Below are 71,337 nucleotides of genomic sequence, written 5' to 3'. Positions count from 1 at the left end.
CAAGGTTAAGCTTGTAGCTATTAATATTTCAGGCAATTGAGCTGGTCTATTGTTAAACCGCATGTCTGTTAAAGGTATAGCTATAATTTATTTTGTGCCAAGTAATAAGTAAACATTGCAGAATGGATCAAATGACTGAATATGAAACTAAGAATGGCGACTTACTTGAAGATAGTAGTGTCACAAATGTACAGCAGTCACGTGAAGAGGAGCCACGAAGAAGTCAGAGACCTCGAAAGCTTACTGAAAAGGCTCAGCAACTGCATGATGATAAGTCAAAAAAACTTCAACATCGTTTCACTATAACTTATGATAAATGGAAAGCAACCGCCAAGCAAGCTAAGAAAATGATAAAGGGAGCCCCCTCTGTTGAGGTTGTGAAGGATTTGATGTGTAAGTTAAGTTGTGCATCAGCAGATGTGAAACACGCATATGAAGATTTGCGCAAATGTGCTTCCCCAGAAAGTGAGATCCGCCGTAGAGTGGACACCTCTGACGCGGTATCCAAAATAATCCTGGACAATGCAACCACTTATCTTCAGAATAAAGATAACGAAGATGTTCAGGCAGAGGATTTAGTCTGGCCTGAGTCTAGTTCAGTGTTTTCATCTTCAGCTTCTCAAGGCACAAGTAAGGGCTCTCAAAGAAGTTTAAGCTCTGCAAGCTGTTCCAGCATAAAGTCACGAAAGTCAAGCCTTTCCTCCATTAAGAGACAAGAGGCCGTAGCAGAGCTGGCTGCCACACAAGCTGCACTAAAGGTCCTGCAGGAGATAGAATGTGAACAACAAGAACTTGAAAGCCTTGAAGAAGAAGATAGAAAGAGGATTGCATTACAAGAGGAAGAGAATGTGGCAAGAAAGAAAGCACTGGAAGAGAAGCGCAGACAAATAGAGCGCTTACAGACTGTTAAGAAGCTAAGTGCGGCAAAAGCACGGCTCCAAGTTTATGAACAAGATGCAAGCTCAGATGAGGAAATAACAGAGTTACTTCATAACCACGCAGCTCAGCAACATAGATCTCCAGGAGCTATAAGGAGTCCACGTGAGCATCCTGTGATACACCAAGCAGATAGTGTCACAGTCCTTGCTGAAGCAATAGCAGAGTCTATTAATGTAAGCCGTCTCCCAGCACCTGAACCGTCTGTCTTCATGGGAGACCCACTAAGATACAACGATTGGAAGATGTCATGTCAAACCCTAATAGGCAGGAAAAACATTCCAGTAAATGAAAAGGTATATTACCTTCGTAAATATGTTGGTGGACCTGCAAAAAGGGCCATTGAAAGTTATTTCCTATTAGGAACGGATGCAGCTTACAGCTCAGCATGGGATATCCTGGAAGAAAGATTTGGAAGCTCATTTGTGATAGCTAAAGCTTTCAAGGATAAACTTGCAGCATGGCCCAAAATTGGACCCAAAGACAGTGTTGAGCTTAGGGATTTTTCAGACTTCCTTAGAGGCTGCCAGGCTGCAATGTCCCAGATTAAGAGTTTGGAAGTATTGAACGACTGTGATGAAAATCAAAAACTTCTAACAAAACTGCCAGATTGGCTGGTGGCCAGTTGGAATAGAAAGGTGATTGAGATAGAAGAAACTTGTAATGTGTTTCCTACTTTCAGTCAGTTTGTGGAATTCATCACAAAGGAAGCAAAAATAGCTTGCAATCCAGTAACTTCTCTTCATGCCCTGAAGTCCAATGATGTTGAAAAAATAAAGACAACAAAGGCACGAAACATTGGTGCAAAAGTGCTTGTGAGCAACTCGGAAGAGAATGCAGAACGTAAGAGATGCACCTTTTGTGAAAAATGCAATCATGGTATTCAGGCATGCTGGAAATTCAAGGAAAAACCAGTTGAAGAACGTGTTAAATTTGTTCAGACAAAGAAGTTGTGCTTTGGATGTTTACAACCAGGACATCATTCAATGACCTGCAAAAGGAGGAGTGTTTGTGAAACATGTAAGGAAAAACACCCAACATGTTTACATGAAGATCGCGAAAGAGCAACCAGAAGAGAGAAAAGCAGTGATGAGCATGGGGAGAGTGTAAAAAACTCAAAATATGCTAAGTCAACGGAAAGAACAGAGAGCAAACACACCCCTGAACCATCAAATGAAGCTACATCAAACAGAGTAGTGCAAGGCATGGACAGCATGTACTCCTCCACAGTTGTCCCAGTTTGGTTATCTGCATCAAGTAACCCAGAGAATGAAATTCTTGTATATGCACTACTTGACAACCAAAGCGATACCACATTCATTGTGCAAGATAAGGCAGAAGCTCTGGACATGAAAGGGGAAGCTGTGCATTTGAAACTCTCCACACTTTCATCCAGAAATACAATCATCCCAAGTCAAAGGTTAGTTGGACTGCAGGTGAGAGGTTTCTATTCATCAAAGAAGATTTCTCTCCCTGTAACCTATTCAAGAGAGTTCATCCCTGCCAATCTAAGTCACATTCCTACACCAAAAACGGCAAGAGCTTGGCCACACCTAGAGCATCTTGCTGAGGAGATTGCTCCATTGATTGAGTGTGATGTAGGGCTTCTCATAGGATACAACTGTCCACAGGCTTTGCTACCCCGAGAGGTTGTCCCAGGTAAAGACAATGAGCCATTTGCTCAAAGGACAGATCTTGGATGGAGCATAGTCGGTTGTGTTAGCCCATGTGTCGACTATGGTGATGCTATAGGAAGCAGTCACAAGATTGTCATGAAGTCAGTGAAACCTCATCTCCAGACATCTAAGAAGCTCACAAATGAAGTGAAATACATATGTCGAACCCAAGTTAAGGAGTTCATTTCACCACCAGATGTGCTGAGGATGCTTGAGTCTGACTTCAGTGAGAGAAGAGTGGAGGATGCTAATTTATCTCAGGAAGATTTGCGTTTCCTAACCATAATGGAAGAAGGAATCAAAATTAAAGCAGATGGTCACTGTGAAATGCCGCTTCCCTTCAAGAAAGATCGACCAAATCTCCCAGACAATAAGGCATGTGCAGTTCACAGGCTTCGATGCTTGAAAGGAAGATTTGAAAAAGACAAACAATACCAAAAGGACTACACAACCTTTATGAATGAAATCATAACAAATGGGGATGCAGAAAAGGTCCCAAGAGGAGAAGTTAACAACAGTCCTGTGTGGTACATTCCTCATCACGGGGTGTATCACCCACACAAGCCAGGAAAAATACGGGTTGTGTTCGACTGCTCAGCAAGATATGAAGGCGTGTCATTAAATGATTACCTTCTCACTGGACCAGAATTAACGAACAGCCTGATTGGTGTTCTCTGCCGCTTTCGCAATGGACAAGTTGCTATAATGTGTGATATTGAGCGTATGTTCCATCAGTTTCACGTCAAAGCAGAGGACCAGGACTACTTGAGATTTCTCTGGTGGGACGATGGAAACTTCCAGGCTCAACCATCAGTCTATCGCATGCGAGTGCACCTATTTGGAGCCGCCTCCTCCCCTGGTTGTGCAAACTTTGGGTTGAAACATGTTGCTGCCCAAGGACATGGTCACTACAGTGAAACAACCATTCAGTTCATTGAACGAAACTTTTACGTGGACGATGGGCTCACAAGTGTCGCAACCAAGGATGAAGCCATCAAGTTAGTAAAGGAAGCAAGGCAACTCTGCAGTGCTGGCAAACTGCGAATTCACAAATTCATTTCCAACAATCATGAGGTACTTGCATCCATTCCAGAGAGTGAACGTGCAGATTCAGTACGAAATCGTGACTTGGTTCTTGGTGAGTCCCAAATTGAGAGAGCTCTGGGAATCAAATGGTGCATTGTTTCAGACCAGTTCCATTTTAGAGTGATTGTGGAAGAACGCCCACTTTCTAGAAGAGGAGTCTTATCAACTGTGGCATCCATCTATGACCCTCTTGGCTTTGTGGCACCATTTGTTCTGGTTGGAAAGCAAATACTCCAACAGATGTGTCAAGACAAGGTTGGATGGGATGAGCCACTGTCAGAAGAGCTCAAACCACGGTGGGAGTTTTGGCTGTTAGATTTAAAGAACCTGGCTGACATCAAAATTCAGCGCTGTTATCTCCCAGAAGGTTTTGAAAAAGTTGAAAGATATGAGCTGCATCATTTCTCAGATGCGAGTGTTAAAGGGTACGGTGAATGTTCTTACTTGAGAGCAATCAGTGTTTCAAACCAAGTCCACTGCTCTCTAGTTATTGGCAAAGCCAGGGTGACTCCTACAAAGGTCACCACAGTACCCAGGCTTGAGCTATCAGCAGCAGTTATTGCCGTGCGAATGAGTGACCTGCTTAAAAGGGAGTTGGAAGTTCAAGCCAAAGAATTCTTCTGGACAGATTCGAAGGCTGTTCTTGGATACATCAACAACGATGCTAGAAGGTTTCACATATTTGTGGCAAATCGCATTCAGCGTATCCAAGAAGGTTCCAATCCAGACCAATGGAGATATGTGACTTCTGAGAACAATCCTGCTGACCATGCATCACGGGGTCTGACAGCAAAGGGACTAGTTACTTCCAACTGGTTCACCGGTCCAGATTTTCTCTGGCAGGATAAACTTCCTGCTGATGACATTAAGGTGGGAGAGTTGGGAGCTGAAGATCCAGAACTTCGTAAGACTTTTGTCCATAAGACACTGACCACAGAAGATTCGTTGCTCAATCATTTCTCAAGGTTCTCAAATTGGATAAGGCTAGTTAAAGCCATTGCACGACTCATGCGATGTGTCAAAGAGCTCAAGGGTCTGATGTGCAGAACAAACGAAGTCACCAGTCTTGAGGAGAGGAAAGAGGCAGAGCTTTTCATCATAGCTACTGTCCAAAGCGAACTGTTTTCTGAAGAAATCAAAGATCTGAAATCGAAGGAGACAATAACAAGAGATCGTGCAAATAGGCTTCACAAACTGAATCCCTTCTTGGATGAAAGGGGTGTGCTAAGAGTCGGAGGTCGGCTGGAGCATGCAGATTTACACCCACACATCAAACATCCAGCGATCTTGCCGAGCAAAACCCACATATCAAGGTTACTGATTGAACACTTCCATCAAAAGGTTCATCACCAGGGACGTGGGATGACTATGAATGAGCTGCGATCAAATGGCATTTGGCTATTAGGATGTAGTCACGCAGTGTCTTCCTACATCTACAAGTGTGTCAAATGTAGGAAATTCAGAAGGAATGCTGAAGTACAAAGAATGGCAGATTTACCGCGTGAAAGAGTTGAAACATCGCCTCCCTTTTCCTATTGTGGAATGGACTGCTTTGGCCCGTTTTACGTTAAGGAGGGAAGAAAGGAACTTAAACGCTACGGTCTGCTATTCACATGTCTGTGCTCTCGTGCTGTGCATATAGAGCTTCTCGACGACATGACCAGTGATGCCTTTATTAATGCTCTTCGAACCTTTATCGCCATACGTGGAAGTGTTCGACAGCTTCGGTCAGATCAGGGCACCAACTTTGTTGGAGCAAGACGAGAGTTCTTGGAATCTGTAAAGAAAATGGACCAAGAAAGCCTAAGACAACTAGGCTGTGAGTTTGTCATGAACCCAGCATCTGCCAGCCATATGGGTGGGGCCTGGGAAAGGCAGATCAGGACGATTAGAAGTGTGTTGACATCCATTCTGGATCATTCATCCAAAAGACTTGACACTTCATCCTTGCGTACCTACCTTTATGAAGTCATGGCGATCATAAATAGTAGGCCCTTAACAACTCACCTGCTGAATGATCCCACTGGTCCACAGCCTCTTACGCCGAATCACATCCTGACCATGAAGTCTTCAGTGGTTTTACCACCACCTGGTGAGTTTGTGAAGGAAGACCTTTATCTTCGAAAGAGATGGCGCAAGGTGCAATACCTGGCCAATGAATTTTGGACCAGATGGAAAAGGGAATACTTGCTGAATCTTCAGCAGAGAGGAAAATGGTACAAAACACAGAGAAATGCCAAGATCAACGACATTGTGATGCTGATGGATAATAGTCTACCCAGAAATGAGTGGAAGTTGGCAAAGGTAACCAAGGTGTACCCTAGTGAGGATGGAATCATTAGGAAACTCGAGCTGCTAATCAGTGATGGGACATTGGATGACCAAGGAAAAAGAGTTAATAAGCCAGTGTATCTTGAGAGACCCATCCACAAAACAGTTACCCTACTTGAAGCTGAATAGTTCAGAACTCCTGTCTCTGTAACTTATGTTTGACCCAAGAAACTATCTACACTTATTTTTTCCTTTGCAACGAGGTTTAGTTGAAAATCACCAGTGATTTGGTGGGAGTGTGGCTGCCGTCAGCAGCAGTTATGCAGTTTAAGATGATTTCATGGTTTAAGTTACAATAAATAAGTTAAAAATACTTTATTTTAATATATCAGATTTAATGTGTACATTGTTGGGTTAAAAATACACATTTAAATGGTTTACAGAATGTTTCCAGGGTGGAACCCATGTTCAGTCTGTTGTTTGGGGACGACAATATTTTCAGTTACACGCCACACTCGATAGAGGGCAGCATGCTTTCCTCTCTCACTCGGTGGTAGAGCTATGCAGACGCATGCAACGAAGTTTTCCAGCTGTGAGAAGGAGTGACACTGCAAGATGTGTTTTCATTAACCCCTGCAAGTTAATGCGGCCAATGAGGTATGCAATGTGTGTTTATATCGTGATAGGAAAATAAGATGTTTGTTTGTGACAGAACTGGCGAGTTTATGGTGGTCACGTGTAATTTGTAAATGTAAAATTGTGAGTGTTTTATCTTGTTTAATAATGTGCTTTATTGTTTATTCTCTATGAGAACAATTTACTGTGGAAATTGTTTATTTTATGTTGTTTGTACAGTTCTCACGGCATCGTTGGTGGCACCTGTGTGCAATAAATGCCAGTAAAAATCAAGAACGCCTTGTGTCCGTTTTTCAACTTGGAGGGAGTTACATTTTCAGTCAAAGCATGCTAATGCTAAAACGTTATGTGATAGCATTTGGTATTGTAGCTCAAGTGTTTTAATGTTTAGAAGCCGAGGGACACTGTGGAAGGAGAGGGAGAGAGAGGTTTCTGCCCGGATGGACCCTGCTGTTTTCTCGACCCTGACTGTCTTCACTACTGGTGAATTGCTAACTGCCCGTTTCTGATTGCCCCACTAACAAACTCATTGGACTCGTGAGTACTAGCTGGAACTAAAGTGCACGTATTTTGTTTATTGCTCAGCTTGAGTGAAGCGGCCAACAGTTTTAGGCCTCACCGCACCCGAACTTCGAATCAGGCCTGCAACAAGCACTGTGCTACAGGTTAAAGTGTGTGTGTGTGTGGGCCCACTGTTACAAATTTGGTTTAAATTGAGTAAGTGTGTAGTTGTAATCAAAGGTTGAAATTCATCCCTTTTAAAGGTGTGAGCTGTTGTAACTGAAATAACAGTTGGCACCTAAGAAAGAGTTAATTTGTTTTGATAATCTTTTATTTATTTCCCATCTTTTATTTATAACCCCTTTTCACTTCCGGCGCTGCTCCGAGCTGGCAGCCAGTATCAGCAGCTCCGACCTGACCGAGTCCCTTTTTCTCTTTAATATATGTTTCTCTGTTGTTTTGTGTTTTTTGTTTTTGTTTTTCTATTGTGGACTGCTGTCCCCCACAATGGAGCTCAGAATTCTAAGGACAATGGTATTCTTTATTACATTTTTTACGGCGTCTTTGTCCGGAGAGCGCGTGGAGGTCCGACCTCCCATTGTTTACAGCAGGGATCAGCTGTTAGCCCTCGGAGCCTCCGCTGCCATGCCTACCGCCGAGCAAGCTAACATCCCCCGCGAAGTGAGGAGGAAGAGACGCGGTACTCGGGCCGGGATCGGGCGTCGCAGTAAAGTTAGGAGGTACCGGCCAGCGATTCCATCTATTATTATGGGGAATGTGAGATCTCTCCCCAATAAAGTAGACGAACTGGCAGCCCTTACCCGACATCAGAGGAGCTACAGGGAGTGCAGCCTGATGTGCTTCACAGAGTCGTGGCTAACTGCGCTAACTCCGGACTCACACGTAAACATGGATGGTTTTCATCTGATCCGGGCTGACAGAACAACGAAGAGTGGTAAGAAGAGAGGAGGGGGTCTGGCTGTGTTTGTGAACGATAGATGGTGTAACTCTGAGCATTTATCTATCAAAGAGACGCTATGCTGTAAGGACATTGAGCTGCTAGCGGTTAGCATGAGACCGTACTATCTACCGCGAGAGTTTACACACGTGATTATGATAGCTGTGTATGTCCCGCCCTCTGCTAGCGCTGCAGCAGCCTGTGAGGTCCTGCACACCGTAACAAGCAGACTCCAAACACAGCACCCTCAGGCCCTTTTCCTGATCTCTGGGGACTTTAATCACATCTCCCTGTCCTCCACTCTCCCCACCTTCACCCAGTATGTTACCTGCCACACCAGAGACAATAAAACATTGGACTTATTGTATGCCAACACCAAGGAGGCATACAGCTCATCACCTCTCCCTCCCCTGGGGGGCTCAGATCACAATCTGGTTCATCTCCAGCCTGTGTATAAACCTCTAGTACACAGAGAACCAGTAGTGAAACGCACAGTAAGGAAATGGTCGGCAGAGACTGAAGAGGCCCTGAGGGACTGTTTCCGTTCTACTGTGTGGGACAACCTCTGCAGCCCCCTGGAGGATGACCTCAACATCATCACAGACTGCATTACGGATTACATGAACTTCTGTGTGGACAACACCGTACCCATCAAAAAGGTACGGTGTTTTTCTAACAACAAGCCATGGATAAATCCTGAAATTAAGGCTCTCCTCAAGAAGAAGAAGAGAGTCTTTAGAGCTGGAGACAAACAGGAGCTGAGAGTTGTTCAGAAGAAGCTGAAATGGAAGATAAGGCAAGGGAAGGAAGACTACAGGAGGAAGATGGAAGAGCAGCTGCAACAGGACAACATCAGAGGGGTTTGGAACAGCCTGAAGACAATCTCAGGACAAAAACCAACCCCCCCAGGCTGCAGGAGACTTGGGGTGGGTGAATGACCTAAATAAATATTTTAATAGGTTTGATCAACCACCCACCCCTCCCACAGCATCGTCCCCCCTGCTGCAATCTCCTTCATCTTCAGGGACTGCCTGTCCTTCATCTCAGGACTTCACACCTCTCAGCTTCACACCTCCCAGCTCCCAGTCATTACACCCACCCCCGGCTTCTGTGGACTCCAACATACACACCCCTCCCCCAAAACCCCCTCTCTCCATCTCAGCACTTCAAGTGAGGAACGAGCTTCGCAAGATCAAGGTGCGGAAGGCTGCAGGTCCAGATGGCATCAGCTCCAGACTCCTGAGGTGCTGCGCAGATGAACTGTGTGGCATCCTAGGTTATCTGTTCAACCTGAGCCTGTCACTGGGGAAAGTACCACAGCTGTGGAAGACCTCCTGTGTGGTACCGGTACCAAAGACCTCCCATCCCAAGGACCTCAGCAGCTACAGGCCGGTAGCCCTCACATCGCATCTGATGAAGACCCTCGAGAGGTTGGTTCTAAACCATCTGCGCCCCCTGGTGAGGTCTTCATTGGATCCGCTGCAGTTTGCTTACCAGCCTGGCATTGGGGTGGAGGACGCCATCATCTACCTCCTGCACCGAGCTCTGACTCACCTGGAGAAGCCTGGAAGCACTGTGAGGATCATGTTCTTTGATTTCTCCAGTGCTTTCAACACCATCCAGCCACGACTTCTGAGGGACAAGCTGGAGCTATTGGGAGTGGACCACCACATGTCCCAGTGGATACTGGACTACCTCACAGAATGTCCACAGTATGTGAGGTCACAGGGCTCTGACACGCTGGTCTGCAGTACGGGGGCCCCACAGGGAACTGTGTTGGCACCGTTCCTCTTCACCCTCTACACTGCAGACTTCTCCATCAACTCCCCACGCTGCCACCTACAGAAGTTCTCTGACGACTCTGCCATAGTCGGCCTCATCACAGGTGAGGACGACTCAGAGTACAGACAGTGGACTCTGGACTTTGTGGACTGGTGTCAGCAGAACCAGCTGCTGATCAACGCCGGGAAAACCAAGGAGTTGGTGGTGGACTTCCGGAGACCCACCACACTGACACCGGTGAACATCCAGGGAGTGGACATTGAGATAGTGGACTCGTATAGGTACCTGGGTGTTCACCTGAATAATAAACTGGACTGGAGCCACAACACTGATGCTCTTTACAGGAAGGGTCAGAGCAGACTCTACCTGCTGAGGCGGCTGAGGTCATTTGGAGTCCAGGGAGCGCTTTTAAAGACCTTCTATGACTCTGTGGTGGCATCTGTCATTTTTTACAGTGTGGTATGTTGGAGCAGCGGTTTATCGGCAGCTGAGAGGAAGAGGTTGGATAAACTCATCAGGAAGGCCAGTTCTGTTCTGGGATGCACCCTGGACCCAGTGCAGGTGGTGGGAGACAGAAGGACTCTGGCCAAAATAACATCTCTGATGGACAGAGTCTCCCACCCCATGAATGTAAATGTTGCTGAACTGCAGAGCTCCTTCAGTGACAGACTGCTGCATCCTAGATGCATGAAGGAGCGTTTCCGCAGGTCCTTCCTCCCTGCAGCTGTCAGACTGTACAATCAGAACTGCTCCCAACAAACATAGATGTTTACATCAGCACTAACTGCAATAAGTTAACCGACTGATTCGCACTACAACCTGGTTTGCCTCTTACTTGTAGTTATTTTTATTTAATTTAATAACTGTACAATACTCTGTATATAGTAACCATTGTCCTTAATGTAAATATTTAAGAAAAATTGTGTATGTTTCTGTTCTGTGTCCTGTGTACTGTTTGTTTGTATATGTGTCTTTTTGCTGCTGTTACAACCAAATTTCCCCTTGTGGGACAATTAAAGGATTATTCTATTCTATTCTATTCTATGTAGTCACATTTACAGTGGTTTTGTTTATTTGAATTCAATTCATTTCATTTTATAAAAGTAAGTGTTTATTTTATTTATTTCATTGTTGTCTAAATAAATACCCGGTGAGGGATTTAATTTGTGTAAACTACAGTTGTGGTGGTCCTTATTAATTCAATTAGAGGGTATCAGGTATCATTATTAGTAGCACTACGAAATAGAAGAAACAGCAGGGACTATCAAAGCTTTGGGAAAAGTAGTAGTTAAGGGAAAAATGTTTAACTCTCAACTACAATCGTTAATGGTGTTGTGTGAGTGTCGTGAGGAGATAAACCCCATGACAATCCCCCCTGAGATAATGCCAATAAGTGGTGGAAGTGGCTGGAAAGCAGTGTACTACATTGAACCTCAGCCAGATGACTTTGAGGGAAAGTTACTCACTTTTCTGCAGAATGAAGGGAAAACCTTAGAGGATATCCAAGGGTTACGCACCCACAAAGGGGAAGTGGATGGTAATTCTGAAGCCATCATCCGTGCAGTAGGTGAGTTAATGGTTAGAACAAACAAACAGCCTGAAAGCCACCCATATAGACGTCTAAGGACCTTTTCTGGGGTCAGTCCCACCCCAGCTGGGGAAGAAGCCTTAGATATCTGGTTGGAGCAAGCGACACTTCTAGTAGACGAAGGTGAGTGCTCCGATAAAGAAAAACGTAGACGTATACTGGAAAGTCTCGAAGGGCCTGCCTTGGAGATCATTCAGGCTGTGCGTCTGACTCAACCTGATGCTAGTTCCCAGGATTACATAGAGGCCATAGAGACCATTTTCGGCAGAGTGGAGTCCGCAGAGGAGCTCTACCTGTCATTCAGAGCCCTTCACCAACAGTCTGGTGAGCACCTATCTGGGTTTCTGCGAAGATTAGAGAGGTCTCTTGTTAAAGTAGTCCAGGGAGGGGGCTTACCAGTTAGCGCTGCTAACAAAGCTCGGTTAGAGCAGTTAGTTAAAGGATCCACTTCTGAGCTTATGTTGCTTCAGTTGAAAATAAGGGAGCGAATGGATAATCCTCCCTCATTCCTGAACTTGTTAAGAGAGGTGATGGAAGAAGAAGGCCGCCAAGCAGCCAAACAAAGCCAGACCACATCTAAGTGTCACCAAAGGGTTCGCACAGTTTGGGTGGAAAAGGAGAAAGAGTCTGAAGCGGTCATTCAGAGTGAACTGCAAGCTCAGATTCGAGAGTTGAGAGCACAGTTAGAGGAAAGAAACCACTCAGGAATTCAACCACTGTCTGATTGTAGTTTCAAACCCCCAACAGAGAAGCAAAAACAAAAAAGTGATTCGCAGAGTGAAATACGGTCACTCAGAAAGCAAGTGAAAGCACTAGAAAATAAAATGAGTGTGATGGCGGTGAAGTCTACAACTGACCCCCCACAAGAACACTCAACTCAGTCTCGCAGACACAAAGCAGCTTCTTGCCCCAAGCCTGCTTCCTTTAAAGCATAGGTGTCAAACTCTGGCCCGCGGGCCAAATTTGGCCCGCAGCCTAATTACATTTGGCCCACGAAGCCATACCAAATTACTATTAGAGCTGGCCTACTGGTATTATACAGCTAATATATATATTGTTTAGTATTAAGCTTTGCTTGTTCCATTTTCAGTTTTTCAGCAAAACTTGTTTGAGTCCATAAGAAAAGATTCATTCTTATATCTGGAGGAAGATTTTTTTTTTCAATAAATATTAATGTTAGCCCGCAACTTTGTTCCAGTTTTGAATTTTGGCCCACTGTGTATTTGAGTTTGACACCCCTGCTTTAAAGCATCATCTTCTAGAGAGAGTGATGAATATTTCTGCTATAAGTGTGGAGAAAATGGTCACATAGCTACAAGGTGCACTGCACCTGAGAACCCCCAGAAAGTCATAAGGAAACTTATACGATTAGTACGAGAAGTATCTGGTCCTAACAAGGAGGACCCAAATCCTACAGGAGAAGAGCAATGCGTTGCTCGGACCAACAAGGTTGAAGTCCCAGAAACTGACACAGGCCTGCCTGAGGGTCTTGTAGGCCCGTCATTTATTCACACAGTCAAAGTCAATGATGTGGCCTGTGATGCTCTTATTGATAGTGGGTCTAACGTGACTATTATCTTTGAAAGCTGGTATAACCAACACTTGGCAGATGTCCCCATAAAACCTCTCTCTCGCTTGGGACTCTGGGGACTTGCTGGCACAGAGTATCCCTACAAAGGCTATGTTGTTGTGGAGATGGAGTTTACCAAGGAGATCACTGGCGTCTCCGGGCGAGTAGAAGTGCTCGCATTGATTTGTCCTGACCCGAAAAACCAGCAACAAACCCCCGTGTTGGTGGGCACCAATACATCTCTGTTCCGCCGCCTATGGGACTTAATGCAAATGAAAGGTGACCAGAACACAGCTCATTCTATGAGAATTCAGTCTGTGTATGCCCCCATTAGGGCACAGGAGCAACTGCCAAAAAATGATGTGCTGGGACAGATAAAATGGAAAGGGCCCCGCCCTCTCTCTATCGCCCCAGGAGCAAATTGCTATGCCACCTGCAAAGTAGACAGGCACAGTGCCCCCTCCAAAGACCTTATCTTGATCGATGCACCCTCTACCCAGTTACTCCCTGCCGGCGTGCTGGTACAGCCAGGTGTGCTCTCAGATGCTGGCATAGACAGCAATAGCTTGAATGTACTCCTCCAAAATGAGTCCACCAAGACAGTCTCCATACCAGTGGGATCTGTCATTGCTGAAATGTTTGCTGTGGATACAGTCACCCCAGTCCAACCCTCTGACCTTTCCACTGAGAAAATAGATCCAAACCTCTTCGATTTTGGAGACTCCCCTATCTCTGAGGAGTGGAAAAGTAGACTTCAGCAGAAGTTAGCTGAGAGGAGAAATGTCTTCTCAGTACATGAGTGGGACGTTGGCTTGGCTAAAGGGGTTGAACACCACATTCGTCTACATGACCCTAGACCATTCCGGGAGAGGTCAAGGAGACTAGCCCCAGCCGACATAGATGATGTGAGGCGACACATACAGCAGCTGTTGGCTGCTGGAATTATAACAGAGTCCCGTAGCCCATATGCCTCCCCAATTGTTGTTGTGCGGAAAAAGAATGGGGCTATACGAATCTGTATTGATTACAGAACACTGAACAACCGCACTACACCTGATCAGTATACAATGCCACGCATTGATGATGCCTTGGACTCCTTGTCAGGCAGCCGACGGTTCTCAGTCCTAGATCTGCGTAGTGGCTACTATCAGATAGAAATGGCTGAGGAGGACAAGGAAAAGACAGCATTTATTTGCCCCCCTGGGCTTCTATCAATTTGAGCGCATGCCACAAGGGATCACGGGAGCACCTGCCACGTTCCAACGCTCTCCTACGTTCAGTAGGAGAAACATGCATCTTCTGGAAGCCCTTGTGTACTTGGACGATATCATTGTCTTTGGCAGAACGCTTGAAGAGCATGAGAAACGCCTCTTTAAGGTGTTGGACAGACTAGAGGAGGTTGGTTTGAAAGTCTCCATTGACAAGTGCAAATTCTGTCGTTCTCAAGTTAAGTATGTGGGTCACATTGTATCCACCAATGGAATAGCCACCGATCCAGAGAAGGTTGAGGTGGTGAAACACTGGAAAGTGCCCACTCACTTGAAACCTCTCAAGTCTTTCCTCGGATTTTGTATTTACTATCGGAGGTTCATAGCCAACTACTCCGCCATTATCCGTCCCTTGTCAGAACTCACCAAGGGTTATGCACCCACTTGGAAAGACCCCAAAGACAAGAAGAGTGTAGACCCAAACCAAACCTATTTTAAAGCATCCGAGCCGTTTGCGGAACGATGGACTCCAGCCTGCCAGGCTGCTTTTGAGCAGATCCGTGAATGTCTGATCAATGCTCCAGTATTGGCATTTGCTGACCCCACTAAGACATACATCTAAGGCCTAAGGCCGGTAGCTTTCGCAAGTCGAAAGCTCAAAGACTCAGAACGTAACTATCCAGTTCATCAACTGGAATTCTTGGCATTAAAGTGGGCCGTCGTGGATAAATTTCACGACTACCTGTATGGTGCCAAATTCATTGTAAGGACTGACAATAACCCCTTAACGTATGTATTGACTTCGGCTAAGCTCAGTGCTGTAGGGCATCGCTGGCTCGCTGCCCTCGCCACGTATGACTTCACCATACAGTACCGCCCTGGGCGCCACAACATTGATGCTGACTTGCTGTCCTGACAGTATGCCCAAGAGGAAGTTGGAGAATGGACTTCCATCCCGCCTGCTGGCATTAAAGCTCTCTGTAAACGGGCCTGCATTAGGGAAGGAGCAGTTGTATCGGACAGATTGGTGGATCAACTTGGCGCTCCTGCCTCTGCAGTACCGGAAGCCTATGCATTTCCTGTGAATCTCAGCGTAAACATCCTCGATCAGCTGAGTCCAAAAGACATTCAAACATCACAAGATATGGACCCTACAATTGGGCCATTGAAGAAAGCAATCAAGAGCAATAAAGGGTTTGCTCGCTCTAAAACTGACTCGCCAGAGACTGTGATGCTCCTCCGTGAAAGTCGCAAATTGGAGTTGAGTGATGGATTACTCTACAGAGTAAAAGAAAAAATGTGTGGAAAACAAAGCCGGCAGCTTGTCTTGCCAGCAAGATACAGGTCTATGGTGTTAAGGTCTCTGCATGATGAGTGTGGGCACATGGGAGCAGAGCGAACAACAGAACTGATTAAAGAGAGGTTTTACTGGCCTCGTATGGCAGCTGAGATTGAGCAGTACATTCGCACTTGTGGGAGGTGTATCTCCAGGAAGACGCTCCCTCAGCGTGCCTCACCCTTGAATCAGATAACAAGTAATGGCCCTCTAGACTTGGTCTGCATTGATTTCTTACAGATAGAGCCTGATTCTAAGGGTGTTGCAAATTTGTTAGTTGTGACAGATCACTATACACGTTATGCACAGGCATTTCCTACCAAAGATCAAAGAGCCATTACCGTTGCAAGAGTTCTGTGGGAGAAGTATTTCGTGCACTACGGTCTACCTGCACGAATACACTCTGATCAGGGCAGAGACTTTGAGAGTCGACTGATCAAGGAGCTGTTGTCCATGTTGGGGATTCGGAAGTCACGAACATCTCCCTATCACCCACAAGGTGATGCGCAACCGGAAAGATTCAACAGAACCCTTCTAGCAATGCTCAGTACCATGGACGCTGTAAAGAAACAGTGCTGGAGCCAGCATATCACCTACCTGGTACACGCGTACAATTGTACAAGGAGTGATGCCACAGGATACTCACCTTATTATCTCATGTTCGGGAGAGAAGCTAGACTGCCCATCGATGTCTGCTTTGGAATCTCGCCAAATGGTGAAAGTGAGTCCTCCTACCAACAGTATGTTTCACGGATGAGAAAAGAGTTGCAGGACGCATACAAACTCGCATCAGATGCAGCTACAAAAAATCATCTGAAGAACAAAGCACACTATGACCAACGTGTGAGAGATCTGCCTTTGAAGAAGGGAGACAGGGTTCTCATTCAGAATGTTGGAATAAAAGGCAAGCATAAACTGCAGGATCGTTCTTCTGAGGAGGAACATTGTGAAGCAGCAGAAAGTCAATCAGTAGGAGAAAGTGAAAACTCATCTGGAGATGATACACCTACTATGCTGGAATATGATGCTCAAGAGACAAATGAGTCCATGGGAGAGCAAGAAGAAGAACGGGAAACAAGTTCACCTTTTTCAAACAGAACTCGAAGTGACAATTCTCATAGAAGTACAATAAATGAGAGTGAACAGTTTTCCACATCCCGAAAATCCCTGAGAAAACCAAAACCACCCATGAGATTGACATATGAAAAGCCAGGTCACCCATCTTGTGAGCCTGTTACCATCATGCACCATGGTATGGTCATTCAACTAAAATTAAACCCTCCAGACATCAGTGAACCAAAGGGACGTTCTAAGACATCGAAGAAGTTTTTAGGAAGTGAGGAAGACCATCACCCTGTAAAGCTAAAGAGAAGTCAGACGTGTGATGAGGACATCTACACGGTTAGAAGGGGGAGGGTGTAGCCCTGTCTGCAATTATTCGGACTTACAGTATAAAGAAGAAAAGTTTACGGTTATAAAAAATGGTTAAAATATAAATAGTTGATAAAAGGTTTAACAATCATATACTTGGGTACAAATGTATTTCATTTACAGTTAAGAGTCCAATAAATAAAAGGGTTTCAGGATTTAGAGTTCATTTACTGTGCAGAAGCAATATGTTGGGGTGTAACCTAAATTTGTTTACCCATCTAATGTCAGTTACCTTAATGTTGTATTGTCATTGGTTGTTGTACTGACGAGCCAGTCAATGTCACTCTTCTCTGTTATGGGGGCGGGACGAGTGGTAAGGTTTGTGTGAATCTGTGGGAGCGGACACAGAAGCTAAGTCCGAAGAGAGAGATGTCGTAAGGCAAATGTGGTGTGGATTTTGCATCTAAGTGTATTTTTGAGGACGACTACCCGTGGTCCTGATATTACTTATTTGTGATCTGCAAGAGATAAATGAGAGTGTGTGCCTTGACATTTGTACTGTAACTATTCGTTATAGTGGTAAAATGGTGTGATATGTGATGCTAACTAGCGGCTTGCTAATTGACCCTGTCCACGAGAAAATGCTAACTTCCTGGTTTGAGACCGGATGTGTGGTTGTACATTTCCGGTAGCTTTACTTTGCGGTCAATCGCTACTGCGAAGATATACTCCAAAATCATGTCCAAAACTCGAAAACTGAAAGATCGCGTTAAGTTACAAAGAGGAGAAGGTGGGAACACTCACCACTGTTGTGTCATAAAAAATCTAATGATCAATTTTGACGTTTAAAGAGTTTAGATCGATCAGTTGTTTACATCACTCAACACAAGCAGAACTGCATTACAAAATCAGAAGACACATCGTCCACCTTCAGAAGCACATCTCTGTATAGTGACTGGTCTTATGATTTAAACAGGCAAATGTTCAGCATTCAAACTACAGGTGAACAATAGTCAAACCAGATGTTTCCCCCGTTATGTCGATATCAGCTAGTCAAGTACACACCTACACAGCATGTTAACAAACCATGAAAAAAAGCCACACAAAAAAATGAACGATTGCTGGTAAGGGTTTCTATACATTAGTATTTACGAAGGGTATGTTGTGACTTACCTTCAAAATTACAGTGGTCCCTCACTATAATGCAGTTCACCTTTCACCTCGCTGTTTTGCAGATTTTTTAGTGCAAGTTTGCATGCTTTTTTTTTTTTTTACATCACATTGTGTCCTGCGTCCTGATCGCTGCAGACGATCTCCTCCGTGACGTCTCTCCTGTACAGTACAGAATCGCTGCATCTATCGCTAGCAGTGTGACTCTGAAGTGCAGTACTGTATGTCCACGATGTCCACGCGTCAAAAAATAAAATTGGCTACTTGATTTCACCTATCGCTGGTTATTTTTAGAACATAACACCCGCGATAAACGAGGGACAGCTGAGAAATATAACATTTGAATCCCTTTTCTCTTTTGCTCTGAGGCGCGGGGGAAAAATATCGACAAGTCGATGAACATCATTTACAGATATATTGGGTAAATGCCCAAGACATCTATAGAAATGTAAATCGCCGCTTGATTCATTCATTTGCTTAACTTGTTTTGGACCGTAAACAAGGCGCGAATAGGACACCGGAAACAAAGCTCCCCACAGGAGTTTCCGCACCGGAAGTAGCATATGCTAACGTGCACATAGTCAATTAGCGCAGCTTACCGCGTTATGTGCTGTGATACCATGCTGTATGTTTAGCTCTCTGATTTTCAGTCAAAGCATGCTAATGCTAAAACGTTATGTGATAGCATTTGGTATTGTAGCTCAAGTGTTTTAATGTTTAGAAGCTGAGGGACACTGTAGAAGGAGAGGGAGAGAGAGGTTTCTGCCCGGATGGACCCTGCTGTTTTCTCGACCCTGACTGTCTTCACTACTGGTGAACTAACTGCTAACTGCCCGTTTCTGATTGCCCCACTAACAAACTCATTGGACTCGTGAGTACTAGCTGGAACTAAAGTGCACGTATTTTGTTTATTGCTCAGCTTGAGTGAAGCGGCCAACAGTTTTAGGCCTCACCGCACCCGAACTTCGAATCAGGCCTACAACAAGCACTGTGCTACAGGTTAAAGTGTGTGTGTGTGTGTGGGCCCACTGTTACAAATTTGGTTTAAATTGAGTAAGTGTGTAGTTGTAATCAAAGGTTGAAATTCATCCCTTTTTAAAGGTGTGAGCTGTTGTAACTGAAATAACAGTTGGCACCTAAGAAAGAGTTATTTTGTTTTGATAATCTTTTATTTATAACCCATGTAGTCACATTTACAGTGGTTTTGTTTTTTTATTTGAATTCAGTTCATTTCATTTTATAAAAGTAAGTGTTTATTTTATTTATTTCATTGTTGTCTAAATAAATACCCGGTGAGGGATTTAATTTGTGTAAACTACAGTTGTGGTGGTCCTTATTAATTCAATTAGAGGGTATCAGGTATCATTATTAGTAGCACTACGAACCCAGGCCCAGTCTCATTGTACTATATACTCTAGCTTTACCATAGCTACGTGGGACCTGGGTTACATATGCCAGAATTAAGTGTTTATATCTGACACATGTCTTACGCTAGTTTGCTCCTATGGTTCATATCAGATTGTTGGGATATTTAGGATGGAGGACTTGATTAAATGCGTTTCACACTTAGTTTGGTGTCTCCAACAAGATAAAATGAGTTAATAAGTCAGCTTTAGCGGTGGATTTGTTTGCATTCTCAGACTATCCATAAGCTCATTGTGTCCCCTGTTTCCTGCCTTCATGCTAAACTAAGCCAACTGGTTGGCTTTATCACACTTGTCATCTAAAATCAAATGAACACTATCATCATCTTAAGCAAACAGTTGCTACCCTATTCCCACAGCGGGAGCCCAAAATGAATCCATCCATCTTTATCGGTTCTAACTGCCCATCTGAGACCTTCGTTGTGACGCTACTTTAAAGCCGGTTGCTGGGATCCATTTCATCAAGTTTGACAGGGAGTGCAGTGAAGTTCTTCCAAAGGATCATATTGGATCTTGGATGACCCAGAGAAATTCCAGTCCAGTTGGTTGCTCTGGCACTAATGATTAACAGTCCACTAGTGACGATGGGGGGTGCCTGGTTTGACCTTTCCACATGGCTGTATTTGCAGCAGAAGTAAGTACCAGGCTTTACCATTACGATAGCCTTGCTGTGCCCAGACAGCTGCACCTTTATCCCCTTGGCCTCAGCAGCTGAGGTGGAGGCCTCAGTTCAGAGAGTGCAGAGAGAGGGAGGTTTCAGCTAAATGCTGGGAAGAAGGAGCAAATACTCAGGGCACGTTAGGGCAGTCTTGGGCATCCTTTCAACTGGTCATATTTAGTATATGCCCAGTTATATATTTAATTGGACCTCATGTCTCCAATTAAGTGAACTGAACTGAATTGATTGTTTCCCATGCCTGAATACTAAAGCATTATAAAATAGAATCAGTTTAATTTACACACGAGCAGCAAAGAACATATCAGTTTTAGTTATGCTCATATTTCATGGTTAAATCCCTTTAGTTCTCCCAACCACCACCTTTTAAAAAAAATAAAAATAAAAAGATGCCACATGTCTATTACAGTGACAATAATCAAATTTTTCCCAGTCTTTCTTCCAATGTAGTACAATATGATCTTCTGTCTGACAAACTGCCTTCTGACTTCAATTTAACAGTACTAGTCTAAATAACATAACCTCCTGTTTGTCTCTGCTTCCCATTTCAAACATGTCTAGCATACATAAAACACTGCTACTGTTTACTACAGTCGAATGAATTCTGAAAAATTACTGCTAATATTTTAAATAATTGGTGGGAGAAACAGCAATTTGCACAAGCATATCTAGAACATGTAAACTCAGGTTAGAGCTCTCAGGATGCATCAGAGCCATCGTTCTTATTAAATGATTAATCTGCATGTAATAGGTTTGGAGGCTTAATTCCTTGTTGTGTTACTGGAGCTGTTCTTAATCAGTTTTCAGGGTGTGGCAGGATGCACCATTACACTGGGGGAGGGCACTGGGATTGGGGTTAGCCACCACCATGAGGTAGGTGGGGGGTGCTATGTTTGCAAATGCTTAAGTAGGTGGCAATGTGACTTCTATGCTAGAGGGATTCCTTTTTGTATAAAAATTGATCATTTTTAGCCTGTTGCTAGTAGGTTGCTGGGAATGTAAAATCTTTATTTAATTATTAAAATATTGATAAAATGGTGTCATGAAAATAACACAATAGCATGCTTTGTTAAGGTGCTGTAGGTGCACAAAAGTGAAAAACAGGTCATTTTAGCCCATTGCTAGGCAGCTGCTAACCAACGTGATCACGTCAGGTCACCTGTGAGTGATTGAATTAGTATGGTTGATCAATTTCTAGAAGTAGTAAAAAGGCAAAAGTGATATAAACCAGGCTGTTGTTTATATCCCAGTTGAACTGGTTGCCACAGCTACAAGAAATTGACATTTGCTTCCAAACTTTACGCTAAATGCTAAATGTACTGGTCTTCTAATCAATTTGAGCACTCAAACAGCTTTTTTCCTATGAACTTGGTTCACCCATTCATCCATGCTTAAGCACTTTTAACCGATTGTTCACAAACACACACAAACACTCTGTTGGATGCATCAGATGTAAGTTGGGGTTCAATATCTTGCCTTCCAGCCTTCCAATTAGTAAACAACCCGCTCTACCTCCTGATCCTAAAGCTAAGACGCAAACTGTTTCACCTTAGTATTAATACACCGGTATACTTCCTAAAATCTACCAGTCACTGGTCAGCACTAAAGTAAAAGTACTGATGACTGAGGCAGAAGTGGTGAGGATGATTTCAATGAAAAATCAATGAATCACATGACTTACATGAGTGCTAAATTTAATGGGAAACCCTCAAATTGTTGTTGACATAACCACAATGTCATCCCCCTGGTGGTGCAAAGGACAAGTTTTTCACAAAGCCATTACAGCAAATCATTAATATTGTTTTAAAAGATTATCTCGTGAGACAAATCCCTGTTAACTGAAGTGATGGGATAGTCAGCGATATGGCTGAACCCAACTGCGATAAACATGGTGGCTAAAACCATAGAGACAACACCCTCATAAACTGATTTAACACTTTGTTAAGCACCAAACTCTTTATGCCGTGCTACAAATAGAACACTAGAATCTTAGTGGAGCATTGCTGACGCATTTTCTCACTGGAGAGTGTCCAGGGACCACAGGGTCAGGAAAACCTGCCTCAGAGAGAAAGGGAGACGTCGAATGACAGAAGAAAGAGTGGGGAAGGGCCTGGGGGGTGGGGGTGATGGAGGGGGCCGCGGTGTGGATTAGAGAGCATCAGAAAATAGTGCTAAAATTTTCTGAGAAAACAAGTGGGTGTCTGTCATTAGCAAGTCTGGATATTGTAGCCAACAAATGGGAGGGCTGGGAATGAATGTGGAGTCCCCCTGTGAGGGGAAATATGGGGAGGCAGGAACGGATGAGACATTTGAGTAGCAACAAATCTCACAGGACAAAAATCTTTGACATTTGACCCTTGGCATCTTTTCTATTGTATATAGTAGGCCGCAGCAATATTGTGTCATTACTCAATAGTATGCATATGCATTAGAGTGCAATGTTGTGGTAATGATGGATAACTGCGACGGAAAGAAAACAAACAATAGCAGGGAAAGATGAATAACTCTCTCCAAGGAGTGGAAAAGGGAGGAATGATATGATATGACTGTTCTGGGGAGAAGCAAAAATAATGAAAAAAGATAGAGTGAAGCACGAGTGAGTGAACACGAGAATCACACGGAGAGGATGTGAGCGAGTGAACAACTTCTGAGTGACCTTAAAAGGCCACATGGTTGTGCTGGGGACAAAATGAGCGAGTGAAATGGGGCCTCGGGTTTATCTCTGTGAAGCTCTGCTGTATTTATAGATCATCTCAAAAAAGAATCTCTGCCCCCTTGTAAACCCCCCTCCCCCCACATCTATCATCCCTCCCCCATTTTCAATTAGCCCCTGATGGGTGGAGTAAAGCAATCAGGAGTAAGTACAGCTCACCCGGAGCCTGCTCCCTCAGTCTGCCACAGACTCCACACAGGCACACACTCCTCAGACAGGAAGGTAAGAACCAACTCTGTTCAACTGCTCCACTCTCCATGTATTCACTTGTCCATTCTTCCGCCTATCCATTCTCCTCACTGGTCTTCATTCACCATGTCTTCCATTCTCCACCACACTGGCATCCTCCTATCTGCCTCCCCACCCACCTGCTCGTGCTCTCCCTTCTTCCACCTGCAGAGCATTGTCACTATTTAACTACCTCTTCCATCACCTCCCTTTCCTTTCGGCCTGTTTCATGTAGACTGGATTCCTTATTTAGTAAAAACCTCTTCCTTAAATCATCCAGTCATGGGTAGGCTAGTTATCTGGAACCTTTTTCTGCTCGCTTCTCTTCAAAACATAAACCTAACTTTACTACTATAAAACCAGCCACTTCCTAATAACTTCTGTTGCTTTTTATGGCTTTACAGTATTTTGGTGTTTTTAGATCACACTTTTTCTAAACTGTACAAAAACTGTGCTCTCTGTCCTGGAAATACAAATGATTGATGCGGGGTTCAGATTTTTTTATTGAGTTTGCCTGAAGGGGGATCAGCAAATCAGATTAGATCGAGTTAAGATCAAATTAATGTTTAATTCTGTGTAACACTTAATTCTTTTGTCCACTTACAAGGTTGTTATGTGACTGAAAAGGAATACCTTCAGGACTGTTAGGTCAAGAGAGTAGAACACTAAAGTAGGCTAGCATCTGTAAAGATGAATAAAAGGCTGCGATTTTAAGCTTTTCTCCATCTTTTCTGGCGTTATGATGCGATCACACAGTTCCGTTTTGCAGTTTCACTCTAACTAAACTTTGTTAGACCCAAATATAAATGTTCCAGTGCATGCAGATAATGCCATACATGCACAGATCTTATTAAAATACTGTAAAATAAGCAGTTCTCTACAAGGCACCATGTGTTTAGACACAAGAACCTTTTAATAGTTCACTTTTCTGTAAACTGGCTGTAGCTCAGGTTGACTCCCAGATGGGGAGCATCAAAGACACCCCAGAAGCTGGGAAACAGCTGCATGGCATGTCTGAATGGCTGGAGCTTTTATTTGCGGCAGTACAGATTAGCCTTTTTTTATTTTTAGGAGTCAGATAAATCCTTATATAAGCTAGGTGAGTCATGGTGGGAGTGATAAACAATGAGGGAATGTGGGAGGGCGCTGAGAATGCTTAGAGCAGAAAGGACGGGCAGATTAAACGTCTCAGCTTCAGCTAGATAAAAGATACTAACCTTTTGAGTGTGGGGAGCATCGCAAATCACTCACGGATCTCGTTTTGGACCACTTAGGTGGGAATCTACGGTGATCAAAAATAGATCAAAGGGAAGAACAATAAGATTATGGGGATAACAACAGAGAGCAGCTCAATTCAAACCAGAAATATGAATTTAAGCTTGGGGTTTCTGGAGGGGTTTTTTGCAGGGTTTTTTTTGTCTTGATCCGCTTTACTTGGTGAGAGCTTGGGTAGTATTTAATTCTGTCTTGGAGAATGGAACTCCATCAACCCTTTTTTTTGCCATGCATCTTCTCTGTTACCCACAAAGAAATACTAAAATAAATAGGGTGTGTGTTATCCTCGTTTAACCAAGAGTAGCTGCATAGGCACAGGTGGGATAGCCAAGAGCTCAACAGGCAGACCACAAACAGCTGCAGATTGTGAACAGTCATTATTACGAGTGTCGTTTAAACCCACTTATGCACAGATGCGCACACACAGTGACAAGGGATACTGTGATCTGGCGCTGACAGCTGGAGGTGAGGTGATAAATGGGTCGGTGTATAGTGGCGTAGTGTGTGTTGGTATGCAACGGGGCAAAAGTTGACTGTCTCTAAGCAGGACTGATAGGAGTTATTTATATCCGCCTCATCGCTCACCTTCTCATCTGTCACAAAATGAAGGACGCCTGAGAGATGGGAGAGGAAGATGAAAGAGGGAAATGCATGGAAAAAGTCTGCAACTTGTAAAGTGACAGGTCTACTAATGCGTCCTAGAAAACACTATTAGTTTGAAGTTCGATTTCTAAGAAATAGCTCTCTGATGATTGCCAGCATCGCTCCAAGGATTAATTGGAGCAGGGAAGCAAAATGGCATAAGTTTCTATGGTACTTAATATAAGCGTTCGTATCCTGTATATATAATGTTACCCTTAGGCTCTTTTGTTTCTTTCTCTCTCAGCTGAGCAGTACTAGGTCAAAATGACAGAACGCTACGACTGCCACTACTGCAAAGAGTCCCTGTTTGGGAAGAAGTATGTTCTGCGAGAGGAAAATCCCTACTGTGTGAAATGTTATGAAAGCCTGTACTCCAACACCTGTGAGGAGTGCAAGAAGCCTATTGGCTGTAACACCAGGGTAAGAGATATAAAATTAAGACATGCATACATACAAGAACAAGTAGAGAACAAGAACAAGAGTACTGCTCTTTCTGCAGGATCTTTCCTACAAGGACCGTCACTGGCATGAGGAATGCTTTAAGTGCTTCCAGTGCAAGCGCTCCCTGGTGGACAAGCCCTTCTCTACCAAGGACGAGCAGCTCCTTTGCACTGAGTGCTACTCCAACGAGTATTCCTCCAAGTGCCATGAGTGCAAGAAAACCATCATGCCAGGTAGGAAGAAAACTGAAATAGATCAGCAGAGTAGCTAGAAAAATTAGAACCTTAATTTGTCACTTAATTTTAAATTGGATCATTGCGTAAATAAAAAGTCTTCTGTCTCACTATATAGACTAGTTTTAAACAAATTACAACAAAGGTGAGAAGATTATGCAGATTATATTATATCAAAGTTGTAATGAGAATAAAATCCACTATTGCAGGCTGAGTTATAGCTGACCATCTATGTTGGAAAAACAGAGCTGTAGCCCAGAGAGTGGGAAGGCACCTCAGAGGTCTGAAGGTTGCCTGTTCAGTTCAGGATCTCTACAAAAATAAGGATAATGTGGAGTAACTTAACTAAAGCTAAAATTTAATTAAACCAAGTAATAGAACTAGACTGAGAAGTTCAAAACAGTACTGATATTGTTTGTGCTATTTTCTCATTGGATGAACGAGAAGGTTTCCTTTTTTTCTTTTGATTAGCTGGGCACGATACATGTTTGCCCACATTGCTGTAGTACAATTATAATAATATAGGGTATAAACACATTAATTTTGTCAGTACGTTTACAGAAACCTGTTTTCTTTTCATTTTAATAGGTACAAATAAAGTAACAACTAATTACTAAGTATTTGTATCCTATTCCTATACACTTAAACGTGAGCAGTGATGGGTATAGAGCATCATGCGGCACATACTATAGAATAAAACCATACCTTGTTAGGCCTTTGGAGTACTAGAACATGTATACTATTTTGACCCAAAATTGAATTTAATCATTAGTTATAACCTTACTATTTTCTGAAGGCTCCAGGAAGATGGAGCACAAGGGGAACAGCTGGCACGAGACCTGTTTCACCTGCAAGCGATGCCAGCAGCCTATTGGCACCAAGAGCTTCATCCCCAAGGACAACCAGAACTTCTGTGTGCCCTGCTATGAGAAGCAGTTTGCCATGCAGTGTGTGCACTGCAAGAAGGTAGCACATCCACTGCTACATACAATGATATCGAGTAAAATGTACTTTCAAAGTAGCTCTCCATTAGTCTCCATTTTCACACTACATGTTATTGTTGCATGTGTAATGGCACTAAAGTGTGGCAGTAACCCGGCTCCCTCTAAATAGCCCATCACCACTGGCGGGGTGACCTACCGTGACCAGCCCTGGCACAAGGACTGCTTCCTTTGCACTAGCTGCAAGCAGCAGCTGTCTGGACAGAGGTTTACCTCCAGAGACGACTTTGCCTACTGCCTCAACTGCTTCTGCAACCTTTATGCTAAGAAGTGTGCCTCGTGCACCACCCCCATTAGCGGTAATCTTTCATCACTGGGTCAACTGAACCTAATAAGGCTCATTTATAACAGGTTTGTCAGTTGTATTGACTTCAACTTGATATTCTCAGGTCTTGGGGGCAGCAAGTATATCTCCTTTGAGGAGCGTCAGTGGCACAATGACTGCTTCAACTGTAAGAAGTGCTCCGTGTCCCTGGTTGGCCGTGGCTTTCTCACCGAACGCGACGATATCCTGTGCCCAGAGTGCGGCAAAGACATCTAATTCGGCCCGAGTGATGACCGTTACATCTGACGGGATGACCGCGTTATGATCAGGGAATGATGCAGAGTTGATAAATTCTATTTGAGCACAGTGCATAACATCTATAACATCGTTACTACAAAGCAATACTATGAATGTACATGAAATACAAGCTACTAACAGTGTTCTTTGAGATAAGAGAGTTCATTTAAGTTAAATGTTCACTATTTGAGGAGAAAAAAAAAGTAATTACTAATCAATAAATGTAGGCATGAATCTGCTGTAATGTGCTCATGAAGAGAAAATGTTTCCAAGTAGATACTGTATGAAGGATTCTGAGGAAAATCTACAATATTACTGCACACTATCGGCTTTGCAGAATAATAGTAATTACTGCTTTGTGCATATAATTAGAGTTTTTGTGACGTTTAACCACTTAAATATTAAAAATGCATATTTATTCGTATAAAGGAATAAATATGAATACATTGCATGAAAGATGAAAAATATAAATAAATAAATTTTGCATGAAATAAGATGATTTCAGGATTTCTAAACAAAACACAAAAACAAAACAAAAAAACCCAAAAAAGATTAAAAATGGCAAAGTCAAAATGTTTCTATTGGTAACTTACAAAAAGAAAAGATTAAAAATGTTCTAGAAAAGCACTACAGATTGCTCGGTGGAAGATTTTTATCATTTCATTCAGTTTTACCCCAATGTCCAGTTGAACACCATGTCAAACATGACACATAAAGCCCGTAAAATTTCTACATAATTAAATCAATAAACATCCTTAATTTTTTTTTAATTTAATTCATTTTTTTATAACACTTTGTACAAACACTGATTCAAAGCACATTTTCCGGTGTGTTTTAATGAACTCCACATCAGTACCTGCAAAGTCAATTCTCCTTTTCTCCAGTAAATAGACTTCAAAAGTTCTGCATTCTTGGTTTTGCCCAAACTCATTTTATGTGTCTGAATTATTAAAAACTGGTATTCAATTGCAACCCAGTTTCTGAAAAGTTGGAAAACTGTAAAATGTTAATACAATTTGCAAGACATATCAACGATTGAAAAACAGGTTGTTGTGTTTTTAAGTGGTATGTTTAACACTGTGTTGCTCATCACAGGTAAGTGTTTGGAAAATGAGGAGGTAAATTCTTGTAGTTCTCAAAGTCTTGCTTGGGTTGGGATTTCAGGGCTTCTTTGGTCATATTTTTGGACGTTTTTCCTACTAAGCTACACTGTTGGCTTAGCAATGTTGGCTAAAATAAGCAAGAGACCTCCACAGAAAAGTCTTCTGGATGCAAGTATGTGATGCTGTATTGTTTAGTGTTATTGATGCCTTTACAGATGTTGCTCAGTCTATGTTCACTAACGTAAGCCTATGCCAGCACAGTTGCTGCCTTTGCTCTTGGTGTCAGTAAGCCAGGCCGTCCACGTACCACACGTTTATCAAATACCGTATGACTTCAAATTTACATTTTTCTTGTCACAGGAGAGGATTTCATTTCACTTTAATCCATTGTTTCCACACTTGTTTTTTTTAAAGTTTGCATAGTGTTGTTTAACTTGTATTTCTGGTTTAAATAATTTGTGTTAATTTGTTCATAACGAGAAGATTATCTTTAGATTTAAAAAAAAAACAAAAAAAAAAAAAACCAATTCCAAAAAAAATAAAAACAGACTGAAATGATTTGCAAATTTTATGAAATTTAATTAAACCATATTTTATTCACAATGAAACATAGAAAACATCAAATGTTTAAACTGAGACATTCTATTATTTCATAAAAAATACTCGCTTAATTCAAATTTAATGGCAGCGACATGTGATGGGGCAACAAATGGCTGGAAAAATAGCTCATACTAAAAAATACAACTGGAACTAGTTTGCAGCTAACTAGGTTAATTGGTAACAGATCGTAACATGAGCTGGTATAAAAAAAGGAGCATCTTAGAGAGGCAGAACTTCTCAGAAGTAAAGCTGTGCACAGGTTCACCAATCTGCAAAGAACTGTGTTCACAAATTTTGCATCAATCTATTTTAGAGTAATGGTCTTAAATGTAAAATTGAGAAGAGTTTCTCGTTATCTCAGTACATAATATCAGCAGAATATTCAGAGAATCTCTGTGCACACCAATAAGGTGAAAACTCAGTATTGGATGCCTGTGATCTTCGCGCCCTCAGGCAGCACTGCACTGAAAACAGGCAGGATTCTGTCACAGATCACTGCACAAGCTCAGGAAGACTTTCAGAAATCACTGTCTGTGAACACAGTTCACTGTGGCATCCACAAGTGCAGGTTAAAGCTTAATCATTCAAAAAAAAAAGAAGCTATATGTCAAAATGATCCAGAGACACAGCTGTTATCTCTGGGCCAAGGCTCATTTATTGTGTAAGTCTGGTCAGAAGGTTCCTTTGTAAGTGCGCATGCGCTATTAGCGTGCTGCCTGCTGTAACCCTAATTTACTTCGGGATTAATAAAGTATTCTGATTCTGATAATTGCCAAGACAAAGTGGAAACTGTTCTCCAGTCAGACGAGCTGAAATTCGAATTTTTGGTGGTGGAAAACATGGATGCTATATCATCTGGATTAAAGAGGAGAGGGACCATCCAGCTTCATCCATGTGCTCAAAAGTCTGCATTTTTGATGTTATGAAAACAAGAACAGAAAATGTGGCACATCATAAAACGAAAAACACAACAAAGATGATCCAAGACTGTTGAACAGCTAGAATCTTCTATCAGACACAAACAGGACAAGTCCGCTCCCAAAAAGTCCAGCAGCTGGTCTCCTCAGTTTCCAGATGTTTACGGACTGTTGTTAAAAGAAGAGGTGATGCTACACAGTGGTAAATGTGGCCCTGCCCCAACTTTTTGAGATGTGTTAAGGCCATCCAATTCATAATGACTTTATTTTCTTCTTAAAATGGCACGCTGCCAGGTCAAACATGTGATATGTTTTCTATATTTTGTTGTGAATAAAATATGGGTTTATGAGATTTTCAAATCATTGCATTCTGTTTTTATTTACATTTTTGCACAACATCCCAAAATGTTTGGAACAGTATTTACAAAAGTGGTCCTTTTGAAAGACTCGGCCTCTCTGCGATGCTCTTTTTATAAACAAGTAATTACTGGTCTACTAATAATAAAGTTCAATATTGTTTTTATTTATCCCATCGTTATGTGCAGCATATGTAAAATCTCACACCAGAGTGACATTTCAAAATCCTGGAAAACTTGTGTAGTGCTCAACAAATGCAAATCTCAGTTGAATTCATAACAGAAATGATAAAAAGTCACTGATCACACAACTTCTAAAATGTGATGCTCACCATGATCTGTCTATATTCATTTACAATACACCAAAGAAACAGATCTGTCTCATAACATGTCTGCATTGCCTCTTGCTTACTTCCATTGTTATCACGTTATAAGATCCTTTAGCATCCAGTTGAACACACAGCCATTGCAGCCATCATTCATCACCCCGGGGCCTTTTAACCTAAACCAGCAACAGAATAAAAAGAGCAATAATTCACCTCACTCATTTTGGATGGGACTTAATGCAAGTTGCTGATTAATGCTGGTAAGGGCACTTGAGGTTTTGGAAAACATCAAGGAAGCTCGTGACTTCATCCCGGTTTGTAAGCTCTTATAACTGAATGGCAACAGTTAAGCAGCTTTGACCCACAGCTAGAAGGGTTTTCACCTCTTTCTGTGGATAAATGAGTTGGGAAAATTGTGATGGGACACCTAAGGTATAGGCAACCACAGGTTACGGACAGGGAAAGGAGTGGTCTGTCTGCCGGACCTTGAGGTCCCATCAGGTCTGTATGAAAAAGAGGCCAAAGATCAGGGCCAAGTCACACGCTGGATCTTGTTCTTCACTTCCGGAGACTTCAGTGCCCCCTAAAACGATGGAGGATAAAACATAAACAGGCATTATGAACTGCATATTTTTCTTTTTTTAAGAATAAAATGATTTTTTATTATAAATGTCCTTACAGATTCTTTAGAATATCTCCAAACACACAAACAATATGAACACTTGTGGATTACTTTCTTTGTGCATGAATAACTGAGGAGAGAAGTTCCTACCGACGTATTTGCTTCTCGTTCGAGGTTTTTTGTGTCACTGCTGCGCTGACTGGATGGAGAGGAAGATGTGTTGCCTGAGAGTTTGCGGATGGGGTTGGAAAGATTTGCTGCTGGTGGAGGTTTTAACCTGTCGTTGCTTCCTATTGACACTATACTTCCCTCTGGTTTCTTCACTTTCAGTGGGCCAGAGTGAGTGGAGCTCCCATCGTACACAATCAGAGGCCTCTTTCTACTGTGGTCACTGCTGGAGCTGAAAAACCATATTAATCAGTTTCTGAAATGCATTAATCTTATTTTAACATTACAGGCTACAGTTTTCTTTTGTTTTGCCACATTTACACCTGGACTGTGTCTGTACGTGTTTTCCAGATACTGATATATATTCCATGGATGAAAGTTATTGTTTCTGTTTTACAAACTTTTGAATATGTTGTTTTACATGTATTTTTATTCCTATACCTTGCTGAAAGACTTCCAACCAGGACAGAAACTGTTAAAGCTGAAAAATGTGCACCAACATCATATCAAAACCAATGATTTAAGAATGGGATGTCACTTAAGTTCATACATGTGTGAAGCCAGATGAGCAAGTACTTTTAGCAATATAGTGCATCTGTCCAGAGTTGTTACGTCTGTGGACTGATCAGTGAAATTACAGTAATAACACATTCGTTTCGCCTTTCATAGAACTGGGCAAATTATTTGGTCCAAATTCTAACATCATAGTCAAATTATCTATATGCAGACGGCCTAAAACTGCACATGAAAGTACTAAATATCTGAAGCTGTGGACCCATACTTGTCTGACCGGTGAGCTACCGGCGTTTGCTTCCCTCGGCTCTTCTCCATCCTCCGTCCCCAGCGGGTGTTGGGTAAAGTCCTCTGCGGCAGAGGGATGACATGCCGCAGGTAGAGCTCTGTGAGCTGGTCCCTGCTCCCACAGTCTCTGGTACTCACGTTTTTCTGATTCAGAGAAAAATATCTCCACTTTAAAAATCACAAGCAGCGCCTCGAGTTGAGTGTACTTAAACAGTAACCAGAGAGGTGTCTTGCTTGTTAGCTTGCATGCTAACATTTCCGCATTCTTCATTTATTCTCGCATCAAATCACATTTCTAGAGCTCATTTTAAAACACCGACTTACCTCATTTAAAATTAGCCTCATAAAGTCTTGAGACAACAACTCAGGGTGAAGCAAGAGATCCGCATCCGAAGTACCAGCAGCCTTTCCATTTTGCCCCGTGGAAGTCGCCATGTTTGCTTTTCTTCTTCGCTGTTGGAGGTATACGACAGTTTGCATCCTTGAGATTACAGGAATATTACTGCCTCCTACTGGCTTTAGACACTTAAAACCGTTTACATATTTGGTATGTATTTTTTTAGTAGTGGTTATTTTCCTCTATAATTTTATTTTATTTCAGTTAGTTGTATTACTTTCAAAAGTCTATTTCTTATTTTTATTTTAGTTAACAAATTTTTTTTCATATCTAGTTTTAGTCTAGTGTTAGTTAACAATAATAACCTTGATGAGCATCATTATTTTGGGGGTTTGTTTGGTTCTGTTTTTGTTTTTGGCTCATGTGGATCTTATTTTTAATTCTTGGATGAAAATACTTTTTTTGCATTTCATAATCCTAAAGCATGCTCTGGTAGGTTGAGATCAGTTGACTGACTTGAAGAATATCCTATTTCTTTGCCATGGGAAACATTTGGATTGCAGTATGCTTTGGTTCATTATGCATTTGATCTGTATGATAAGTTTTGCAGCAGAGAGTATAGTTCTGTTTACTTCACAATTAATCCTGCTACCTCCATCAGCAGTCAAGCTGAAAGTCTGCACTTGACTTGCTTAATCCTCTGGGGTGGTACGGGATGACATAAAAAAAAACTATACCACTGTCGTGGCCCTTTACAAATAATGCCCTTGTGCAGGGCTTGCTCTTTTAATGTAATGAGCTTTCTCATTCTACATGTTTTATCGTTAGAGAGGAAGAGAGTCAAAGAAACTTTAATCAAAAACTATATTTATTTACATATCTTATGTGACATGATAATGCAGTTAACACTCATTCCTCTATAACAGAAACATTAAGACTCATGAACCAGCTGACAGAGGGCTGTGTTTCTACACAGATTTCATCAAACACTTTTTAACAGTGGTCTGACTTTCATCTGAGAACATCACCAAACATCAATACTGTAATTTGTTTTTGTTTTTCTGAATCTTAGCACATAACTGACAACATAATTATTATCAACGGTACAGCTTCAGACTAATGAAACAACAAAATGACAGCTCAGGGACAGCACAGGAAACAGAAAAATAAAGCAAAAATGGAAGATATAAAAATGTTTTTTTGAATGTCAGTATGTTTCAGAAGCTTGCGTGACCATGAAGCTGAGTGAACACTTTGACTTTATTTATTAAAACAGCAGACAAATGATTGTCACCACCAGATCAGTTCAGTTGTCAGCAATTGTGATTTTCACATGACCTTCCCCAAAAGGAGGGAGTCATGGGACTGTAAATGCTCCAGTTTCAATAAAGTTAAAACCAATTTGTTCTCGTGGTAACATTTTTTTGTTCACAAGAACTTTATTACTTTAAAGGGAACTTCAGTAACATCCCATTGCTTATCAAAAAGTTAAAAACATTAGACTGCATTGGGTTTCCTCTCTGTGTCACACAGCTGACTGCGTCTCACTGCAAACATAGATATTGCTGGGCCTCACTCTTCTGTGGCTCCTGCCCGGCACTCTGGGACACAGTCTGCAGCTTTTCGGAATGAACTCCTGACAGGCCTCCCTGAACTTCCTGATCCTCCAGCAGTAGATGACGGGGTTGAAGACCGTCTTCAGGTAGCTGAGCCACAGAGCGCCTATGCTGATGGGGTAGAAGACTGAGCTGTAGTAGAACTGCCGGCTGAACACGGCCAGCAGGCTGACGATGGTGTGAGGGAGCCAGCACACTGAGAAACCAACAAAGAGGATGAGGATGGTGGTGAAGGCTCGGGTTTTGAAGCTCATGTCCACCTTGACCTGAGGCGGCCGCTGCAGCCCGGTAAGTCTCATTTTGCTGACTTGGTTTAGGGCTGGCAGACAGGAATGCTCGGTGGTGTGGTTGTGGATGCGCAGGGTGTTGCGGCGCACTGTGTTGAGGATGCACATGTAAGAGTACAGCATGACAGTAAATGGCACAAAGAAAACCGCTACAGCCAACAGGACTGTGTATCCACGGTCTGCCAGGGACTCGCTGTATCCCAGCACGCACTGCGGTGCCCAGGCGCCCCCGATACCTGCCGCGCCCGCCCTCCACCCAACCACTGACGGCAGGGACACACACAGGCTCAGCACCCAAGAACCTGCGATCAACAGTTTAGCTCTGTGCGGGGTCAGTTTGTCCTGCCGCTGCACAATGATCAGGAAACGGTCCACACTGATAATGAGGAGGATGGACACCCCCTCCAGGACGAACAGCCAGTACAGCATGATGGAGGCGCGGCAGAAACCGCTCCCAAAGCTCCAGTCTGCAGTGGCCACGGTGACTGCAGTGAAGGGCATGCAGAGCAGAGAGAGCATGATGTCTGAAAAGGCCAGAGTGGCAAGCAGGAGATTGATAGCAGAACGCATGGCAGGTTTCTGGTAAACAATCAGACACACGATCGCATTGCCGAGGAAACCGATAGTAATCATAAAGATCATTATGGCTGCCAGGGTCACACGGAGAGTGACTGATATGAGAGGAGTCGTAGCTTCTGATGGGAGGCTTTCTGACATTTCCTCTACGCTGTTCGGGTCCATGCAGTTACACTCCTCCATGAAGCTTTCATTACAAAAAGCCATAGCAGCGATTATTCAGGGATATGAGACCAGAAAAGGTGAACATTTCTGGCTATGCCTGTGGTTCAGAGGTAAAGCTGTCCTCCAGCAGTTGAGATTCCATGGGACTACCTGTGATTAAAAAAAGACAAAAAAACATTCACATAAGGCATTTGACTGAAAGAAAAACAGTCAAACACATTAGTAGGATGAATCAGAGATTTTAATGGATGGTCTCTTTAGAAGCTGTGATAAATGTGCCCAAAAACAATAGAAAAAAAAGGAGTCTAATAACTGATCTATTAGTCAGTGAGAACTGTAAACATGAAATAGTGAGAGGAGGAATGACGTCCACTAAATGTGATCAACCCAGAAACACACCACACTAAGAGTTACAGCCACACGGGACAGAGATGTGTCGTTCACCGGCCTCACTGAGGTTGATGATTAACAGCCAAGCTGCTTCACACATGAATAGAAATACACACATTTACACATCACCCAGGGTGTAGTCAACTGTCAGCTTAGCAGAATTTCGCTCTTGGTTAATGCTACAGATGGTGACACATTTGTGATGAAACAGAACCTTCTTCAAGAGGGCCGCAGTTTTTACTTCCTGCTGCCGATCGAGGGACCAGAGTGTAGAGATTTAGAGTTAAGGCTGTTTTGAGGTCACTATGGCATTCACGTCCCCCATGCAGCCCTCCAGTCTGGACAGGTATCTAGCACCTGGGCCTAAGGGTCCACTACCCCATGCTATATTGCCTTACTTACCTACTCTGATTTCAGCATCCAATCAGCAAAATGTAACCAAGCTAACATTTATTCGAGTATTTACCTCTCAGGATATCTTTGATGAAAAAAGCTGTGTGGCTTCAGTTGTGTCTCGAGTCCCTGTAACACATCAAAATTGTAAATATGCTGCATAGTTGATAAAATAACCTAAAATAAAAGAGGAGCCACGTGATTTCAGATCATGGGCCCATCTAGACAGGAAAAGTGAAAATATGCTTTTTTAGTGACAAACACACAAGTCATGGCATAGTGTTGCCGGCTGTTGCCACGGCAACAAGGTCAGCGGCTCCATGGCAACAAGCAGCCCTTACTCTCATCTCTTGTACAAGAGTCTATGACAAAATATTTTCTGGATCACATGATTCGCCGAAAGACTTTTTTTTTCCCAAGACGCAACCTCACAGTCAGAGAAGAAGACTCCCTGACCGCTCGCCTCTGTCTTAAAACCAGATCACAGCTGTTTGGTGTCAGCAGTGAAGAAAGTCACATGTGGAAAACAAATCAGCCTGTTTACTAAGACAATAACAATTTCAATCCTTCACTTGTACTGCATACCAGTGATCTTAATTATGCTGACTGCTAGCTGCAGATCTGCAGGGTGGCCTAATCTTAAGGCATCTAAATACTCTAAAAACTCTTATGATGCACATATGATTTACGGCTGCTCTGATCATAGCTGATATTTACTGGTTTACACCATGCCATCATCTCCATGTGCTGATTCTCTCTTTCTTCATTTCTTTCTTTTTTTTCTTGTCATGGCTCCTGCACCGACCCTGTACAGCCTGTTCTTGCCTTAACATGTAACAGCTTTCACACACTGGCCCGTCGCAACAGGCTAAATTTTGCATATATTACACGCCAAGACACAACGCCCTGTTTTTCTCTGCGCACTGCACTACACAATGAACCATAAATGAACATCTGCAGGTGCTGACGGGACTTACCTTGACTATTACCGGGTTGTGTACTCGTCTCTCGTCGAGCCAGTCAGCTCGGTGACGGTGTCTCTCCTCCGGAGCCTGCTGAGGTCTTCCAAAAATATCCCACTTTGAACATTTCACTGCCGTATCGATCCCCACCGTGCCGCCTGCGGATGATGCTGACGCCAGAGGAGCAGGTGGTCTCACATTTAAAGGAGCAATGTGTCAAAATTGACCATCCTTATCATCCTAATCCTTATTATTGTTACGATTAGCACGCTCAACTGTAGGTATAGTGTGGATCGAGCAGTTGCTGATGTGCCGAATATCCGAAGGAAATGAACGAATTTTTAAAAAATTCACGACGGTAATAGTTATTTATTTACTTCCAAGATTTACATTAGTATGACATACATTAATGTTCAAAAGTATCGATCTACACCTGTTCATCTTTGGATTTCGGTGTTATCAGTCCCAGTGCCACAGGCGTTTCCTATAGAGTCAGGCCCTGAGCCATGCAGTTTGCCTTTATAAATATTTGTGAAAGAATGGGTCGTTTTGAAAAGCTCACTGCTATAACAGGAAAGTGCCTTTACAAAATTTCTAACCCTCTTAGATATTCCACAATCAACTGTGAGTGATATTACTGCAAAGTGGAAGCTTCTCAGTCACAAAGTGGCAGACCATAGAGTTGGTGCTGAGGGCAGAGCGTATAAAAATAGCCAGGTTTACTGAAGAAATTCTAAACCTCCACTGCATTAACATCAGCACAGAAACTGTGTGATGGGAGCTTCATGCATGGCCTGTAGGTGTAATGTGTGGGTGGCCCAGTACATTTGATTGCATGTACCAATATATTATATATATTAGTTTTGGGCATGATAAATGTTACCAGCCACGAACATAGGCTATTTGCAGCGTTTTGGTTTTAAAGGGCATTTTATTTTCTGTTCCTAAACCCATGCAGTCAGCAAAATGATAAGTTATTAATCCCTTACAAAATTTATAAAACTATACAATAAATGAAAGTAAATTAAATTAATTTAAATATCTGGAAATTCGTGGAATAAAAAAATTATTTAGTTTAACCCAGTTTTTTCCAGGCTTTGTGATCCCTCATGCAGCATATTCACCTCCGTTCTTAACCGGTTCAGTTCATTTCATTCCAGTTATATTTATTTAGCATTAATTCACGACAACAGTCACCTCAAGATGGTTTGTATTTTTAGGATAAACAGTCTTTAATGTTTGAAAGAAAACCCCAAAATAAGATGATTCCTATGAGCAAGCAGTTGGCAACAGTGGGAAGGAAAAACTCCCTTTCACTGGGAAGAAACCTCCAGTCGGAAGAACCAGATTCAGGCAGAGGCAGGATGAGGTGAGAGACAAGAGAGCATCGAGAGACAGCACAAAAGGCACACTATGGGAGAGAGAACCAGCATTTTATAACCGCTAATGATTAAATCCAAAGTGTTGTGTAAAACAAGGACAGTGAAGACGAAGCTCCCAGTTTCGGCCTGCTGAAGCATTGCTAAGCTAATCAACGAAATACTCTCTTTGGATAATATGGTGCTACTATTTAAGATAATAAACACTCTTCCTAACCCTGGCAGATCATTTATTGTATCGTATCATTTTTTTTTAGTTGTATTTAGTTTTATGTTCGATTTTTTTTTTCTTTTCGTAATTGCTTTAAACTTGTTCATGATGTTCTTTTAAGATGCCATTTGAATTTTATAGCAGTTGCTTGCCGTGAAGCTGTATCCATAAAATCTCTTGGCTTAAGTCAGTTTTCTGCAGAATTCTTATCAAATAATCTGTAATGTACATATTAAAATTTATACACGAAAATAAATTAACTGTATCCGGTTGTGTTGTTCAGTTTGACTAGTTTGCATCAGTATTCAAGTCTGGAAGAAGATCTGAGCATGCATTATTTATTTTGTCCAGCAGATAGCAGCATTGCACTCCGGTGGGCTTTAGTTGATGAAAGAATTTTGTGTTGGATGTGTGGGTATTTATGATTTAGCTTGGGCATTTACTTCACATGTATTTAAGGTTGTACAACAATAGGAACATTAATAACAATGATGTAAGCATGTATGACTTTATGGTAACAATCTCATATGTTATTTTGATGCAGCATCGATGGTGCCCTGACAGAAGTGCAAAATAGCACCCACAGAGCCAATAATTCAAACGTTAATCCATTTAAATGTTTTGGGGTTTTTTTTTTTATTATAAACCTGGTAAAATTACATACACACATACTTACATTCACACACTCAGCATGGAGGTTGAGACTCTTTTCCTGGGCATGCTTGTCTAAATTGGCATCATGCCCATGTGTTGAACATGCCCATCAAACAAGTTCCACTCCACCGATCTGGCACATGCATGCTCGTCACGTTCAGTGGCACCCACACAACACAGAGCTCGCTAGTGAGCGAATTCATTTCCCTGTCCGTTATTCCACAGATGTTTGCTTTAATTTCTTCCTGATTGAGAGACTTCGGTACTCCATCAATCACACACAGGCAAAAAAAAGGAAAAAAAGAAAACACGGGCAAAGTGAAAAATGTCCAAATCTGAATATTCAGTGGGGAGGTGGAGAAACCCACACGAGTAACAATATTGACAGAGCCATGTTGAGCCATTTAGAGGGGAGGCAGTCAGACTTTTAATACACTCTCGTGCAAACAAAACACCTAAAATGTGCTTCTTTTATTTTGCCACCTCTCATTCAGGCACGCTGCTGCTTCTGATTCCAGGAAAGTGTTACGCGTGTTTAACCAGTTACATGTTAGACTTTAATCAGTAACTGATCGCTGCATTGTTAAAATAGCTAACACTAAGCACTGGGAGACTGAGAATGTGTAGACCACGGTAAAATGGTTAAAACTTTGTTGGATATGAGCAGGTGTGTGCATTCTGTATGTGACTGTGCCCAAACTGTGAGCCACAAACAACAGCCATTAAAGGAGGGGATTATCTCATGGTAATTGCTTCATGTAAAGCACCTCCGACAAGGCTTTAAGAGCAATTATGAGCAATTATATTACTTGTTATTATTGGAGAGAGGTAATAACATCTTTAGCGTGCAACTGCACACAGCCCATGGCTCAGAGATGCAAGAAACAATGCTATAATGATAAATAATGCCCTCACAAATGCAGGCAAATGATGCACTTTTGTGTGAGCTGAGCTGTGTCTGTGGATTCAGGAGTTTGGGGTTCTGTCAGGATACTGTAACATCATCAGCATGTACCTTCAGATCCAAGCATTGATATTCAGTGTAGACACCTAGCACTGTGTGATGACAAACCCTTTAAAGGGTTTTTTATCCCCCAATTCCAGCCTTATCTCCCATCTTTACATCGCTAAGCTTTGAGGGGATCACGCGGCAATCCTGGAAGCTTATATTCTACCTCTATTTTCATCTGAGAACTTAGGCTTGCAGCTCAGTAGGGATACATCATGTTAAAAACCATACGAAGAGTAAGCAGGGTACCACCTGTCCACCTTTATGTGTGGCTTTTGTGATATTACTGTGGCAACTGAAAGGATAAAGAGCACTTCCTTGGTGAAATTGGTTTTCGTAGCAGAACAGTATGCATATTTTAAACTGTTGTATCCTAGTGACATGATGCTGACAAACAGTCCATAGGAAATAATTATAATTTAATGCAACAAATAATGATAGTTCAATATTTTTAAATGGTACAAAAAGCTATATATACAGTGCAAATACACAAAAATACAGCAGTTGTGGTGATGTTTTCTGTATTTCTGTAAAAATATCAACTAATATGTTATCTGATGTTTACACAAGACTATCAAGTTATATAAAGGAGACAAATGTAAAAGGGACTTTTTGGAATTGCCCTCTGCCAAATTAAAAAAAACTATTTTCACCACAAGGGGGCGGCATTTCGCCAGTTGGGGTATTGTTTCCGAAGACACGCTTCCTTTTTTTAATATTTCTTTTTCGGCCTAATCCCAATTTCATCAACACGCTTTACCTTTTACTGGGTAACTACTGCAAATAAGAGTGTTTTCTTGGATAACCTGCCTGGTTCAATAAATGCCACTTTTATCCATTACACCACCTTCTGATAAAAATAGGTATTGCATTAAATAGGAAAAATGTTTAGAAATGTTGTTTGAAGGTTTTAGACTTCTTTGAAATGCGAGATTTCAAGCAAATGAGGCATTAATATGACACTTGCATGGACCTTGAGTAGAAACTTTGGGATGTTTTAGGTTTTATTTGTGCTGAATTATAGAAAAACTTCACAAGGTTTCACAAGGTTTCACAAACTTTCACGCACTGCTCCAAAAACAGAACGGTTCATGTGTGTTTATAAAAACTTTCTCAGGAAGTGAAACAGCCAAACTATCCCATTCATCCCTTATTGTTTTCCTTAAGCCTCTTTGAAGATTGAAAATTAACCTAGTTTGACAATCGCTGTATAGGCGGACCTGGAGAAAGTTATTCAAACCACTCATTTCTAGTTCTTGTTTTTTCAAACAGCAAAGTCAGAGTGTGCCTTAAATCCTGCCAAATATGCAGTGAGGACGCAAAGAGTGACAAAGGTCCCAAAAATGTGTTTGTACATGCTCTCTTAAGACAGGGTGTCCAGTGTGGAGAGGACCAGAGCACACATTCACATTGTAATAAGTGTAACATTCATAGTAATCCATTAACTCCTAGGTTTGCATTTATTTCTCACAGCTCTGCCTGGTTTATCAACAGCTACTGCAGCAGCTGACCTTTGACCTCCCTCCAAGTTTCACTGCAACTGCACTTCTCGGTCACTTTTTCTAGGAGTACCTATTATCTTTATTACTGATGTAACATCAGCTTGTGTGTGAGTGTCTGTGTGTGTGTACTGTGTGTCATTCTTATGTGGATCAGAAGCAGACAGAAGAGACACAGATTGCTTTTCACAGCCAGCGTACTGCGCTTCTTGCTGCCTATCTGCCAAACCCATCATCTGTGGCAAAAGATCCACTGCCTTGTGTCACTCCATCTCGCTGTCACCTTGGCAACCGCTGCCGAGGTGAACTGCCAGCTGGGGTAGTCGACCTCCATTGGCTGCGTTCCATCGAGCTGCAGTCCACAGCCCTGCAACAGGATGTTTGTGGCTGGACTGATATGCAGAAAATCACACGTAAATGTAGAAACCAGGCTTATGTGATCGGTTCAGCAGGTATTCGCAGGATCAGCATCACTTTAACAAAATGATGTGGTAGATTTTTGGGGGGTTTTATGCTCAATGTAAGAATTAATTAAATAACAACAGAATAATTAAGGCTGCTATGGTGCAATGTGTGGTTATTTTTCGCTATCAGTCCATCACCTAAATAATTTCTTAGTGAACCAATTTAGCCACTTTTCTATAGATTGTCATAAACAGGGAAAAATGGCAGAAGTTTGCACAGATGATTTACCAAACAGACATGAAAACAATGATAACGAGACGCCTGAGCAAAATGGACTGACTATGTCATTTTTTTTTTTTGCCTTTATGACTTCTTTGTATCTCTTATAGGATATATTGTATATTATATCAAATTCAAATGACTCTGATGAAGAGATTCTGTGTGTTTATATATATGCATGTCTCTCTTTGTGCGTGTGTGTGTGTGTGTCCACATGGCCCTTAAGAATAATGCTCCGGTATCTAACACAAGGTTTATGTCAAATTTATTAAATAATTGGTCTATTCCATGAAAATAAACACAGTGGCAAAAAATAAATAAATAGTCCATATCACCACAATACACAGCAAACTTGTACATAACCTTAAGAGACTGTTTGCTAAATGGAAAAGGATTAAAGGAAAGTACAAATATTGGAATAACTGTAAATCGCTTGTTGAAACCTTAAACTGTGCCACAAAAAAATAAAAAAAATTTAAAAAATCCACCGACACACAACACAAAGTGAGAAACAGGTTTGAATGAAGAGAAATTATTGCTCATTAGAAACAACCCAACACTGGATAAAGCGGTGTGTTTGATTAAAAACGTAGGTTATAGTTCAGTCTAGCATGTGGGACATCAGTTTCTGCAGCATCACAAGGGAACTATTATTTTTACAGTACAAAGATATGGAAATAACTTGTTTCTGCTCGAATATCTCCGGTTTTGGTGACCAAACATTTCCTTTAAATAACTTTCAGTTGTTTTTTGTTCAGATTTAATTTAGACCGAAATATAATTTTTTGTCCCAGAGGCTGTTTCAGGGAGCAGAAAAATGCCAAATAACGATGCATAAAGGGCGGTTGTGATGTGTCCAGTCCTGATATGAACATTGGATAACAATTCTACTTTTTGGATCAATGGTGGCGAATAAAAAGTTAATCAAAGGTTTCATTGAGACCCATGTCTACAAAACAGAGGCTGTTGTTCGTGTTTCATCCCTGTTATTTTGGGACACTTTCACGTATCGCTGAACAACCTCTTGCACTCTATGGAGGGAGACGGTGTGTCAGGTCCAATGCTACCCACTTGTGAATATGCGTCCTCTGGAGTGCGCGGAAGTCCCGGCGGCGTCATGCGCTTCTCTTTCTGCCTGCGGTTGCAGAACCAGACCCTGACCACCTCTTTCTCCAGCTGCAGAGTGTCCGCCAAAGAGTTGATCTCCTGTGCGGAAGGTTTGGGACACTTGAGGAAGTGGCTCTCCAGTGCGCCTTTTACGCTCACCTCGATGGAAGTGCGCTTTTTCCTCTTCCTGCCCTGGGTGGCGATCTTATCGATGCTGGTCGGGCTCCCAGTGGTGGAATCAGCCTCTTCCAGCCATTTGTTCAGCAGGGGTTTCAGCTTGCACATGTTCTTAAAGCTCAGCTGAAGCGCCTCAAACCTGCAGATGGTGGTCTGTGAGAACACGTTGCCGTACAGAGTGCCCAGAGCTAAGCCCACGTCTGCCTGGGTGAAACCGAGCTTGATCCGTCGCTGTTTGAACTGTTTGGCGAAATGCTCCAAGTCATCGGACGTAGGGGTGTCCTCGTCTGAATGTGATTCGTGGCCCAGACCGTGTTGCTGGTGATGGTGCGTGTGATGATTATGATGGTGTTGGTGGTGATGGTGGCTGCCGTGGTCCAGCCGAGGTGATTCTCCGCGCACCAGCCCCGAGTGCATGAGGCTTTGCCCGGTGTGTGAGCTCAGCATCCCGTTGACTGTAAATCCTCCTGGCTGGGAGTAAATGAGGGACTGTTGCTGCTGCTGCTCCCCCTCAGTGATGCTGATGTGCGCAGTGGAGGTGCCTCCCCAACTTCCCGTGTGCGCCTGGTGAGGTCCTAGATGCGGAGACCTGTGGTGAAGGGCTGAGCCCGAGTGGAGGTCGTCCCTGCCGGCGTTTCTCTTTACATCCTGCGGCTGGGAACTCGGGGGCCACGGAGAGCCGGTCTCCGCTACTGCCGCTGCAGCGGCGGCCGCTGCGGCTGCTGCATGAGGCAACGATGTCACCCACTGGTGGGCATGGCTTAGCATGTGCCCCCCGTTGCTTGCTACCATGGCTCCGTGCATGAAGTCGCTCTGCACCATCTTCACTGAAGGGTCCCCTCTGTATCCACTAGACACCGTGGTCACAGCGGTGCCGCCCGACTGCATACCACCACCCCTCCGGTCAGAGTGAAGGACCGGGCTGGATAAAATCCTGCTGCTGGCTAGGTATGGGCTTGAAGTGGCAGTTGCCATCTCCCAAATCATATATCTTTTATTTCTCTTTTCTTGTGTTTGAGTAAAAAAAAATTAAAATAGTCTTTGCTCTAATCCATAAATAAATTCTGTCTATTTCACTCTAAACGAGTTTTCTTTTCTTTTTCTTTTTTGCCCAATTAGTGGGGAAAAAAGTGCCAAATCACTCCATTGAGACGTACATTATATTTTCAGTTAAGCAGCATGCGCTTGCTGTAACCAGTGTGGCAGAACATGCTCTCTTACGTATTCCTGTGCGGCAAAACGATAGTTTCACAACTTTTCTCTGTCCCGGGAGCTCCGGCGTGCGTAATCCACAGACTTAGTGGTCGCCTATGAAAAAAAACAGCCTTTTTTGCTCCGTGAAAACTGAAGAGTTGATACACAGTCTGCTTGCCTATTCACATCTCTGATATAAACGCTTCGGGTTAGACTAAATGACTAAAAAAAAAACCTTTAAAGCGTCTGCTGTCCTCTCGGTTATTTAGTTCACTGCATCTGCTCTACCCGGTGCGTCCTCTACAGAGCGAAGGAGACGAGCGTGTGTTTACGTTGTGCCAAGCCTGCGTATTCCTCTCCATTTCCATCCAATTACAACAGAAAGGCTCTCCAGAGCTCCCGCTGATTGGACGCACAGGCAGAGAGGAGTTGGTGTGTCTCACAGTTGAGCCTCGGGTGCACAGAGTTCTTGCTGAGGGAGAAAAAAAGCAACAATTTGCTAGAAAATTACAATCAAGCCGAAAAAAATAGACCGAACATGGTTTGACTGCGCGTTAAAGTATAGCCTGTGAAGCATGTGAAGAAAAACAGGCAAGTTGGGAAGTCATCCAACAAAACAAACCTTTTCCTAAAACTAACAAAATAAAAGCGAAAATAATTATGCTTAACGTTATTATTATTATTATTGCACATATTTAAGCAGCTCTGAGTCACTTAAGTTGACAAAATAATATCCGTCACGTTTATCTCCGAGTATCACACAGAGCAGCCGAGGCTTGAATCAAGGATACTCAAGTCGGCTTTGGGAACACAGGGGGGTTTGGACGCCTCTTGCATCTTAATGCGTTCTCCCTTTCACATGGTAAAGGGAAGGCCGCAGTGGCGTGACGCTCCGCACTGGCGAGCGCTAAAGCTGCACAAAACCTGCCAGCAGTTTGATTTTTTTACCCCCCCCCCCCCCCCCCCCCCCCAAAAAAAAATGAACACAACAAAACAATTTCAGTGGGACGTTTCCATGCCGAGTCAGTTTATGGATGGGCTGTTAAATGAAGGTGTCGTTGGGGATTTTCTACCACGGGCTTCCTTCTTCGCATTTACGGGCCTTGAGAGAGAAAAGCCATCCACTGAGACACATGGTGGTTTGTGACTGGTGGAAAGAGCCAGGTGCGGGCCAGTGAACCTCCGGCTAATTTGTGTTTTTCAGCAGATTTATCTTGGATTTTGTCCAAAAGGTAAACGACAAGTATTCACAGGACCCCATTCCCAAAGCAGCAACATAAACTGAGTTACAATATTTAAATTCGCCTTATGTTCAGCAGTCATGTGCCAAACTTTTCTGATTTCAGGATGTACTAAATCGTTAAAAAAAATCACGCATAGCAGTATAAAAAGAATAATAAAAACTTATCAGCTAAAGTAAATATGGGTAGAAGATTATATACTGATTAGGCTGTTGTGCACAGAAGTTCTGAAAGGAGAATTAAAACAAGGCAGAGCACTTTCTGCTTATCATAAACTGACTGAGTGATGCACATATATGATCATTCTATAAACATTTGAGAAAAATGTAATTATTTTGTTAAATTGTGCATCATTTCACAAAATTAGCACCAAAACTGGTAAAACGGTGTAGGTGGGCAACAAGCTCCAGCAACTTCCTATTTAGGGGCAGAGAAAGCACAATAACACACTTATTCAGGCAATAACCCAACTTTCAATATCAGAGCAATTTTCTTAACAAAGTATTTTCAAGACCATAAATAATCAGATGCATTTGAATGCCAGATTGAGCAGTTTTTCTCTTAAACCTGTGTGTTTTTGTTGATATATTAATAAAGTAGCTAGTTTGAATCACAGCATTCAAGAATAATCAGAGTACAGTTTTGTAATTATCTATCTATTCGGGGGGTTAGGTGAGAACTGTTAATAGTTGCAAAATAACCTGTTTGATCTTCATAGATGTTTCCTTGCAGCCCGGTTTGCACTTTTCAAGTTGCTAAACTTTAAAACGAGCAAACACTAGAAAATGCAAATGTAAGAATGAGTCCTCGTAATAATCCAAGTTGTGAATGTTTACTTTTTTGATAGATAATAGAGGTGAAAGTGTTTTTCTGGCCTTTCCGAATAACTTAAGAGATACTTAAAAAATAAAGCCAAAAATTGTGCAAATCCCTGATACCCAAAATGTTTTGCCCAGTTGGACTTTTTTCCAAGCTTCATTTCCATCACATGTTTGCAGCTTTTGTACTTTCAGGAATTTGTAATAAAGATAAAATGATAAACAATAGAAGATTCAGAAAAAAGCAGTGAGAGTACCAAACAAAAACACAGTCTTGCACTTAATTATAAGGTGGTTCTTCACTCAGAGCTTTTAAAATCAGTTTATTGTTGTCTCGTATTTGGTAAAACAGGAAAACAAGAGAAGCCGTACAAAAGCACCACACTGCTTCACGTGTTTTGAGCCCACCAGCATAATGTAGAGAAAACCAGACGACTCAGGCAAGGCAGTAATGTTTTTCATGTGTTGTGCTGCCTGGTCACAGCACTGGGTCCTCTATTTGTTATTCATGAAGGAAGCTGGGTGAAGAGGCCTTCTTATGATGCACATTTTTTCTCTCTGTTCCCTCTCCCTCCCTCCCTCGCTCCCTCCCTCTCCATGGAGCTGTTTGACAAGTAGGAGAATAATCTGTTTTAGTTGCAGCGAACGCCGCAATTAATCCAGCATAATGAGCGTGACACCGTCAGCTAATTGACATTATTGTTTCTTTAAGATCATCCTCAAATCATGAAGACGGTGAATTTCTCTCTCTTCCTCCCCTTTTCTCTCTCTCCCCTCTCCTGCTCCTCGCCCTCTGTTGAGTCTTCAATATGCAGATCGGCCATTTCTGTCCCCGGGCTATTTTCTTTGGTAGACTTTTGAAATATGCTAATGCTTCCAACAAAAATTGCGAAAGAAAGAGAAAAGGAAAAACCTTCATCTGGGCTCCAGGAGTTTTCCACTCAAAGAAACAGATGATTTTCTCTCATTCATACTCTTTGTTTTTGTTTTTTTTTGCTTTATCACTTAAGTGTCCGTCTAATTAAGACAAAAAAGAAACAGAAGCCATGCAGACAAAATAAAAACTCATTACCAAGGATGGGATGCTGTTGCCACATTTATTGAACTTAATATTTTCTGCAGAGACTATAGCAAGATTCTCCTGTTCATGTGCTTTGGCTGTTTTTAGATGATATCCAGCACTTGAAGTTTATTTTTAATAATTTGTTGTACACGTGCGCGGCTTGCTGAAACTACAAGAGCAGGCAGACCGTTGGTTTTTTCTGCTGTGAGACCTACTGTGGTATTTACAGATGGAACTGTGCTGAACGCTGCTGCTGCTGCTGCGAGAGAGAGTGAGAGAGAGAGAACTTATCTTCCATGTACTCTTTTTCATTCCACCTCTTCAGTGTCTTCAGTGGTTCTGATCATGAATGTGTTTGACCTTCAGCTCTCCCTGAGTCAGAGAGATCCTTCACAGCATGAGACTCTACCCACAACCCCCCGCTGTGTGTTTAAATCAGAAGCAGAAGCAGCCACGGAAAGCGAGAGAAGGGAAGAAGTAGAGACAAAGTAGTGTAGTCGGGGAAGGATCTGGAGGGGAAATGATCAAAGTGCATTCATCTGCAAAGTCCTCATTCGCAGAGACGTGCAAATATGAGGATAAACACGGCCAATGATGCTCAAATTTAAAAGCAGATGTGTCTAAGTTTTGGGCACATGTCTTAATGCGCTGTGATGTGATGTTTTAAACAAACATGATTCACCGGGGGATGAAAAGTTTGCTGGGACAGCTGTCTATTTCCTTACTGCATTTGATGTGGTGGAATTACAGCAGAGAGAAGCTAGAAGGCAAGAAAAGAAGGAGAGCAGTCATGTTTACAGCACTGGAACTATTGTCAATTACAAACCCCTGCTGAGGCTTAAATGATGACACCCAATGGACAGATGTACTGGTTAAACACTGTTATGGGCTGGGCCATTATGCATGAATGGGGGGAAGTTAATGTGTGAAAATTACATTCATTAATCCCAGCGGATAATTTGAAAGGGGCCAAAGTGACAAGGAAGAGCAGAGAGAATAGAGCAGGGAAATAGCACAAAGACATCAGTCAGTCCTCTTTATCTGAGTGTGTGTGTGCACCCAGGTGCTTGCAGGTGTGCGCAGAGGTGGGCATTTACCTCTTTCTAAATGTCTTAATGCATTAACATAATGGTGAAAGGTGTTCTTGGAATGACATCACAGAAGTCAATGATTAGTGCTTGTGCTAAACCAAATGTGGGGAGAACAGCAACATCTGTGCTGTCACTAAAGAAAAATGGAGGAAATTGAAAAAGCATGAGACTTTTGGGGTTTAGGATACTCTGATAAAGGCACAGCCTATAGGAAAAATGTGGTGTTTATATTGCTGCAAAAAAGAAAGAAAAGAAAAAAGTAAAAACATGTAAACTGGGTTAGATAAAAGGAAGCTTTAAAGTTTTTAATTTCCTTTTAGCTTTTAGTAAGGCTCATGAGCCCACATGGAAATTTAAAGAATCACAGCGTTGCTGCCTTTGTGGTTATTTTTGTGTCTTCTAACACATGCATCTCGTTTTTAGCCATGTTCTGTCTCTTCAGATACAACTGCAAAAATGTATGACAGAGAAATTTAGTCAGGAAATACCTGCGACTCTGCAGCCTGTGGCTACGGACAACTGTAGCCCTGTACCCAGGCCGAGCAGCGAGCCAAGTCAAACAGCCGGTGTCCCTGAAGGCCCAGCCTGGCCGAGTCTGGCCCGGCCTCCGCCTTTCATGAATGGACAGATTTCTCTCTGAAGCTCCCACCATGATCCACGTGATTATAAAGGCTCTCTGTAGTTAAGATGATTTCTCAGGTGGGTTTAGGGGAAAAGAAGGAAGTTTCACATATTAAGTGACTTTTAATACAGAGCAGCGGCCGAATGGTTTGTGGCATTTTTGATTCACAGTTCTGCACTCTGGTAGTTCATGGATCAACGGGTTTAGTAGTTAAACAGGTAGTTAAATCCAATTTTGGATGATTGAGGCATCAATTAACTAAAAATAAAGCCCAGATTGTGATTATTCCACTAACTGAGAAAGTAGCAGATTTATAACAATAATTATCTGGAACAGTATCACCTAAGAACACTGTTGAACATGCCTGTGTTTTAGTGAATACATCAGCACTAAGTGGTGGCGTGCAGATCAGCTGAGACATCAATCAAGACACCTTACACGGGAACGTAATTAAATAAATGTAATGAATACCTCCAAACCCAGCGGGTTAATGATGTCACGCAGCTTTGAAATTAACATGTACTCACTGCGCAGTGAGGACGATTTCACGTTAACACTCCAGAGTTCTCATCACGCACTCCTGGGAGAAAAGAGACAGGTATTTTTAGTTTTGTGAAAAAGTTTGAACCTCTCGCAAACAATAACCCTTAACTTTTCACTGAAGGGCAACACGCAGCTTTAAGTCGAAGGTTTAGGACATGAAAGGCAATTTGTTGTGTGTCTTTTTTCATGTCATAAAATTAACCTGTAATACTGTTTGTTTGTTTTTGTTTGGTGGTACTGGAAACATGTAGCTGCTATTGCTGTGAGTTAATGGTTACCATATCATGCATTAGTGCTTTATAGATGACTTTTAAGACATGAACCAATTACTCAATGTTTAACTAATACATACAAAGCAATATAGCAAAAAACATAGACTATGACAGTAAGTTTACCGTTTTTTTGTATTGTTTGTTTACTTCAAAGGTTAATAACTCTTATTAATAATTTATTATCAGAAAGAAGGAAGTTTATTTCTGCTTTATGAATGAAAAAGTGGATCATCAGGTTGAAGGCTGTGAACTTGTACTGAATTAAAAGCATCGGTTAATTTTACACAAACTCAGTCGAAGCTGGTTCATCTTAAGAGCAGAGCAAGAAGGTATCAGGTTTAATTCAGTTCAACTCAGTTTTATATTCAGAGTGCTTTAAGGTGCTAACGTGAATCAGACCCTACAGTGATAGTGAGAAAACCCTAGCAATTAGTAAATCCACTAAGGGCAAGCACTTGGCGACAGTGGAGAGAAAAAACTTTTTTTTAACAGGAAGTAACCTGCTCAGGGATGGGGGTGAGGTTTTATAAAGATTCAAATATAGTACCTTCACTGGTGGTGGTGGAGTGACTAACAGACGTTTTTATTTCACAGCACTTTCAAACACTCACAACAGAAGGAAATAAAAGCCACACAAGGGCCACACGAGTTAACCTGTTAGGGAGCTTTGTTGGCTGCAGTGTTTGACTTCTCATTTTTGAAGGCATGTCCCGAGGACCCAGCTACTCACCTTGTGCCATCAAACTGGCCCCGAGTGCTAACACCACGCACGCAGGATCAGAGACGACCTTGGCACGCATGCAATGAAAACACAGCCTACTTCAGCGTCTGTCTTTGATGTACATTATCAAAGACCTTTCTCCTCCTCTCCTCCCCGGACCAAAGGCTACTATTGTTTTTGTTGTTGTTATTGATATTGTTTTCCACCCTTATAGCACAAAGCAGTCTGACCATGACTCTGATGCTAATGTGGAGGTGGAGAGGGTGTTTTAATGAGCTGCAGTGTAGATCAGAGGGGCTCAGGGGGGTTAGAGAGAGGGAATAGGTGTAGCACTGAACATCAAAACACAGCAAGTACTCCAGCTTCTGCTTTTCAGTAGCCATGACCTTTCCATGCAGCTTAGAGATCTAACACGGATGTTATGTTTAGTGGTGCAAAAGATTTACCTTAGTGAATGAGTATAAAACAATAAAAAAGATAAATGTAAGACAAAGTATTATTTACTGAGGCTAATTTTACCTATAATCTAATCACTGCTAATGGCTGAAATAAAAAGAAATGACTGAGAAATAGTGGAAAAGTACACCAGGATCCAAACAAATCGACTCTGCATAATTTAACACAGTTAGTGCTTCATATCTGAGAGTGAATAAAAGTTTAAAACACAGTTTTACTTTGGCAAGCTCACATTTACACTCGCCACAAGCCATTTTAGCGCCACTGCTAACCTTTGAACTGCGGTCCAAGTGAAGACTAGCTGTGTGCTAAAGCTGCAGTTTCATTAATGGACACTTGAGGCTTACTTCAGATGTCAGGTCTTGCAGGTTTTCATGTTAAAACATACAAAAAATGATTTGGGACTTTATAGCTAATTTCCACCTCAATGACAACTGCACAGGTGGTCATTTTCTATACAAGTTACGCATTTAAATTGCATTAAGGCTTAAAGTTTGCATTAATAGAGGAGTGGCTGCTTTGTCTGGACAAGTTTCTCATATATGTTAACAGAATTTGACGCGTCAATCTCTGTGTCTGTTCAGTGCACGGATTCAGTCTATGAATGCACCTCGCTAAGGGAGCTGGCAGTAGCCATAGACTGCAGCTGTTAGCTGATGATGTAGCACATCACAGTCTAGTCTAAATGTGGTCACCCTTGGCTCCAAAAAAACAAGAAGTGATAGCCAAAGATTTCAAGTATTCCATAAATCAGTGGACGACATCTCTTTGCCAACACCATCTCACAAAAATCAGTCACACAAAAAAAATGAGCACTTAGTTAATTATGAGATAGGATTTGAAGTCATATAAACAACTTCTGGATAAATATGTGTGTCAAGTTAGCAAAGTTAGTGCTTCTAATTTCTCTGTGGAACAAATGATGGCCCAACCTGAAAAGAAAAAAGCTCGGATGGAAAAAAGAAGGATGGTAGTGACTGATTTAACATGCTCCTGTGTTGGTAGCATTTAGTTGGTAGTTAGTACCCCAGCTGTGGCACACAGGGTTAGTAGTATATATGCAGTTTAGCCAGCAGCAGAGGGTTGAGCTCCAGAGCTCCAGGGCTCTAGACATCCAGATTACCACAATAAAGATCTTCAGTGTGTTGCTTTTATCTGGTTTGTGCATACTAAACTGAAAAGGCTTTTAGCAATATGCACCTTTACAATTACAGGTGTTTTTACTAGCATGGTGCAGCTTTAGCACTGACAAATACGTGTTCTCTGTCTCTTCCAGCAGTCTTGTTATCACTGTGGAAAAGCAATAAAAAAGGAACTCATCAATAGGCTCAGAGTCCTACAGCCAGGTTAGAGTTCAGTGCTGAGAGCAAAGTGTACCTGAACAAAGCAGATGGCAGGAAGGGAAAGAAAAGACTTGTTTACCTTTCCTCCCCTTCTGGGTGGAGGGGGATTCATTAGCTGCTGTGTAAATCAATCTGCTTCTTCTTAAAGGCCTGTCAATTTAACCCTGATGTCTGGCAGCCTGACATCGCTCACTGGATATTTAACTTGAAAGCCAATTAATCATCATGATTAATTCACTCACAAACCTCATGGAACTGGCTGCTTTTACCTTGTGGGGGGAAGAGAGTTCTCCGGACTTGAAAAGAGAGAGAAATAAGAACTATTCAGCGTCTTGCAGCTCCAATCACTCTTGATCAGCTTCTCGATACACAGTTTCAGCTGTGTCTCCAACTCCACTTTCTTCTCTGCTGCAGCATTGCTATCACAAACCTAAGGATCCATCCTTTTCTCCTCCAAAAAAAGAAAATAACTTTTAGAAAAAACAAATTCACGGTCCACGATCACAGAGTAATCCTTGTAATTGAGTTTGCATTTCAAATCTATAATATTAACACACATTTGAACTGTGAATATAAATTTGATTGCACATATAATTAACTCCACTTTAGTGAGAAGCCAGTGCCATGTGCTGCCTGGCCAATATTTTCCTAGCTTAACTTAATATTTCTCTTTCTCTTTTTCTTTCCGAATCGGAAGAATTAAACATTTGGGAAAGTGGAGTGTGAATATGTTTTCCATTCAGTACTTTATCATTATCTCTGCTGAGGTAATGGAAATGACCTAAATGTGTGCAGAGTTACTGAGGAAGGAGGTTCTGCTATCAGGGAAGGAAAAAGATGATTTCCCTCTTCTTCAGTAATCGAGTATTTCCTCTGCTAGCTCACAGGTGCATGGGAGAATTTAATAATTTCCCTCAGTTGTGAGAGTGAGTGAAATTTGCTGGTTTCATAGTAGCGCTATAGAGCGTTATATACAATATTAACAGGAAAAGTAAGAATATCAGATTTTCACTTGATCTTCCATTGTTCCTGGTCAAAGATGGGTGAAGAATGAAGCGATGGACTGAAAACAACGGACTTAAAACGCTGCGTGTTTCAGTTGCTGCTGGAGCTGCATGTTGTAAGAGGACACAAGCAGGAGATCAATAAATCAATCAATCATATCCCGCCTGAGTATGGAGATCCTCTGAGGAGAACATTCTTGAACAGCAATCTAATTACTTTTGAAGCAGCAAATGATCACTGTCATCCTGGAGTCTAAGAGTAAAAGCTGACAGCTCTATTCAGACTCAGCACATTTTCGCCCCGTCTCTACACCTACGCCAAAGGCAAAGGGGTTTTTGTGTGCCAGAGCATCTGTTCAACACATGTGACAACTTTAAATCCTGCCTGAGGTACACATAGCAGCAAGGCTGAGCGCTCTTTTAGCTTGTCCTAAAAAATGAGCAGGGGATGCATTATTGAAACTGTACAAATATTACAACTTAACAGCATAACTTCTTTTAGATGTGCTTAATTCACTATTCAAAGGCAACAATGTCTGTGTCGCTAAAGCCTGGTAAACCTTATCCTTCGATTAAAACTGTGTCCAAGAACATTTAAAAACATATACAGAAAATGAGCCGTGCCGTTTCAGAAACAGAGGGAGTCGTGTCCTGTGTCTAGTTGCTGTAAGGCTAAACAGGTTTAAACCCACATCCCGTAAGTAAGTACACTTCTCACTCAGAAAATAAGCCATCAGGTTAGCTGTTATTATTACCTAGACTGGTGTTTCAAAGTTTAATAAGCTCTGTTGGACCACTGTGCATAAATCCATGTGCCCTGGTTCTCATGGTTCCAGGGAGTTTGTGCTTTTGTTTATTATTAAGCTTTGAGGGTTTTTTTGACCCTTTCTGTCATTTATTTTCATGTTTTTAGTTTCTGAGTTTCTTGTCTTACTCCCCAACCTTGGGGGACACCAGAGCACAACACAAACACGGCTCCCCTCGTCTCAAGGAAGGACCAAGTGTTGCAGCGAGGTATGCCCTCCCAAACAGAGTAGTCTATTTATCTTTAGAGGTGGAAAACATCGGCGTAGCCAAAACAACAATGTAAATGTTCAAGAAAGGAAATAAGATTCAAGAGGCTTCAAGGCTTCCCACACCTACAGCTACCAGGTCTGCCTTGTAAAGAAGGATATTTACCATATGTACAAAAATAACTAATCTAGCTCTTCTTCTAGATACAGAACACTTGACCATGTAACAATAAGCACTTACACACATAACACAGCCTTGTTGGAAACAGGAAGTAGGGAGGGCATACTCAGTTTTTCAGGTTCACCGTCAGTCCCATTCAGTCTCCAACCAATTATCAGCTGCCACCTGGAACTTAAATAATCAAGCACAGAAGAGAAAATGGACACCACCACCACCACTCATGATTTGGGTCATAATATAAGCTTTCTGGCCTCTCCCGGTGTTTCCCTTAGTGTTAAGTTGGTGTGTGCAGGTGTGTGCCTAAACGTTTTATTAGTTGCTTCCTGTTTTATTTTGGTACTCCTTTGTCTCGTATGTTTTACTTCCTTCCCTCTGATCGTGTATGTTGTGTGCAATTGTGTCTCGTCGTCCTCCCAGCTGTGTCATATTTCACTGATTAGCCCTTTGTGTGTCGTGTGAGTATAAATAGTGCTTTCTTTCCCTTGTGCTTTGTCAGATTATCTGCTGTCCTTCCTTGTGTGTGTTGACCTCAGGTGTTTAAACTCATCCATCTTCACAACCTCTGCTCCTTGTAGCTCCACTGTTACACTTGCCTCCCTCTCATTCACACACATCCTTCTACCTGCTTACCTCTTATCTCCAGAGCATACCTCCACGTCTCTGCCTGCTTCCTACTCTCACTACGGATCATAACATCATCTGCATACATCAGTCCACGGAGACTCCTCCCTAACCTCATCTGTCAGCCTGCTTAAAGTGGAAACACTCCTATGTGTACACATGTACAACAGTTGTTTCTGACAGAAACAAACAAACAAATAAAACACTTAAAAAAATATCCAGCACGTAGAACATCCTTGCTACTGATCGATGGTACTCATTTTGCAAATAAAAGCCAGTTTTATTACATCAAAGTCATTTTCAACAATTGTGTGTCATAATTAAATCTTTCTTCATGCCACATCCAGAACAGCTTCCTCTAAGAAGCTCCAATCCAAAGTTTTTGGTCTGATACAGAACAACTTATCTTCACAGTTCTGTAAGAACTTGATCAATCAAATTAGGGCTCTTTTAATTAACTTATCCACCTCTCTCACAAGACCAAACAACACACATATACATCACACACAAACTTCATGCAACCTCCCACTGAGCCATATTCTGCAACAAACTGTCCACCACACCAAGCCCAGGCTTCTATTTGAAGAGCAGGACATGAAAGCAACTGCTGGCCCTCCACGTGGGCTTGTATCGGATCTTAATTAAAAAGCCTTGCATATTATTTTCTGTAACAAAGGGAAATTTGGGGGTTCATTTAAATCCAATTAGGCCTGTGCTGATGCCTCAGGAGATGAGCGAGTAATTGCTGTTTGAACACGAAGGTCTTTGTTCTGGGCTCCTGTAGATTGATAAAGGCAATAAGCACACAATGTGGAACGACTGGAGATGGGACGGGGCTGTGAACTTACAATACGAAGACTTGAGCGCACCGGGACCTCCTAACTAGACAATTAGTAGCATGGAAATTGTTCCTTGTTTTGTACAGAAAAAAATGTGATTGAGCCCCCTGTGCTGCAGGTGTTACTGAAAAGATCAGTTGAGTTAATTGCCTTAGTCATTACTGCCTTATACCACATGCAGCGAGCCTTAGCATAATCAAAGTGCAGCCTGTGAGTACGTAATTTCACTAACTGAAACAAATTTTCCCTTTTAATGTGGTCATCATCTGTTCTTACCTAACAAATTCATTTACTATTACTGTCATTTATTAAAGACTCAGGCGTTTCCTTCACTTGGCTAAGGTTGATGCTGGTGGTAGCAATCAATAACCCACCACCTACACACACCTACACAGAGCAATCCAAAGCTTTCTTGAAAAGAAAAACACATGCACGCTGAATTCATGCCGGTAAGAAGATCGTCTTGCACGATCACATAACATGTACTTCATGTATACTCGGACGCAGGCAATGAGAAGGTCCTTCTGGCTTTACTGGATCTCACAGTCTATGGAGTATGTCTGACCTGCGATTTTGTTTTAAAGGCGAAAATTTGCCCCAACATAAAAGAATAGTTTCAAGTTTTAGTAAACGTGCTTTCTTAACAAAAGGTAGTGACATGATTGATACCAGTCTGGTGTCTTTTGGTATAGTGATGTGACCCCACATTAGAGACAGATGCTGTTGTCTGGCACCAGTGAGCTGTAAAAATAGATATTAAAGAAGCATGTCTTTAGGCAGAAGGAGGTGAAGAAATTTGTTATTGTTTAACACTTGATTAAACATAATAAACCTATTAAACCCTATAGAGTTTAAACTTCATAAAAATAAAAAAAATAAAACAACATTTAAGAAAAATTCATGTCAGCCTCACCTACATTTACCTTACAACCTGTCCCGATACGCAAAGGGTGATGAGAATGAAAATAATATAAATATAAACAAACTATAAAGTTCTGGATTTCTGCTGATGTACACTTTCTTAAATGTGGCTCAGATGGTAGATAATCAGGAGGTCAGATGATCAGTTGGTATTTCCTCCACTCAGCATAGAAGAAAACGCTCTATAAATGTGGTGTGTGTGTGTGTGTGTGTGTGTGTGTGTGTGTGTGTGTGTGTGTGTGTGTGTGTGTGTGTGTGTGTGTGTGTGTGTGATATTGGGTAAATGAGACTTGCTAGAATTAAAAAAAGAAAAAAAAACATGAAGAGAAAGCATATGACTCCAATTCCCACCTCCATGCATTGGCTTCCAGTAAAATACAGAAATGAATTTAAAGTATAGGTAATTGTTTATAGCCATAGTTATCTGAGATGTTTAATTTAATTCAGTTTCAGTTTTATTTACATAGCTCCAAATAGTTTTATTTTAATAGAGACCTTACAGGCGCCAGTGTCCGGCAGCCTCGCTTCTGTCAGTGCGCCCCAGGGCAGCTGTAGCTACAATGTAGCTTGCCATCACCTGTGTGTGAATGTGTGTGTGAATGGGTGGATAGATGAATGTAGTGTAAAGTGCTTTGGGGTCCTTAGGGACTAAGTAAAGCGCTATACAAATACAGGCCATTTACCATTTACCATTTACAGCAGAGTGAAAACCCTAACAATCAGACGACCTCCTGTGAGATCACTTGGTGAAAGCGGAAGGAAAAACTCCCTTTTAACAGGAAGAAACCTCAAGCAGAACCAAGCTCTGGGATGAGCAGCCATCTGCCGTGACTGGTTTGGAGTGAGGGGAGGAAGATGAGACTAAAGGCACACTAGAGTCAGAATCAGTACAAACATAGTAGGTCTCCAAGGTCTCCATGATCTGCAAAATCACCTTCACAGATCGTCTCCAAACCTAGCTATTTTTAAAACGAAGCTAAAAGCAGCTTTTACAGCTGCTTTTAGCTAACCACCAGTGTTGCTGTTGTTTTAATTATTCATTTTATGGTTGTTCCTCTTATTATTACTATTCTTTTGTTTGGTTGGGTGTTTTATCTTGTAAAACACAGTGAATGATTGTAGCATTTGAAACATGCTATATAAAGAAACTTGCCTTGTCTTGTAGTAGAAAGTGCTCAAATTGAATAGAAGGATGCTATATACAGTAAGTACCGTTATATTTACCAGTTATTGTTATCTAGATATTTAACAGAATGTCGAGCCTCTCCCGTTCTCCCTTAACATAATTAAGAGTTGGGCTTTTAAAATATACACAGAAACAAAACAACAACATAAACATAAACAATCTTCAAAATAAGAGACACAAAACTCAAAACACAGCATGATATAAACAGAAAGTGAACTATAATCAAGTACCCCTAAACAGCCTCATCCACACTCTCATACTGGGTCAGGTTAAAGTCTCAACATGTCTCAAACAAGTAATCACACGACTCGCTGTAGTGTGAGAGCTGAAGGACTCAGCATAGCGCAACTGAGTGAGAGCAATTTGCTGAAGAATCGTCCTCTGAAGTGCGCTAACTAAGGATGTGAAAGCCGCTTGATGCTGTGATCCATCACCGTGTCGGTGCTTGTGTATGTCTGTTTAATGCATGGTCTTGTAATTAAATTACCAAATCAATAGCACTGAGCAGCTAGTAACCTTACAAGTGCCTCTTAAGTGTGGAGAAGAGATTCTTACCTCTTTGTGCTCTCACCCTTTCTCTCTCATTGTCTCTCGGCTCTGAGACTGTGATCACATCTTGTGGGGGAAGTTGCACTCAAGTTAAACCTCTTTGCCTATTTTAACACCCCCTCGTTCCTCCCGGGTTTTCGGAAGATGTTCCTTTCGGCTCAGGTAGCAGCGTCAGGAAGAAAGGCAGCAAAGCCACCCACCAAAACATTGTGTTCAGGTCACATCTGGGCTGGTCAAAGGTCACGCGATACAGGTTAAAGGGCAGTTTTCTGGCTTTGGGCCAAGGTCAAGGTGGCAGAGGTCAGTGTCTTAGGTTTAGCCTCATCCTGCCCTTGGCCTTGTGCAGATCAATATGAGCAGGTTCTCCGTTTGCCTGGATCAAACGATCGATGACACATTTACATTCAGCCACTCGACACAAATCGTACTAAGCCCACGTTTCCCACTCCTACAATCCACTGCCTGTACACGTTGTCATTCATCTCTCCTGTTTATTTTGTATTTGTTCTTTTCAGGTGAGGTTTAATTTATTTAAAGTTTTAGAGATCAACAGTTTGAAGCACTGCCCTCCTCAGGATAAAGGCTGGGATATGAGTGGGTTTTCAGGAAGAAACTAATATGAAATGTTTGAAATTATTCTAATGCTGAAAATGTCAACCAAGTACCATCTCTAAAATATGATGATGACAGATATAATGTTATATTAAGCATCTATAGGTAGCATAATGTTTGTCATTCTCTGTGATGGCTAATTGCATTCACTGACCTACTACTTATACTCACAATAGATTGTGACTGCCTATAAAATACCTGTGAATACATATAATTTTCTTACAGCTCTGCAGTTCTCCCACCTCCTACTAAGCTTTCAGCCTCTGAACCCCTGGTGTTAATTTTGGTTCACTCCTAGAAGACGTCTTACATGCATCTCTTGAGGTTCTTTTGCAGTTTCTCTGAATATTGGACAGTCTGACTTTGGGGTGTGTCAACTTCAGAGAAGATTGCATTCAGGTGGTTTAACACAAGACCAAAACACTTAGCTCCTCTGTATATAGCTCCTCTATACAACTTCTGCTTGTATAGAGGAGCTCACACTTGTTGGTTTATCAATAAATTTGATTAGTAGCACCTTTCTGCTAATTGCATTCTTAATTCCAATCCAAACAGTATGAAAAGTATTTAGTTTTCACAAACTGGTGCTACGTTTTGGCTTAACTTTTATAAAATTAAGAAATAATGTGATGTAATATGAAATATTCCTTTGAGCTTGAATTTTTCTAATTTTAAGAGATTCTAAGAAACAGATTATTTTTTTTATAATTTTCTCATATGAAACACAGTTAATTTCGAGTGTTTCGAATTTAAAGAGGGGCTACTTTCTTTTTTACTATGAATATATCTAATAAGCCAATTACATTGCAGTATGGTAGCAAATATCTCGCCTGTTCAGATGAGTTCTGCTGTGACATTTGGATTGTAAGGTCATAATTTGGTGAATTAAACATGAAAGCATGGATCCATCCTGCCTTGTATCAGTGGTCCAGGCTGTAAGAATTGGTAATGGTCTTCTGAGGGCTGCTTTCAGCAGGATGGCACACAGAGCTCAAACTGGTTCTACAGTGTGTTCACTTTACTCAAGTGGCCTCCACAGTCGTGGAACTGTAGATTCACATCGTGGATGTGCAGCCAACAAATCTGCACCGACTACGTGATGTTATCATGTCAACTAAACAACTAAAATCTCTGAGTAATGGTTCCAGCATTTTGCTGAATCTATGGTATGAATAATTAGGCAGGCAAAAGGGGGGCCAGTGATCCAAGGTGTACCTAATAAAGTGTTCAGTTAGTGTAATATTGAGCAGTTACAAACCTATTTCCTAAGAGGGTTTAGCAGAGCCTACAGCATGGCTAAAATGAGATTCAATGTTGGGGAGCAAGAAAATGTTCATATCAGCAAAAGGTTAAAAGGAGTTAAAGTTCAAATCAAACATGGCAGAAATTAAAAGTATAAAGGAAAGTGTCTCAATGCAGGACTTTAATTCAGTTCAGACTGGACCTATTAGTTTCAGGATGATTAATATGTTTGTGGAGAACACTGAGCACAGTGCATACTTTAAATCTACCAACGTATTATTTGTTTTTAACAGTCTGTGTTGATTAGATTTCCTCCATCACTTTTCACCTTGGCTGTTGTTCTTCTTTGCCTGCTCCCCTCACGCTCACCATTTGCTTCTGCTATCATGAACCTTTCTCCGTCCTCTGCAGCTTCTCGGTGACATGGGACATTTAGACAAACTGGAGCTATGTTGTTTGGACAGTGTTTCCTATTAAATGGCCCTTCCTTTATATTCACACATGGTGCATTTCCAGTCCCAGAGCAATTATACACATGGCTACACTTGGAGCTAAAGGAACAGGCTGAATCTTTATCACCAGCCAAAGAGCAGCAGCGCTATGACTTCTACTGAGCCGCCTGCTTTCTGTGCTTGTGACTCCATTCACAGTCAAAGAAGAGGGGATATTATGCTATTCTAATCAAATGACCAGGATTTGCAGAAAAAAAGTTAACATGGACCTCAATTAGCATTTTGCATTCTTTGCAAAGTTACTACACTGGCAGGGAAGAAATCATTTTTCACCACTGCTCAGTTGGTTAGGTTCAATAACATCATCTTATAGAAGAGCAGTAACAGAAGGACAATTTCCAAACCAAGTCTTCTCAGCACCACTGGGTCGGCCCTTTGCTTCACTAGCATTTGTAAATTAGCACACCATTTCACCTAACCGTTTATCATCCTTTCTGGGAGCATTCACAGGCTTTACTAACCATATTCTTACATAAACTGCCATCTATTACACCGTTTACCATGCCGCATCAATCGAGATTGTCTAAGACTAACTGGAAATGATGATTATAGATAATCTTAATAAACACAATAGTCCAACGGTCATTGTAAAGTTGTACTTTTATCTTAAGTTGGTGGTCCTGTGTTAGAAGCATGAATTTGATTATAAAACCATTCATTAAAATTCTCTAAATATGGTTCAGCAGTCCTTTAGCCTATATTCCATCTAATGTATAGAAAATCCTTATTTAATGGTCTCCAGAGGATAGAAAAACCTGCTCTGAAATGAGTGGCATTGCCCTTTAACAGTCACTCCTTCCTGATATTTCCAAGCAGTGTCAGAAACTCTGGCAGCAGCTAAGATGAAGGCAGGACTTTTGAAGGCGAGGAAAGATGTTTGAACCTGCTCCCTCTCTTCAGTGTCCCAGTAGGGAGTGTATGTGAGAAGGCAAGTCATGTATTATTTACAGTCAAATCCGACTTTGTGCTTGATCAGAGCTTGATTGAGAGGATCTCTGACTGGCTTTTTTTTTTTCCCCGTGTAAAAATGTGAACATCTGCTCACAAATGAAGGTGAACTTATGACCTACATGCAGATCTCAGCCTACACCTTTACAGACCGATTGCAAAGTGCAGGACGTGCATTACACTCCTCAGCTGTCATGCACACGGACAGGCCGTGTCATTAGAATACTTCAAAAACATTGCTCTAATATACATCATTTACCAGACAGCTGTGGGATAACCTGCAGCCCGTGTGGAGGTGTTTTAAGCACTAATAGACCCAAGCATACGAGCGGTGGTAATGTGTCAGTACCAGGGGGACCGGTGTTTTAGCCGACCTCTAATTAAAGCAGAAACTCCAGGCACTGCGCTCTTTACCGTTCAGCAAACGAGCCATAGCTGATATGCTCCTTAAGTCATTAGCAGCTCTGATTTGTCGCCACACCACCTTGTTAACAGAGCAGGTCATCATAATCCCGCAACACCATGCTCGGGTGGAAAGAAATTCCTCCCGGAGTCTTTTATCAAATTACTGTAGTGCAAAAAATATTCATGTTTCCGCATTGTTAATTTTACAGTGTGTGCATGTGCATTATATGATGCACATCTAATAAAACAAATTAGAATTTCAATGACTAAACTAAACATTAGTATTTATTGGGTAGCAGTTCTTAAATTGAAACTAGCTGGTTCTTCTCTTTATTTGAACCCAAGCATGTTTTGAGACAAAAGAACATCAGAAAATGTCTCATCAAGGGATTTGTCCAGGGGGTGCAGTACTCCTAGGACTTACCGATTATCAATTACTGATCATGTGTCATTTATATCAGCTCATCATTTATACACTGTATGTGCAAAACCCCTGTGTTGATCATCCACAGAAAATAAAATGGAAATTAATACAAGAAATATATACGGCCCTTTACATAGTCTATCCCCAAAAGATTCTTTTTGTATCAATTCAGGTTTTAAAAGTTTTATCTCTTAATTTTGCAGGCACGTTCAGCTGGAGCCTTTCTGTGTGCAGTGTGCATGTTTCACACGTCTTCCTCTATGAGCAGCAGTCTTCTGGGATGTAGGTTGCTAAGTGTGAAAGTGTGAAACCCAACGCTTCAAGGTATGGATGGTTTTTGATTTGCATTTTTAAGAAAAATCCTAGAAAGATAACCCTGAGCAACAGGTCTGAATTCAATCCAAAGTCACTAAAATAACAATGAGGGAAACTTTAGTTTTATTTGTCGCATAATTAGGGATCAACAAGTGTAACAGGAGTGCATTTAATGAACAAGTTTTCACATTCCATCTCCTCTACGTCACATACTCTGGCCAAAGTGGTTAGCAAGAGGAAACTCATCTGTTGCGATGCTAAATTACTGAACCTGTTTACTTGCTAATGCTAGCTGCATTTTCATACCACCACAGATCGTAACTGATCTCAGAGCAGCGAAAGTAGACCAACAGCAGCTTGCCTCACACGCGGATCTCCCATCGGTTCTTCCTATTATCTTCCTCTTTTCCTCTTGCCTGGCAGATCCATGTTCACCATCCTTTGTCCAATACATCCACTATCCCTTCTTTAGCCTCTCTAGCTTTGTCGCTAGAAACAAAGCTAGACAAATCAGGTATGTGATTTGGATGCATCGGCCGTCTATTAACTCCAGACAGTTATCAAGCATTTAACCACTTCAACTCATTTTTCTATAGAGGAACGCAAGTAAATTACTTTAATTTGGCATCTTAATGAAAAAATAATAATACGCTTAGCAATTTTTTCTGCTTTTTGTAAAATATAGCTTAGGCCTGGAAACTTTCATTTTGAGTTTGAGGGTTAATAGACTTTAAGACCTTAAGATCAGCTGAGCTTTGTACTTTGATGACATTTTTGTGATAACTAATTTACTTTAAAGCGATGACCTTTATATAGGAACACAGTTCTGTTTGTTCTCCTCTTTTTACCATAGCTCACAGATCACCAGTGAACCATGAAAAAGAGTCGTGGATGGACAAATGCTGCCACACCAGGCAGCCTGCATTTGAATAACAAATTTAAACAAAAAGCAGGTTACCTTCAAGCTACACTGTACATTGATTCAGTGTTAAATATGCATTCAGAAGATTTATTGTCCTGCTTTAGTAGCTCTGGGAAGTTGGACAAACGCCACCAGAAGATGGTTTATCCTGTTTCTCACCCCCACCTCTCGTTCTTGTCAACGCTCGAATCTACAATCAAGATAATCCATCACTGTGCCACATATTGCAAAAAAAGATATTAAACTCACTGTGAATGGATTCCCGGGGACTGAAATAAGAATAAAATGCTGTTTAAGCACTTAGTGAAGGTTAAAAAAGGAGAAGACTGCATGTGCAACACTTTAAAACTACAACACATTTATTCTCTTATATATAGACATCCATAATATTGATTTAATCAGAACCTATTTTACTGAAAATGATCACGTCTAAATATTTTTAAGAACAAACTGCTGCTGTAACAAATTAGGAGAAAGTAATTAACTTAGAACTCAATGTTGAAATCATCAAACTAACTGATGAAATCTCACATGAAAACCCTTTCTACATCATAAAATTAAGTAAAATCCAGCAATACATCAGGATAATGTGTTCTACAAAGTACAAGGCTGCTAAATCAATGGATCAATAGGAAATCTGGAGGACCAGGTGCAAGTGAAGCAAAGAAAGAGTTAAGTGGGCACGCTGTGTCTTCAAAGCAAATACTCAAAATCCTTGTTGGTGTGTTTGCACTTACGACAAAATGATTATAAATTATTTTGGTTCCTTTTCTTTAAACCAATAGCAGTGAAGATGATTTCAGATTCGGATTTTCCACTGGTCACTAATAATTTAACTGCTGGAGAATAAACTTAAATCCATTATTTTGTAACTGAGGTTATGGGAGAACATGATGTACTGCAAATTAGATTAATCAGAGTTTATCATAGTAGTCCCCAGTCTTACAAGTCTGTAAGAGAAGAAACTGAAGTCCAGTCCTGTGAGTGTTTCTGTGAGTGCATGACAGGATAGATAGATAGATAGATAGATAGATAGATAGATAGATAGATAGATAGATAGATAGATAGATAGATAGATAGATAGATAGATAGATAGATAGATAGATAGATAGATAGATAGATAGATAGAGTGTTACATAACACAGACTATTGCAGGATTACACCAGCAAATCATTTCCCAGTCATACTGTGAAAACCCTTCTCATTTTTCCAGTTTGTGTGCAGATGCCAAGGCCTTCTCAGAAGGCTGTTGTCAAGGGCAACCCGTTCAGCCCCTCTGTCTGCTGAACAGATGCCCCTTTGGTCGTCCCAGAGGCTCAGATGTCACCATGCCAACTAGCAGGTGTCGTGTGTGCCAATGGGCAAGAGACTGGCATGACATCTTTTGCTGAGTGTGGAGGAGCACAGCGGGGACTGGACTGGGTTTACACTCAGGCTAATGCAACGAGGACGAAAGTTAGTGCAAAGAAAGCAAAAATGCGTTGTCCGCTCATGTGAGAGCCGATGTCGTGTGTTGTTCTTTTTGTATTATTTTTTTCTGCATTGGGTTTGTCTGTGTGTTATGTCCAAAGACATGCATGTTAGGTTAATTGGCGATTCTAAATCAGCTCTGGATGAGAGGTGGATAAACTCTCTGAAGCACTGAATGAATGTGCAGTTAAATGAATCTTTTAGATTAAAGCGTCAGTAAGAGTAGAAAAGCACTATGTAATGCCAGCCCATTAACCCATCAACACTGGCATATGCATAAACACAGCTATATTAAAAAAAGGCAGTGCACGCAGTAAATGAGCTGTATGATGCACATCGGTGTTATAACAAAGTCTCTGATTCACCATCTTGTCTGCTTTAAAAAGCTTTGCTACATTTTATTTGGGCTGAAGGCAGTACTACTTTCTTATTTCAGGTCCTTCACTTCCTGTTCTTGTGTTTCCTACTTTTGTGATTGCTGTGCTGCACCTTAATTTAATTCTCCTTCCAATTTTCCAAGTTTCCAGTCGCCACACTGTCTTCTTCCCACATGTCAAGCATTCCAGCATTTCTTCTCTCGTTTTAGTCTCCGATTCTCACCCGCTCTAACTGTTCTCCTGGTCTTTGCCTCCGCCTGCTCCCTGTGGTTTTGTTTGACCTGTTCAATTTAGAGTCAGTGTACTGAACCTTTCTTTTTTCAAGTAAAGACTCGAGAACTTTTACCTGCTCTCCAGAATCATGTGCTTAAGTCTAAGTCGAATCTCAGGGGGTTCGCATTACAACATGGCTCCTTTTCCTGCCACAGGATCGCTGTCACTAGCAGTCCTTACTTTAACCTACTGCAGCTGCAGCGCAAACATGCACTGGTGTAATCAGCCTAAGGTACAGTATGTTCACTTTATTCTTTGTTGCCTGAACACCTTCTTCACTCGCTGAGAGTACTAACATTTCCACAAAAATTTGAACAGACTGGCAGCAAAAGGAAATCTGAGATTTGTCAGATCACCGGTGACAGTAAGAAGAAGTGTCGTCAAAGAGTATCATAAGTGTCTTTAAAGTTATTAGAGATTTCCAGATATTATGGTTTGGAACATATGTGAGTTATATTAATCCTTATGATATTTCAGCTCATTAGCTTCACTTTGCTGTTATTGTTAGAGATTTGTTTACGATGCGCATCCAAATCAATATGGAGCGGAGTGGCTGGATGCTTTTATTTCCTGTTTTGTTAGTTATAGTCCTGCTTTCAGTGCTTTTATCACATCAAATTAGCATGCCGAGTCTTAACATTTAGACTCATGAGCCGCACGCCAGACTGGAGTATAAAGTCGTTTGTAGAAGTATTATTTATATGTGACAGAAAAACAATATTGGCTACCACAACTATCTACATAGATTAATAGGCCACTAAGGATTCTGCAAATGTCCTTTCACTTGGTCATTATTATTAAAATATAACTGTTGTGCTATGTGCAATTATTCTCAAGTAAGAGTATGTAACATTTAAACTTCACATTGTTTTTCAAATGCACACAAATTTAAATAGTTAGCATGCAAATTTTAAACACCAGTGCACGAGTCATCACCGTGTGTGTGTGTGTGTGTGTGTGGCTCCCAGAAAACGGTATCTGTGATTATTCATGTCATTCAGAAGAGTGATTAAATATTCCTTATACCCTCAGAGCAGCGAAACAAATGAACCACGGCTACGTTCTAACAGGAGCTGACAGATCTTTTAAATAATGTTTATTTATCACCGGTAACATTTTTCAGCCCACGTTTAGTCCCTCTGGCATGTGACCCCAACTGCCTGAAGCACGAGCAGTAGCTCCTCAACTGGCATTTCTTTTTTTCTCCTTTGTTTTGCGAAACTTTGCAGAACTTTTTTGCTCTTTTTATCCGGCTTCCCCCTGGTTCATCTTCAGATGTGAATGAGACATAGGAATACAGAGGTGGAGATAAAGGAAGGAGGCTACATAAGGTTATACAAAATCCATTCAAACTGTTAAAAAACTATAAAGACTATAAAGAGCTACTTTTAAAGGTTTCACTATGACAAAAATAATGTAAACTACTTATTATGCTGCAAAAACTTAATCACAATCCTACAGCTGAGAAAGTTGTGCGGAGATTTAATGTTACAGATTTAATGACGGGCTAAAAGAGACATGCTTTAAGTAATGGCAAGTATAAGGGCAAGTTAAATTGTAAATCAAGTGTATAAATTAATAAATGAATATATGAACATATTCATTAATGTTCTGCATGGAGATACATTATTCACTGCTTTCTTCTTCCCCTGCCTCAACATCCATGCTAGGGATTCCATTAAACTTTTATTAATACAAAGTCTTCTTTTACCATTGCAAAATCAAAGCACTGCTCTCCACATACAAGATTTTACTTTCAAGGAATGTCAGGCTTACTTGAGGTCAAAGGTATAATTTTGCAAGTTGAAACCGGTATAAAAGCACAGCAGCAGCCGTGAGATGAGGACAACACGTGAAGCCTGTTGGTTGCAGCGGTAAAGTAAGAGGACTGTAACTCTCACTTACAAAGATTTGAAACGTCAGCCGAGAAAGGATTGTGTTTCAGGCGACTCAAACTAGGTGGCTACAAAATAGCAAATCTGCAGGTAAGTTAACCAGCTTCAATCCAAACTCGGTATATCTTACTGGATTGTCAGGTTTGTTTGCTTTTTATTTGTTTCCTTTACTGTGGTGTGCTCTGTATGCCTTTTTGATTCATTCACTGTCTACTCTACTGCTGTTAAACTACAACAATATTTTCAGTAATACTGCTTAAACTTACCTCTTTACAGAGTTTAAAAAGCCACATTCACAGGTTTCAGACTTTTTAAAAACCATTTCTTTTCCTAATCAAAGCCATACACACCTCCAGCAATAGAAGGATTTCCTGCTTTTGTCAGTTCGTCAGGTCGATCTGCTGTAACTTCATTCGCGACGTGACTCGAATGTCTGTACAGATGCAGTTCAAGTGTTATTAACAGGCCCGTGTTGGCATTTCAGTGATTTCAATATATCATTTTCATAAATGCTACACTAATGAAATGAGGTTGCCTACCAATGCAACACACATGAATGCACGTGAAGAGGGGAACAAAGAAGGTAGAAGTCATTTGAATAGTTACATTAGAATTGTATATTTATTTTCTATTAGATATGGTAAACAGTGCTTGTGCCTGCTATTTCCTGAATGTATTTAACCACACTGTGACATGCGTAAGCCTAACAGATATGACAGCACCCCCTCTCGAAACATGCCATTAATAAACATGCGTAACATTAAAACAGTCTCTGGGATTATAGTTCGAAACATTCAGGCTATTAAAGCTGAGTGTGTATGGAGGGCTAAAACTGACAAAATTAAAAGTAGGAAATATATAAATGTTGAATGAATAAAGACCCAAAATCATTTTTAAAATGTATAGACTTTTATGTTATTTTATGTAACCATTCATAAAATGATGCAGCTGTTTTCAGTTGTTGCAATAATTCCAAAATGTGTTTACTTTACCTTTTAATTTTCCAAAATCTTTTTCCTGTTTTCTATTAGTTTCTCTCTATGTCTCCCAATTTCTGTATTTTCTTTTTTCAGTTCTTAATGCATTTCAAAATATGCTCCACAGTCCATAGTAGCGAGAATGTGTAGAGCAATATTGAGTCAAAGAAAACAGATCTTAAACTTTCAACAAATACTTTATTTATTTGCTGTTGTAGAAGCAATTTAAGAAAAAAATAACTTAAATGTTAAGAATAAATTTTAAAGTGGAAAGAAGCTTGTCTCAGTAGATCTTTTCTTAAGGAAAGTAATTATATAATTTAAATAATTATGTAATGTTAAGTATAAAGCAAAGGAAGGTGCATTTAGTAACAAAGGAAAAACTAGCTTCACTAATAAAGTATAAAATTAGTCACATTAGAACGCAATAATATTTCACACTGACATCGTGTTAACTCTGGGTTTGTCATGCGCAGCAGGAAACAGCTATACTGTTCACACAGGGGCAGATATGATCCATACAAACTCCCGTCTCCACTGACTTTGAAGCCCTGATGGCTGCCTCACCAAAGTGCAGTGTTACAACGCTGCATAAGAAATGATATGCAAGAGGTAGAATTGAATATTCATGACCGAATCCATCGGCTGTTTCCACTGTAGCATTAATTAATTGCTTGAGGGGACGCTAAACCCAAATACAGAGCTGAACTCCTCGATGCTGAAACACAGGACGCCCAAAGAACAAGAAAGCGATAAGTGCGTAATTAGCGAGCGCTAACACATTGTGAATCTTTCAAATAGCGCAGGAGTGTACTGAAAGATTCATTTAACAATTAACACAAGCATACAATGTTTTAAGTAAAAGGAAGTAAAAGGAGGAAAAAAAGGGAACACTGTGAACCGAATCCTTCTTTGTTTAGGATGTGTGGTTACATATGTGCCATTAAAAATGTCTGAATATTCATGTGCAAAGATGACTAAAGATCATCCAATCATCTCCTACACAGTTGCTCTGTCAGTTAGAAGAGAGCCGCTGAGAGGAGTTTCACTGTGAAAGACATTAGCATGCCTTTGAAACAAGAGACCTTGGGTATGAACAAGGGCTATCCATACACACTTTGGAATGTAATTTATATGCACAAACTGAGGTGTGAGGCCAGAGGACGTTGGAGGGGCAGAAGGGATCCACTCAATACAGGTGTAGCTTTCACTGGCCAACAATGTAATAACCGTTTTTATACTGCCAGGGCCTCTTTACACATCGCCGAGTTCCTGTGAAGTTACAGTCTCTATTGAAACAATCTCACCGCTGAATAAAGTCACATCAGAGGTGTGTAGATAATTGGATGCTGTGCGTGCGCTTTCTTGTATCTGCTGTGTGATCTTTAAGGTATATGTTGCCTCATCACAGAGATTTCTGCTCAACGTTTCAAGCCACACACGGATAAATGTGTAGATTTCCAACTGTTTGTTTGACGACCCGAGTTACTTTTTGCGCCACCGCCACCGGTGACCTATGTGCTCAGCCCGCTGAATTATGCATGGTGATTATGCGACGTAGTCCTCTGAATTGTAAATTCTCACAATTATACAGCCCATTGTCTATTCATTATTTCAAAACGAATGGGAAATTATGTAAAACTATCTCTAAAGAGGAAAGCAGC

At 41.5% G+C, this 71,337-nt stretch overlaps 4 protein-coding genes across 7 annotated transcripts; 1 reads left to right on the top strand and 3 right to left on the bottom strand.

Moving 5' to 3' along the window:
* The first annotated feature begins 23,085 nt into the window (after positions 1–23,085).
* Positions 23,086–27,779, top strand: LOC134644901 (four and a half LIM domains protein 2). 2 transcript variants are annotated; one of them, XM_063498053.1, is made up of 6 exons: positions 23,086–23,124; positions 25,292–25,467; positions 25,547–25,721; positions 26,518–26,687; positions 26,835–27,021; positions 27,112–27,778. In XM_063498053.1, the coding sequence occupies exons 2-6, from the start codon at positions 25,312–25,314 to the stop codon at positions 27,261–27,263; spliced, it is 840 nt and encodes a 279-aa protein (XP_063354123.1). In that variant the 5' UTR covers positions 23,086–23,124; positions 25,292–25,311; the 3' UTR covers positions 27,264–27,778. The 2 variants fall into 2 exon arrangements, with proteins under 2 accessions (XP_063354123.1, XP_063354124.1); XM_063498054.1 differs by lacking the exon at positions 23,086–23,124 and having other exon boundaries at positions 25,312–25,467; positions 27,112–27,779.
* Positions 27,780–29,024: 1,245 nt separating this feature from the next.
* On the bottom strand, positions 29,025–32,623 carry lg16_19h2orf49 (linkage group 16_19 C2orf49 homolog). Of its 2 annotated transcripts, XM_063498132.1 has the most exons (5): positions 32,502–32,623; positions 32,158–32,321; positions 31,359–31,608; positions 31,072–31,169; positions 29,025–30,762 (listed from the first exon to the last, which is right to left on the bottom strand). In XM_063498132.1, the coding sequence occupies exons 1-4, from the start codon at positions 32,610–32,612 to the stop codon at positions 31,113–31,115; spliced, it is 582 nt and encodes a 193-aa protein (XP_063354202.1). In that variant the 5' UTR covers positions 32,613–32,623; the 3' UTR covers positions 29,025–30,762; positions 31,072–31,112. The 2 variants fall into 2 exon arrangements, with proteins under 2 accessions (XP_063354202.1, XP_063354201.1); XM_063498131.1 differs by having other exon boundaries at positions 29,025–31,169.
* A 788-nt stretch (positions 32,624–33,411) lies between these two features.
* On the bottom strand, positions 33,412–37,071 carry gpr45 (G protein-coupled receptor 45). 2 transcript variants are annotated; one of them, XM_063499107.1, is made up of 3 exons: positions 36,919–37,071; positions 36,015–36,070; positions 33,412–35,308 (listed from the first exon to the last, which is right to left on the bottom strand). In XM_063499107.1, exon 3 carries the CDS (start codon positions 35,198–35,200, stop codon positions 34,040–34,042), a length of 1,161 nt encoding a protein of 386 aa, XP_063355177.1. In that variant the 5' UTR covers positions 35,201–35,308; positions 36,015–36,070; positions 36,919–37,071; the 3' UTR covers positions 33,412–34,039. The 2 variants fall into 2 exon arrangements, with proteins under 2 accessions (XP_063355177.1, XP_063355180.1); XM_063499110.1 differs by lacking the exon at positions 36,015–36,070.
* A 5,524-nt stretch (positions 37,072–42,595) lies between these two features.
* On the bottom strand, positions 42,596–45,249 carry pou3f3a (POU class 3 homeobox 3a). The gene has a single exon (XM_063498030.1). It carries the CDS (start codon positions 44,608–44,610, stop codon positions 43,342–43,344), a length of 1,269 nt encoding a protein of 422 aa, XP_063354100.1. The 5' UTR covers positions 44,611–45,249; the 3' UTR covers positions 42,596–43,341.
* Positions 45,250–71,337: the final 26,088 nt, after the last annotated feature.

Source organism: Pelmatolapia mariae, linkage group LG16_19 (genome assembly GCF_036321145.2).
Source record: "Pelmatolapia mariae isolate MD_Pm_ZW linkage group LG16_19, Pm_UMD_F_2, whole genome shotgun sequence".
Lineage (NCBI taxonomy): Eukaryota > Metazoa > Chordata > Actinopteri > Cichliformes > Cichlidae > Pelmatolapia > Pelmatolapia mariae.
The sequence above is the reverse complement of the archived record's forward strand: the minus strand, read 5'-3'. Positions and strand labels throughout refer to the sequence as shown.

Excerpts from the sequence above, each read along its gene's own strand:
- gpr45 (XM_063499107.1), bottom strand. The coding sequence starts at position 35,200 with ATGGCTTTTTGTAATGAAAGCTTCATGGAGGAGTGTAACTGCATGGAC.
- pou3f3a (XM_063498030.1), bottom strand. The coding sequence starts at position 44,610 with ATGATTTGGGAGATGGCAACTGCCACTTCAAGCCCATACCTAGCCAGC.
- lg16_19h2orf49 (XM_063498131.1), bottom strand. The coding sequence starts at position 32,612 with ATGGCGACTTCCACGGGGCAAAATGGAAAGGCTGCTGGTACTTCGGAT. Across the intron at positions 31,609-32,157 it reads GTAGCTCACCGGTCAGACAA|CTCCAGCAGTGACCACAGTA; the intron begins GTATGGGTCCAC and ends ATGGTTTTTCAG. Across the intron at positions 31,170-31,358 it reads AACGAGAAGCAAATACGTCG|GGGGCACTGAAGTCTCCGGA; the intron begins GTAGGAACTTCT and ends CCATCGTTTTAG.
- LOC134644901 (XM_063498054.1), top strand. The coding sequence starts at position 25,312 with ATGACAGAACGCTACGACTGCCACTACTGCAAAGAGTCCCTGTTTGGG. Across the intron at positions 25,468-25,546 it reads CTATTGGCTGTAACACCAGG|GATCTTTCCTACAAGGACCG; the intron begins GTAAGAGATATA and ends CTCTTTCTGCAG. Across the intron at positions 27,022-27,111 it reads GTGCACCACCCCCATTAGCG|GTCTTGGGGGCAGCAAGTAT; the intron begins GTAATCTTTCAT and ends TGATATTCTCAG.